We start from the raw sequence: 55473 nt of genomic DNA on the forward strand, positions 1-55473 counted from the left end.
GCAGCCATTTCTCGGATCATCTCTGAAGCCTGTTCAAGTCATCCTGGTGAATCTTTCAATCCTCATCTGTCTCAACCCTCCTTAGTTTTGCATCATCTGCAAACATCAACATAAAAGACTCAACTCCTGCAGTCAAGTCATTTACATAAATGAGGAATAGTATGGATCCCAGCACCGATCCTTGAGGCTTGTTACTCTACGCCAGTCGGACTCCTCGCCCCTCACTGTCACACCCTGACACCTGTCTGTCAGGTAATTCCTTACCCATGAGCGTGCGTTTCCGTCTACTCCCGCCTGCCTCTCAAGTTTCTATAGTAGTCTTCTGTGTGGTACTGAATGAATGGCTTTTGGCAGACCATAAATATACAATCTGCCCGTCCTTCTCTGTCTTGCCTTATTTTTGTTACCTTATCATAAAACTCCAGGAGGTTCGTTAGGCATGATTTCCCTTCTCTAAAGCCGTGTTGCTGTTTACTTGCAAACCTAATTCTTTCTAGGTGTGCAACTAGTCTTAAACTTATAATTCTTTCAAGTACTTTGCAAGGGATGCTTGTGGGCGACACTGGTCTGTAGTTAAGTGCCTCTTCTCTATCTTCTTTCTTGTAGATTGGCACCACATTTGCCTTCTTCCAGCAACTGGGCAGCTACCCCGGTGTAAGTGACTCGTTATAGATTAGTGCTAGAGGTATGCTGAGGACCTGTGCTGCTGCTATTAACATCCATGATGATGTTCTATCTGGCCCATTAGCTTTAGTTACATCCAGTGATGCTACCTGTATTCTTACTTCCTCTGCTCTTACCTTAAAATTTAGTAGTTTCTCGTCAGGGACTACTTCCTCGTCTAGCTCTGGAAGTTGTTCAGGCTCAGTAGTGAACACTCCATGGAAGCTGGCATTGAGCTCCTCACAAATTTCCTGATCATTTTCTTGTGGCCTCCCCCTTTTTCGTAACCTGGTCATTCACTGTCATTTTCCTTCTTATATGGCTATGTAGGAGTTTCGGTTGGCTCTTTGCTTTGGAGGCAATATAATTTTCATAGTTTCTGCCAATCTTCTTATGTTTATGTAGTCATTCTTGGCCCTGTTGCATCTATTCCGATTTACCTCTGTCCTTTGCCTACTGTATTTCCTCCACTCCCTCCTGCTTTTTTGTTCTTGCTTCCTGGCACTGTCTATTGAACTACGGGTTATTATGTGTTCTATTCTTTACCCTTAATGGTGGTACGAATCTCTCTTCTGCCTCTTTGCACCTCAGTTTTACTTGGTCTATCATTTACTGGACAGTTTTACCTCAAAGTTCCTCCTCCCTGTGTACTCACCTAACCTAATTGTACTCACCTAATTGTGTTTGCGGGGGTTGAGCTCTGGCTCTTTGGTCCCGCCTCTCAACCGTCAATCAACAGGTGTACAGGTTCCTGAGCCTATTGGACTCTATCATATCTACACTTGAAACTGTGTATGGAGTCAGCCTCCACCACACACACTTGTGTGTGTGTGCGTGTGTGATGTTGTTGTTGTTGTTGTAGTGGTAGTGGTAGAAGTCCCGCTACCTGTCTTTGTCGCTGTCTCTCTTCGTCCTTGCACCTGTTTGTCTCTCTCTCTCTCTCCATGTCCATCTTTCTGCCTCTGTGACACTGCATGATCGTCTCTGTCTGTACTTGCTCTGTCTTGATGTTTGTGTTTCTGTTTTCTGTCTCTGCCTGCGCCTATCGTTCTTTGTTTCTCACCATCTTTCTCTCTCTATCTCTAGAGGTAAAGATGTATAGAAGGTGGAGTTGGGGGTTAGAGAGGGAGGTTATTGACTTGGAGACTGTGAACCCCTCTCCATCCGGCCCGTTGGCGCCATGAGGGATGCTTGGTGGTCGGCTGCCGGAGTGTGATGCTCCATGGGGCAGTCCTCTGTCCTTTTGTGGCCTTATGCTCCTGCTGCTGTCTTCTCCAATTGTGCCGGATCGCTTTTCCTTTTCCTTTTGTTTTGTTTCCCCCCCCCCCCTCTTCTCCTATCTGCTTGTCGTTTCCTGCCGACCTTTTGCTTGTTTTGGTTATTCTTTTGGACTTCTATTTTGATGCCCGGGTGCTTGAGGAGGCATACTCTTGCACCCGTAGAACTGTATTGCCCAACGTCGAGAGCGAGGGGAACCTTTTATTGTCAATCCCCCTTTCGTCACTGAACCCGATCTCGACGGACTGACGGTTCTTAAGGTGGCGTTTGTGAGGTGTATACTCACGACGCACCCATGGGGGGGGGGCCGGCACGATCGGCGATAGCTTCTTCTTGGGTGTCCTGCCTCTAATTGTGGCTCCATGGTGGGTGTGGGGGCACACTCGTGACTGAATGTTTTTCTATTCGTCCTTATGTCTAATTCTGTTCCTCTTCTACCTTCTCAGGGTCGTGGGGTGGGCATCCAAGCCCCCGAGTCTGACTGTGTTGGAAGACCTTGCTCCTCCTTTGACCCTCCTGACTACTCCCCTCCCTCCTGTGGTTGGGTCGAGCCCCCAGTGGTGACCACCTCGTCCCCAGGCACGGCTCAGTCTCTAATTGTGGCTACTGCGCTTTTTAACCCCTCTCTCTGGGGGTTCGCAACGTCATCCTCAACACGGCCGCACTCGCTCGATTTCTTCCCGTACTGATGTGTATCAAGCCTTGTTTGGTCCCACTTTGTGGGCCAAATACTTTGATCTCCTCCCTCTTGATTTTGCGCCTCCTGACGATTTCTCCCTCCATAGGCACCTTGTTGATTCCGTAGATGCCTCTGTTACTTTCCACCCCCACCCGTCTAGGTGCACGTGTCGTTGCTGCTCCTTCTCAGGATGCAGCCTCCCACTTGGCCGCCTTATCCTGCCTTGGCGAGATCCCTGTTCGGGTCTCCAAGAACACTCGGTTGAATGCCAGTGTTGGCACTAATCTCCTCCCACCCAATGTTGCTACCGGTGTTCGGAATCTCCAGGACTGCCACGAAGATATTCGTCATATCCTCGATGCCCAGGGCCATTCTCTCCTCCAGGTAGACTCGTTTACTCGTCCCCCTCGTGGTCGTCGCCATCAACCCTTTCGGGTTGTGAAGATTACCTTTGATGGTAGGACCCTTCTGCCCTCTGTCATTCTTGCTGGTGCCAGGTGCTCCGTCCAGGAGTACATTCCGTCTCCTCGGCTCAATAATAAGTGTTGGAGGTTTGGGCATGGTGCCCTCCAGTGCTCTGGTACTCTCTCTCTCTCTCTCTCTCTCTCCTTTGTGTGGGGACGATGGTCACTCTTAAGCCGGAGTGCACTTCTTCCCAGGCTCGTTGCCTCAATTGTAGTGAGGCCCACCCTACCTTCTCCCGTGCGTGTATACATTACAAGCAAAAGGCAGCCGTCCTCAACTTGATGTACCGGGAGCGTTTGTCTTTTCCTGAGGCGAGGCACCAAGTTCGCCGGCTCCTACCTTATGCTAACGTCTTTTATGCTCGCGTGTTACGCTCTTCCTCTCCTCGTCCTTCCCCCCTTCCTCAGACTCAAAACCGTTTCCAGGCCTTGGACCCTGACACGCCCACTGCCCCCTCCTCTGTTCCTTTGAGTTCTGTCCCGAAGGGTTCCCCTCCTGGTCTGGGGTTCCCCTTCTTTCTACCCGGTCTGTCATGTCTCCTGTGTCTTCTTCCTCGTCTCCCTCCGATCCTCCTTCCTATCCTTCTCCTCCGTCTATTGGCTCTCCACGCCGCCTGTCTGTACGCGCTGATGTCCATCGCTCTCCCAACGCCCGTCGTGTGTGCTCTCGTTCAGCTTCTCCTGTTTTGAGACGCTAGAATCCGTTGCCCAGTACGTAGTTGCTGGGACATCTGTCTCTGAGTCAGAAGCATAAGCCTGGCTCCTCTCCTACCTCCTACCTCCTACCTCTCCTTCCTGGTGGGTAAAAAGGCTTCGCTTTCTTCCTCGCCCCCAACCTCTAACACACTCGTTCCGTCCCCTCCCTTTTCAGTGGTTACGCCCCCTGTTCCTGCTGTGGTTTCTTTGGCCCCTGCTTCTCTCTCGGTTGGTGCACTTGCTGACGTGCATCCCCTGGTTTCTGCCCCTCCTGCTGCTGTCCTTGACCCTCGGTTATTCCCCCCCTCTTCCTCCTCCGAACCCTACTCGTCCGCCCCTGGTCGGTCCTCTAGCTCCCTTCCCTCCTCCTTTACTCAGTTTACCCATGCCCCCTAACCCTGACTTCACTGACCCTGATCCTGCGCTTCTTTAACGTGCTGTGTTCCTTTTTCACCTTTGTTTCTTCCTTGTTCTCTGTTGCTGTCCTTTCTCTTCTCGTCGATGTTTATTCTTCAATGGAACATTCGTGGTTATTACGCCAATTTCCTTGAACTCCAACTTCTGATTTTGCGGTTTTCGCCCGTGTGTGTGTCTCCAGGAGCCGATGCTTGGTGCTCGTCCTGGTCGCTTTCGTGGCTATTCCTTTCTCTCTTTCCCCCCCCCCCAGCTATTGCTGGGGCTCCTAACTCTTCTGCTTTCTTGATTCGCTCTGATGTTCCATTTGTCCCCTTACTTTTTCCTTCGCCTCTCCATTGTTCTGCTGCTTGTATCTTTGTGAGGAAATGGTACACCGTTTGTTCCATTTATCTCCCCCGAGTGTCCCACTTTCTCTTCCCAATCTGAAACACCTACTGGACTCCTTGCCGGAGACTGTGCTCCTGCTGGGTGATTTCAATTGTCGTCACTCCATTTGGGGTGATGTTCTGACGAACATCTGGGGTCGCCTTCTTGAGCCGTTCATCCTCTCTTCTTCCCTGTCTCTTCTGAATTCCGGTGTGCCCACGCATTTGGACTTTCGGACTCGCACTCTTTCCTGTCTTGATCTTTCTCTTTGCTCGTCTTCTCTTTACTTAGATTTCACGTGGCAGGTTTTTGATGACCTCCATGGCAGTGACCATTTCCCCATCCTTGTTAACTTTTTCTCTTTTCACCCTCCCCTCCCCTCTCCTTCCCTAGGTGGAAGTTTGCTAAGGCAAACTGTAACCTATTTACACTCAGTGCTGCTCTTTCTGACCTCTCCTCCTTTTTCACAACACCGTCTTCGACACTGCCCTCTGCTCTATTCCTCGCTCTTCCCCTCGGGGACCACGGAAGTGTGTTCCCTGGTGGAATGCAGACTGTGCTCGGGCTGTCCATTGTAAGCATGCAGTCTGGAAGAGACACCGCCACCGGCAGACGGCCGATTCCTTTATTTATTTCGGAACGCGAGCACTAGCCTGTAGGGTCATCCATATGGCTAAACGTGAATGTTGGGAGTCTTATGTCTCCACCATTATGTCCGAAACTCCTCTGCCGCAGATCTAAAAGCGTATCTGCTAGATAGCAGGTAAGTTCGTTCCCAATGTCACACCGGTCCTTCACCTCCGTGGTACTCTTGTGGCGGACCCGTTGCAGGTCGCTAACGAACTGGGTTCCCACTTTTCTTCTGTTAGCTCTGGTTTTCATCTTCCCCAATCTTTCCTTCTTTGTAAACCTGCCCTTGAATCTCGTCCTTTAGATTTCTGCACTCATCTTCGACTTTCCTATAACGATCCCTTCTCTCTCTGAACTTCAGTCTGCCCTGGCCGTCTGCAGTTCTTATGCGGCGGGCTCCGATGGCATTCATTATGAGATGCTTCGCCATCTCCCTCCGTGCACATCTCAGTATTTACCATCTCAGTATTTACCAAGTGTATAATCGGATCTGGGAGTCGTCGTCAGTCCCTGAGGACTGGCTCGATGCCGTTGTCCTCCCTGTTCGCAAACCAGGGTCTCCGGGAACATCCCCTAAGGACTTTCGCCCTATTGCCCTCACAAGTTGTGTCTGCAAACTCTTTGAACATATGGTTAACGTTCGTCTGATGTGGTTCTTAGAAAACCATCACCACCTCTCCCCTTCTCAATTTTTTTTCCGTAAGTGCCGTAGCACAATAGATGTCCTGGAGAACTTGGGGGTCTATATTCGTACGGCTTTTGCTGCGAAGACCTCCGTTGTTGCCGTCCTTTTTGACCTGGAAAAGGCTTATGACACCACTTGGCGATATCACATTCTATCCCTACTTCATTCTTTTGGCCTTCGTGGTCATCTCCCTCTCTTTCTCTGCAGCTTCCTCTCTCATCGTCCCTTTCGGGTGAGGCTTGGTACCGCTCTCTCTGCCTCTTTTCAGCAATACGAAGGTGTGCCCCAGGGTAGTGTTCTGATCACTACTATTTTTCTGGTTGCCCTCAATGGTCTTCTTTCCTCTCTTCCTTCAGGCGTCTTCTCCACTCTCTATGTCGACAATCTTACCCCTTTGCTGTCAGGGTGATGATTCGCTTCTCCAACGCCAGCTTCAACATGCCGTGTCGTCTTGGGCCACTGATAATGGCTTCAGGTTCTCTACATCTAAGACTTGTGCTATGACTTTTACTCGGAAGCGTGTCATTCTTCGTCCTTTTTTGTCACTTTATGGTCACTCCATTGTGTACAAGGATTCCGCTAAGCTTTTGGGGTTGATTTTTGACACTCATTTGTCTTGGTCGCCCCATATCTCTTACCTCCGTGTTGAATGCTCTAAGGCCCTTACCCTCCTTCGGGTATTGTCCCATACTTCTTGGGGAGCGGATAGGCGCACTCTACTCACTTTACATTCCGCTCCAGTCCTGTCTAAGCTCGATTATGGTTGCTCTGCTTACTCGTCTGCTTCTCCTACTCTTCGCCATCTTGATGCTTTGCACCATACTGGGTTGCACCTCAGTTCTGGTGCCTTTCGTTCGACTCCCGTCCTCAGCTTGTATGTTGAAATGGCTTCCTATCTCTCCAGGACTGCCGTGATCGCTACTGTCTTCTTGTGTGGTCCTTACAACATCCTTCTTCTCGCCTCTGTCGTGCTTTAGCTATTACCCCTCCTGCGGTTCCTGTTCCTCTTCACCACCTCCCTCTTTCTGTCCGGTTATCTCGCTTACAGGATTCTCTTTCAGTTCATATATGTAATATTTCTCCTCGTGTTGTTCCTTCTTCGCCCCCGTGGAGCGTCCCCCCTTGCATAGTTTGTACATCCTTAACCCACATCACTAAAGCTTTTACCCCTCCTACGGTTCTAAAACGCCTTTTCCTTGAGCATTTTTCTTCTCACTCCCGCTCCGTTTCCGTCTTCACCGATGGGTCCAAGTCCGCGGATGGTGTAGGCTACTCTGTGGTTTTTCCCGATTGCACTTGTGTGTTGCTTACCTCCGGAGACTAGCATCTTTACAGTGGAACTTTATGCTATTCTCTCTGCTCTTCATCTCCTGCTTTCTCGTTGTCAATCTTCCTTTGTATTTGTTGTTGACTCTCGTAGTGCCCTCATGGCTCTCGGGTCCTTTAATCCGGTTCATCCAGTGGTTGTTGAGATCTAGCATTGGCTGTTTCTTGTTCACAGTAAATTTAAGTCGGTTGAGTTTTGTTGGGTTCCCAGCTATATTGGTGTCTCTTTAAATGAGTGTGCGGATGCTGCCGCCAAGGAAGCTGTCCGCTCTTGTCCCATCTCTCATAAAGGTATTCCTTATTCCGACTTTTACCCGGTTATCTATTCCTCCATCCTTACCCGTTGGCAGGCTTGTTGGTCTTCTGTTACTGGTAACAAACTGCGTACTCTTAAGAGTTGTGTGTCCTCATGGCCGTCCTCCTGCCACCGTAACCGGCGATGGGAAACAGCTCTGGCGAGGTTGCGTATTGGCCATACTCGCTTAACTCGTGGTCACTTGATGGAACGCCCCCCCTGCTCCTTATTGTTCATATTGCATTGTGACTCTTACGGTCGTGCATATCCTTGTTGAATGTCCTGACTTCCGGGACGAGCGTGTGTCTTGTTTTCCAACCATCCCCCGCAGTCGCTTGTCCCTCGATAGTATTCTTGGTGACTCAGATACTTTTGATATCATTCGCCTTATGCGTTTCTGTTCTCGTATTGGCATCCTTGGTGATATTTAGCGCCCTCTGATTATCCCGCACATTTGATGGTGCTACATAGCCTTCCCGGTCTGGTGCCTTCTTTTGATAATTACTTACTTGGAGACTGTGAATGCAGCGAGAGGACGAGGTGTTTGACCAGGTTGCTGTGGAGAGACTGCAGTGAGTGAATGTAAGGGTCGGCTGGTCACTGCCGAACTCGGGTCTACCTGTTTTTTAGAAGGAAAGTTTTACATTATTTTTTTGTTCACGTTACAGCCCTGCTCCTGTTTTAGGTAATTCCACTATGGGCTCACCATAGCCCGTGCTATTTGCAGCTTTGTGTTCCCAGTAGCTGAATTTAAAATAATAGCCTTTTTTCATCAGTAGTGGAAGGGGTAGTGTGTGGGATATAATGGTATATGATAAGGTTTAAAATAATCAGATTCGAGCCAGAATGCTATACTGTTGATATTTCCTGGGTTCACTTGGAGGGGGGGGGGTTACTATGGCACCGAGTCCTGTGCCCGCTCTTTACATTGATGCCATCCCCAACCCGCCCCCTATTGGGCACATACCCAACAGTAATTCCTGTCAAAATTGAGTGAGTCTATTCCCAAAAACCTGTCCTCCAACCTCGGTCAGATAAATGTTATATTGTATCGATATAGATAACTACATCAGGATCTATATATTTTCTGTATTGTGTAGTGCATATAATGTCTCTAACATTCTGAAACCTATTTTGTTTGCTGATGATATTACCCTCATCTACTCTAACCCCTGTGGGAAAAACCTGCTGGGATTGATATAAGAGGAGACTACCAGGGACTTGTACTGAACTAAATTAAAAATTTACTGTCTGCAAATTAATTCAACTAAAATCTCTAGCTAGGGTTGTAAATCCTAGATCCTCTTTTCCTAATGACAAACTGTGGGCTGTAAGGGACAGGTGGGGTGAATGACTATGTTGATAGAAGTTCCAATCCACCTGTAGACAGGGATCTCACATCAGCTTGTATTTTATACAAGGATAAGATTTGATAAATTCAGTTATCTGACTGAACACTGGCTCTGTTTAAATCAGAGATTTAAACATACATAGTCTAACCTAGTACCATAACTTAACAGCCAATATGTACTTATACTATAAACAACAAATTAAATTGTAAAAGTATAATAAATGACCTTAAATGTAGTCTAAATACTGTCAAGTACTAGAAATTATATTCAATTAAATGAACTTATATGATAACTTAAAAATTAACTAAGCAAACAATTGATAACTTAATTTATATATTCAAATATATATGCAGACATATTCAATTTATATGATACAGTTAGCTTGAGTGAATCTCTTCCCACGCTATGGACACTTGTGAGGTTTTTACTTATTGAGGCTGAATTCTTTTCTGACAGAATGGACACTCATGAGGTTCAGTGCTTGGATAAGATTCACAGCTACACTACAATTTTAATAAACTTACTGAAATGTGAGGCTTAGCCTCGCTTTTTAACCAACAGACAGATTTATAGGATATTAAAGTTACACAAGCATACAATTGGCCAATCATACACTAAATAACCTTCAATATACTTCTCTGCCAGTCGGGGTGCCTGTCTGACAAGTTTGCCAGACTGATTAACTCTCTTGTCGAGTTTAGGCACGATATTTTGCTACAGCGTTGCTGTATGATGATCTGGTAGCGTTGCTACGTGATTATCCTGCAGTTGCAGAAGAATGATTCGAGATAAAAGTTTATGAATGAAGGTGGAGGAAACCGTGTCACTGATCTCCACTATACACTCTATTTTATGTGAATGTTCACGGATTTTCCTTGTAGATATTGTCCAGGTACTCCCCCAGTTCTAGAGAGTATTCACTGGCGATAAAAATGTTAGATAAGGTGTCCTTGAGCTGGTAATGTTCGCTAAGGATCAGTCACTTGTTCACTCATTTGTAAACAAACGCGGAGTGCCGCGAGGCATCGTCGTGGGCCCTTCTCGCCCCCCGAGATGCTCCTCTCTCTCCCTTGAGAGGTAACTTTCAATGAATATTGATTGATTATTTTTACAGTCTAGACTTATGATTAAGATAAGATGTGATTATAATATAATTAGATATAAGATTTAAAGATTATAAGTAGTATTTGAAAGTACCACTGAATCTTATTAAGGATTCGATTTTTAATCCTACCGGATGTTGAATCAATGTTCCAATAGTTTTTTAATTAAGAAGTCCTTCTAGAAGCTTCTGGATCCTTGAAAGATCATGTACAAAGTCACGTAGGCATCAAAAGGGCCCCTGTTGCGTACGTGTTCATGGTGCCATTGTCATCCAGGACCAAGCTATAATGAATTTTTCATGATTCTAATATGATTTTTGATACGATTTAGATATGATTTTGATATGATTTAGATATGATATAGAAATTATACATTTCTTAGATGATTATTAGATATGGTGGGTAAAAATTTCCCACATCTTCCAGAGGGAGAGAACTGGCACAGAGTCCAATACTTAGGACAATAGTAACCATATGTATTTATTTACTCTCCATTGGATTGATAATACAAGTGCAAATTTTGCTTGCACTTTTGTGCTGCTGTCCGTTGTGGACGATTGTGTCTGTTAGGAGTCTGTGGGTCTTGTGGAGTTAGAGTGTCTTGAGGTCTCTCAGGATCTAACTGCAGCTGGCTCACTGATTCCATGTGGATGAGTTTGTCCAATGTCTTCAGGGAAGTTGTTCCTTTAGACAGGATTTTGACTATTCTCAAAATCCCCTGACTATCTGGATGGACTGAGACAACTTTACCTAATGGCCAGTCAGCCCTAGGGCCATCACTGTCTACCAAGACAATATCGCCAGATTGGAGATTAGATATATTATGTGGGACATTGGCCCCATAGTGATGTTCTCGTAGAGATGTAAGATATTCTTTTGTCCAAACATCATTCCATTTTTGGATTATGCTAGACAGATGTTTATACCCCTGAACCAACTCGCTCTGACCCACATATGAGGGATCTCTGATCTCATCATCCACTAGAGATGGTACTGGAGTCAGAAGTCTTCCATACATTAGGTGGGCAGGACTTAATGGCTCATGTTGAGTAGGATCCTCAGACAAGTAAGTCAACGGCCGGTTATTCACCCTTGATTCTACTTCCGTGATTACTGTCTGGAGCTCTTGAAGATTGATTTTCTGACGGTGTAGAGATTTTCTCAAGGATCTTTTTACAGTTCCTATTAACCGTTCATAAAATCCTCCGTGCCATGGGGCTCTCGGAGGGATAAATTTCCATCTGCAATGACGCTGTTCCAGTGTGGAAGTAACTGCAGGATGGGAACATATTTCCCGTAGACATGCTTCTCCAGCTACCAAGTTTGCTCCGTTATCTGAAATCATCAGCTTAGGGCATGATCGGCGTGCTGCGAATCTGCGGAAAGCTTGAATAAATGATTGAGCAGTCATATCGGGTGTTACCTCTAGATGTACTGCCCTGGTGGTAGCACAGGTGAACAGACAGATGTATGCCTTGATAGGTTGCTTATCTGCAGTCCCTGTTAGATATATTGCTCCTGTATAATCTACTCCTGTCGTTTCGAAAGGTTGTAGATGGACCACTCGTTCCTTTGGCAGGGGTGGTGGCCCTGGATAAGAGCAAGTTCTTGCATCGTACCTGCGGCATATCATGCAATTCTTTAAGATTGATTTGACTGACTGTCTTCCCTGAGGAATCCAGTACTGCTGTCTGATTTGTGTGAGTGTGTCTAACACTCCTCCATGTTTGATGATTTGTTGATGTGTATGCAACACAATCAACCTTGTGATCCAATGATTTTTTGGTAAAAGCCATGGATGCACGGTATCTAGATTGATATCTGCGTGTTTAAGTCTCCCTCCACAACGCAGAATGTTGTGATTTTCTTGGTCTATCCACAGACCGAGATTGTGTTTTAACTTATGCGGAAGATTTTCATAGTTATTCCCATAAGTTTCTCTCTGGGCTTGTCTTACCCAATAGATAAGTGCATCAGGAAAAGTGTATTTTATACCTTTTTTCCTGAGATAATGAAACACGTTCTGTGTTACATTGATTAATTTGATGAGCGAGGAGTAACGAGTACAATCCAAGACTAATATTTGAGCTTGCTGCCTGGTGGTAGTTATGGTTTGTGTCGTAATGACGTGTGGCTTTTGTTCAGGCCAACTACCATTCACTAACCATCGAGGCCCATGAAACCAAATATCTGCCTTTGCAAACTGTTTAAATGTCATACCTCTTGATAAGAGATCAGCTGGATTATCCTTTGTTGGTACATGCAACAATTGAAAGCCTGCGGAAATTTCTTTAATTTCCGAGACGCGATTTTTTACATATGGAGTTGGACAGTTGTCGTTTCGTACCCATTGTAAGACAGCTTCATTGTCAGACCATATAATGACATCTTTGATGTTCATGGTAGACAAGACTTGTTTGATATGTACTGCTAAGCGTGTGCCAGTTAACAGTGCTGTTAGTTCCATCTGAGGCAAAGTTCTCTTTTTTAATGGAGCGACTCTGGCCTTAGAGGTGATAAGATATGATTGATTAGAAGTCACTAAGTAAGCACAAGCTCCAAAAGCTTTGGCTGACGAGTCTGCGAATACATGTAGTGATACTTCTTCATTTTCCTCGACTATGTGTCTCGGAAAGATTATCTTTTCAACTAAAGTTTGTTCTTGAGCCACTTCCATCCAAGCTTTTTGTAACTGGATTGGTAGTGGATCATCCCAACCAACCTTAGCCTTCCATGCTTCTTGCACCAATAAACGCCACTTGATAGTCAAAGGATTTAGTAGACCCAGTGGGTCGAATACTTTGCTAACTTGTGAAAGCAAATCCCTTTTTGTAGTGATGTTGTAATTTACTGGCACAGATTTGATCGATATTGTGTCCGAGATTAAATCCCAATCCATACCTAACACCTTTTGTGATTCTGGTACGTGATATTCAGGGTAATCTCTTGCTATTTGATTATTCAATGTTGCATTATTAGAGGCCCAAGATTGTAGTGGCATGTTGGCACCTTGTAGCTCCTTGTTGGCCTCTTGATATAATTGTAACAGTTCAGTAGTACTGTTAACTGTCCCTTGAAAATTATCTACATATAGATTTTGACTGATTTCAGTCTTACAGGGACTTGATGATTTCTTCAGATGAGTATCTAGAGTTGCTTGCAACAGAAATGGACTGCTTGTCGCGCCGAAAAGAACTGAAGAGAATCTGAAAGTCACTACAGGACTATTGACATCTTCTGGGTTCTCTACCCATAGAAACTTAGTGAAGTCTCTATCTTCTTCCTGCAAGCCAACTCTTAGAAAGGCCTTACTTATATCTGCTGAATACGCATATTTGTTAAGTCTAAACTTCAACAGTATGTCATACAATTTCTGAGTTAGACTTGGACCTGTTTGCAAACAATCATTTAGACTGGTTCCTTGGGGTCCAGATTTAGAGCTACAATTAAAAACTATCCGTAAAGGAGTCGTTTTTGATTCTCTCATTACAGCCATGTGTGGTAAAAAATGGCCTGTTTGCGTATTGTCATGTTTCACGACTTCGATGAATTTATTCTTTAATTGTTGAGCAATAATCTCATGATAGAGTTTTAAATGCTCAGGCCTTTTTCTTAGCTTTGCTAATTGAGATTTAAATTGACTATAAGCCATGTGATAATTGGTAGGTAAGGTTTTATGGTTGATTTTCCATGGTAGCCTTACCCAGTACTGTCCATCATAGTACTGTACAGTTTCTAAGTATTGATTATATGCACAGACATCATCAGGACTTGGTTGTTCAGGAATTATTCCTATGGCATCAAGTTCCCACAATTGAGGTACAGATTCTAATCCATCATCAATCATGTGGGGGATTTTAAGTGGTGACTGTTCTTTGCCTAGTCATGCCACTATTACAGTTTCTGTATGATGTGATTTTTCAGGAGTTGAAGGTTCAAGATCTAGTATAGGTCCTGTCATCAATATGCCTCCTGCTGATTTGAGTATATTCATACCCATAGATTCTTCTGATCCCAGAATGAATCGATGATAGTAGTCAGCTCCAATCAGGATTCCGATATCCCCTATGTAGTCAGAATCAAGTAGAGGATCTGCTAATTGGATTCCTTTTTCTTTTAGGAATTTAATTGTGGCTGTCAGACCAGTCACTTCCATTTCAGTAGGAATTTTATCAACTACTATGGCTTCTACTGTCCTTTGGGATGTACCTAGACAGACATTGAGTTTTACTACTGGAAAGGTTCTACGACCAGAATTAGTAAAAAACCCTGATATGGAGGTAGATACTTGCTTTGAAGATTTAAGTTGTAAATCTTCTGCCATCTTTTTACTGATAAAGGTTTTCTGTGACCCTTGATCAAAAAAGCCTCTAGTTGGAATACAAATTCCTTGATTGCATAGTTCTAGCTGTGCAGTAGGCAATATGGCTGCTGTAACAATTTCTGTATCCAAGTCGTTGACATTGCTCATTACTGTACAGAATTGTACGGCTGTTGTGGTATTATCATCTTTGGGCTTTGCCTGAGATGCAGGTTGATTATTGGAAGTCTGGGATCTGGATTGAGTGTTAATATCACTACAGAGTGCTGTGTGATGTACACTTTTATGACAATATTGGCAGTTTTGCAATGGAGTGTTACACTCACTTGTATCGTGCTTCCGTAGACAACGGATGCACCTGCTTGGAGATTTCAGTCGATCGATTCGACTGGCACGGCCTTCATAAACTGTGCATTGATAAATGGTATGTGCTTCTTGACAGAATAAACATTTTGGGGCACTTGTAGCTCCTTTTGTCTTATCTGTCTTAGGAGCTTGGTTTCCTACAGTTCTGTTAACTGTGGGGGATATAGCATAAGAGCCAACATTATTCTGTTTCCACTTTGCAGAAGAGGAGTTTTGTTGCCTTGATTTTTGACTGCCATTTTGGACATTTTTGTTTTTGTCCGTAGATTCACCTTTGGGGATTTTTTCTTGAGATCTAAGTTTTCCTCGGCTTCGTAATCTTTGTACGTAAGCTCGAAGTCCATCAAAGATTTGGCTTTGTGATAAGATGTTGTTACAAGTATGTAAAACTTGTAGGTAAGTAATTACATGCAAGTAGGTGATACAAGCATGTAACACTTGTACTCCTCCAAGGATTTCCTTAAAGGATGAATTGTATCTGTAATAATGTGTATCTACATTATTCATGATGTGATGAAGCATTTTGCTTTTTCTTTTTTTTTCTCGGCTTTGCCTTTTCTATTAAGTAAGTCTCTTTGAGATGCTTGATTAATTTCAGATTTTCTGAGGCTGCTTTCACTCCAGTGAAAGCATGAGATTAGGTGATCAAGACTATATTCTTGGATTAAGATAGTTATCTTAGATGGATGATAATATTTGTATTGACATTGTCAATGTGTTGTTAGCCTTTCAGATTGTGATGTGAGATTAAGATTGGTCTTAATCCCCAATTGTAGACTATTGTAGCCAAGTGATGATGACATTTGTCTATCACCTGATTTAAATGGTCTTTAGGCTGTAGATTCAAGTGAGTTTTTAGACACTTTGTGTCCTTTTCTTTTCTGTTTCAGCTGCTGGTGGAACACTGTCAGCCATTTTGACCTTTTCCGAGTTTTGGAGATTCCGAGATTTTTCTCTTTTTTCTGATAAATATGTATGATGTTAATGTATTTTGATAAATGAGCTTTCCTGTCTACTTAGGTAATGATTCCAAAGATCGTCCTTCATTTCCTCCCTGGAATCTGGTTGTAGCAGGTGTTCAATTATCAAAAGTACTGTAATAATTTGATTTGTGACCCGAATGCACGAATGCACCAAGTTGGTAAATCCTGTAATAATTTTTTAAAAATAGTAAATGGCACTATTTTTGCAAAGTTATTACAAAATCTGTTACCATAATAGTTGTTAGATAAAATACAGTAGAATGTCTACTGGTTTTACCTGTAATATAGGGTATGATACAGTTGATTATAGATAGATTGTAATGAAATGCTCTTACAGTGATGATAACACTTTTTTAAAGAATATTATGTAATGAGCAGCTCTGAAAATCAGTAGATTAGAGATAATGCTAGATAATACACTTAAATATATATGTAATGTTACCACAATGAGGTAGATAATTGGTAATTTATGATTAAGATGCAGTTGTGTCTGTGACACTGATATAATTAAGTACTGTGGTTTCTTAACACAAAACAGTATCAGTTTGTTATGAATGCTTACTAGTTAATGGATATGGTGGCTTAAGCCACTGCAAACTATTTGTTTACTTAGATATATAGCTATGATAAATATTGGCTGATAGCTAGGTTAGGCTAGAATATGTAAGAATTATTCCAATGCAAAATCAAGAAGTTTCTTATGTATTTGGCACTGAAATATTCGATAAACGAATGATCATAAATATCTAGGTATAAAGGACCATTATTATCTAGGTTCGAAGGACCATTAATGTGGGAAAAACCTGCTGGGATTGATATAAGAGGAGACTACCAGGGACTTGTACTGAACTAAATTAAAAATTTACTGTCTGCAAATTAATTCAACTAAAATCTCTAGCTAGGGTTGTAAATCCTAGATCCTCTTTTCCTAATGACAAACTGTGGGCTGTAAGGGACAGGTGGGGTGAATGACTATGTTGATAGAAGTTCCAATCCACCTGTAGACAGGGATCTCACATCAGCTTGTATTTTATACAAGGATAAGATTTGATAAATTCAGTTATCTGACTGAACACTGGCTCTGTTTAAATCAGAGATTTAAACATACATAGTCTAACCTAGTACCATAACTTAACAGCCAATATGTACTTATACTATAAACAACAAATTAAATTGTAAAAGTATAATAAATGACCTTAAATGTAGTCTAAATACTGTCAAGTACTAGAAATTATATTCAATTAAATGAACTTATATGATAACTTAAAAATTAACTAAGCAAACAATTGATAACTTAATTTATATATTCAAATATATATGCAGACATATTCAATTTATATGATACAGTTAGCTTGAGTGAATCTCTTCCCACGCTATGGACACTTGTGAGGTTTTTACTTATTGAGGCTGAATTCTTTTCTGACAGAATGGACACTCATGAGGTTCAGTGCTTGGATAAGATTCACAGCTACACTACAATTTTAATAAACTTACTGAAATGTGAGGCTTAGCCTCGCTTTTTAACCAACAGACAGATTTATAGGATATTAAAGTTACACAAGCATACAATTGGCCAATCATACACTAAATAACCTTCAATATACTTCTCTGCCAGTCGGGGTGCCTGTCTGACAAGTTTGCCAGACTGATTAACTCTCTTGTCGAGTTTAGGCACGATATTTTGCTACAGCGTTGCTGTATGATGATCTGGTAGCGTTGCTACGTGATTATCCTGCAGTTGCAGAAGAATGATTCGAGATAAAAGTTTATGAATGAAGGTGGAGGAAACCGTGTCACTGATCTCCACTATACACTCTATTTTATGTGAATGTTCACGGATTTTCCTTGTAGATATTGTCCAGGTACTCCCCCAGTTCTAGAGAGTATTCACTGGCGATAAAAATGTTAGATAAGGTGTCCTTGAGCTGGTAATGTTCGCTAAGGATCAGTCACTTGTTCACTCATTTGTAAACAAACGCGGAGTGCCGCGAGGCATCGTCGTGGGCCCTTCTCGCCCCCCGAGATGCTCCTCTCTCTCCCTTGAGAGGTAACTTTCAATGAATATTGATTGATTATTTTTACAGTCTAGACTTATGATTAAGATAAGATGTGATTATAATATAATTAGATATAAGATTTAAAGATTATAAGTAGTATTTGAAAGTACCACTGAATCTTATTAAGGATTCGATTTTTAATCCTACCGGATGTTGAATCAATGTTCCAATAGTTTTTTAATTAAGAAGTCCTTCTAGAAGCTTCTGGATCCTTGAAAGATCATGTACAAAGTCACGTAGGCATCAAAAGGGCCCCTGTTGCGTACGTGTTCATGGTGCCATTGTCATCCAGGACCAAGCTATAATGAATTTTTCATGATTCTAATATGATTTTTGATACGATTTAGATATGATTTTGATATGATTTAGATATGATATAGAAATTATACATTTCTTAGATGATTATTAGATATGGTGGGTAAAAATTTCCCACAACCCCAACCCACATACACTAAATAATGTTGTTAATAATGAACTAAAAAAAAGTCCACTTATGGATGTCAACCAACAAACTAACACTTAACATAGAAAAGACCTACTACATCTTATTTGGAAGCAAATCTACAATTGCAATTCAGCTTCAGATAGACAATGTAAACATTACCAATAAAAATGATGGAAAGTTTCTTGGCATATTCCTAGACAAGAGACTCAACTTCAGTACCCACATACAACACACAACTAAGAAAGTCTCTAAAACAGTTGGTATACTCTCCAAAATCAGATATTATGTTCCTAACCCTGCTCTCATCTCTCTATATTATGCACTAATCTATCCCTATCTTAATTATGGTATCTGTGCATGGGGTTCAACCACTGCAAAGCACCTCAAGTCCATCATCACCCAGCAAAAATCTGCTTTCAGAATAATAACAAATTCTGCTTTCAGACAACACTCAGCTCCCTTGTTTAACTCCCTAAACATGCTAAACATAATCTCACTCCACACATTCTCTTGTGTCAACTACATTTACAAAACCCTGTTCTTAAATGGAACCCTGCTTTGAAACTCTTCCTGGACAGATGTAATAGGACCCATTATCACCACACCAGAAATAAATATATCTGTGATATCCCCAGAGTCAAACTTAATCTGTGTAAACACTCTATGCAAATAAAGGGACCCAGTTTATGGAACTCACTCCCTATTGAAATGAAAAGCTGTCCAACTTTTGCGTCATTCAAAAACAATACTAAAAAGTACCTAATTTCATCTTCATAGTTTTTTACCTTTTGCCTTAAAATTGCACTGTATCTATTGCTACCCAATCTCCCAATCTTAATGTACCCAATTCGAACATCTTTATCATTGCGATCATTGCTGTCTTCTTGTATGTACCGTCAATCTGCTGTATGGTGTCTATTAATCTTGTTTAAATTACCAATCAAGATGTCAATGTAATCAATCAGAGCTTTAATATACCAATCTGCTTTAATATACTTACTAATCTCTCTCATCTCATTTTTTTTCTTGCAATGTATTTGTTATCATTTTATTAATTCTGCTAGAATTTACCTACTTAAAATTATCTGTTAGATTAAGGACCTGCCCGAAACGCTGCGCGTACTAGTGGCTTTACAAGATTGTAAATACTATGCTATGTATTCTCACAAACCCAATGTACCTTCTTGTATATAAATAAATGAATAAATAAATATACGTCCGTACAATAAAACATGTGCAACTTTTATACATCTATTTATTAAAGACGATGATAATAAACATGATTATTTGACAAATGCATCAATAACAAAATATGACTTAAGTTATCACTCAATGTACTTACAACTCAACATATTATATGAACAAATTACTATTACTCTTTGCTTGATGCTGGGGGAGGGGGGGGGGGGTGTTGTATAAACAATCCAGGGTATAAGGTTAATTTGAGGCTTCCATTCAACATTCTCACCGCAATTACAGGATTACACACACACACCGCACTGTACTTTGCTTGTTTGATCATTACCTCAAATAATAGTCATAAATAATTGTTTGATCTTAAACGCTGGAATATGAAGGTATTTCACACACGCACATACATAAGTAAATGAATATATATATATATATATATATATATATATATATATATATATATATATATATATATATATATATATATAAAACAGATGGGAGTACCACCTCTGACTGGAAGAAGGGGGACCCTTAGCCTCGGAGAAAAGCACACCCAACTCATTAGAGGGAATGTTTAGGTCCCCTCCAATACTGATTCCATGTTCTATTAGCCTACCACCCCCTTCCTCTTGTATGTATATATATATATTTTTTCAAAGATAAAGAGGAAAGGATGTGGGAAAGGGGGGTGAGCGGTGCAGGTTGGCCAGCTAGGGCTGCAGATTGGCCAGCTAGGGCTGCAGGTTGGCCAGCTAGGGCTGCAGGCTGGCCAGCTAGGGCTGCAGGCTGGCCAGCTAGGGCTGCAGGTTGGAGAGTATCCAGGACCTGTAGGGCCCCACGCTGGTGTACACGGCGGGGACCCCCGCCACCCCACACGCAGGCTGCCCGAAGGACACCACCGCCAGCTGCAGGGAGACACGGTACTATGAGGTGAAGGAGAATATCGGAAGTGGGAGGGATGTGGGGAAGGGATGCGAGGGGGTATGTGGGGGGAACACTGAAAATATGAGATTTAAATAAATACTGAACACAAGAAACGGAAATAAACACTTAAACGAACTCGCCAGGGTGAGGGGGGGGGAAGTATGTGGGACACTCACCAGGGTGAGGGGGGGGGAAGTATGTGGGACACTCACCAGGGTGAGGGGGGGAAGTATGTGGGACACTCACCAGGGTGAGGGGGGGAAGTATGTGGGACACTCACCAGGGTGAGGGGGGGAGTATGTGGGACACTCACCAGGGTGAGGGGGGAAGTATGTGGGACACTCACCAGGGTGAGGGGGGGGGAAGTATGTGGGACACTCACCAGGGTGAGGGGGGGAGTATGTGGGACACTCACCAGGGTGAGGGGGGGGAGTATGTGGGACACTCACCATGGTGAGGGGGGGGGAAGTATGTGGGACACTCACCAGGGTGAGGGGGGGGAGTATGTGGGACACTCACCAGGGTGAGGGGGGGGGGAAGTATGTGGGACACTCACCAGGGTGAGGGGGGGGAGTATGTGGGACACTCACCAGGGTGAGGGGGGGGAAGTATGTGGGACACTCACCAGGGTGAGGGGGGGGAGTATGTGGGACACTCACCAGGGTGAGGGGGGGGAAGTATGTGGGACACTCACCAGGGTGAGGGGGGGAAGTATGTGGGACACTCACCATGGTGAGGGGGGGGAAGTATGTGGGACACTCACCATGGTGAGGGGGGGGGAGTATGTGGGACACTCACCAGGGTGAGGGGGGGGGAGTATGTTGGACACTCACCAGGGTGAGGGGGGGGGGAGTATGTGGGACACTCACCAGGGTGAAGGGGGGGGGAGTATGTGGGACACTCACCAGGGTGAGGGGGGGGAAGTATGTGGGACACTCACCAGGGTGAGGGGGGGGGGAAGTATGTGGGACACTCACCTGGGTGAGGGGGGGAGTATGTGGGACACTCACCTGGGTGAAGATGGGACTGTTGTTGGGTCCTGTGACCACTACGGGACCACCAGAGTCCCCGAAGCAGGAATCTCTCCTCTCCTCCCCACCAAAGCACACCTAACAACGACAGTTATTATTACTAGTGATATCAATATCAAATTTTACAAATGCATTCTTTCTAACCATTTATGTGGCACTGCGGTGGGCTCTATCCCTTGATGGCATACTAGGCGAGATACCCGGCGGTGCCCGGGTCAACCCAGGCACCCCCAGATGTGTCTGAATATGGGAACATTCATTACATATCCCAACATTATAACTTTGTACCATAACCTATTACGTGATCCAGTGATAAAATAATGATCATTTTTGTTATTCACACACAGAAATCACACTAACGTGATTTATGTCAATGAGAAAATCAATTGGAGTACTGGGGAGAACTCGAACTAGCGATCACGGTACTCGCATGTCTTGGTACAATGGTAAGGTGCGCTGATTAGAGTAGCACTTATGGCTGGTTCCAGTCATTTCATTGCTGCAAATGATTTTCTCATTATTATTACATTTTTACAGCACTAGATTTTACTGGATTGAGGTCACACATGTGGCGTGAGGTCACATATGTGGCAGGCAGTCACATGTGGCAGCTGGTGCTACTGCCACATGTGACAACATGGGAGGGTGTGGTAGCGAAGCAGTGTGGCTGGTTGTGTGGTGTGACACACAGCCTAGCCCCATCACTTGTGTGTTGGACCAGCCCGTCCTAGCCTAGCCTAGCCCGTCCTACCCTAGCCTAGCCTAGCCTGACCTAGCCTAGCCTAGGACCCACGCATACAAAACGAAACATCACACCAATTTTGTGAGCCAATATTGTGTTTGTATTAAAATATTAATACAAACAAAATTTTTATTTTTAATAAATACAAATTTTATTAAATTTATTTTTCAAATTAAACTCTACTTTAAAATTGTTACGCCTGTCATCTATTATTTTCAAATATGAAATCATTTGTTGAATATAGACTAACAAGTAATGAACATTGTGGGCAGCATTTATGAGTGAACGGGTACGTAAGACTTGGGAGCATATCTGGTGTGGTCATCACCAAGGTTTACTGACCCCGTGACGGCCTAGTTCAAGTACGTTTATTAAGACAATAAAATACATCTCAAAGAGATAGAGTAACAAAGATTATTTCTCCCCCCCCCCTTAGCCTAGTATCACCCCTGTGCCATCCTCTCACACCTGCTTAACCCAAAGGCCATTGTATCAACTATTTTCATGCCGGGTAATACAAAACTATTTTTCTCAGATATAAATTAATGTCTCCATACACTATATATTCCTTAGGTTATCTTGAGATGATTTCGGGGCTTAGCGTCCCCGCGGCTCGGTCCTCGACCAGGCCTCCTTTTTGTTACACCCCCTCCAGGAAGCAGCCCGTAGCAGCTGTCTAACTCCCTGGTACCTATTTACTGCTAGGTGAACAGGGACAGCAGGGTGAAAGAAACTTAATTTGTTTCCGCCTCTACTGGGGATCGAACCCGGAACCTTAGGACTACGAATCCCGAGCGCTGTCCATTCAGCTGTTAGAACCCTGACAGCTAAGTCAGAAACACAATAATAGATTTATGCGCAGTCTGGAATAGAAATCCAACCTATTCTGTTGAAATTGATTACGTAAGACTTGGCATGCCTTACATTAGGCGTTTTGATTTCTTTGGCCCCCTCCCCGCTCAGCTCGTTGTCGCCGTGTGGGGGCTTCGTGGGCGGCTGCCGGAGTATGATGCTCCTTGGGACAGTCCTCTGTCCTTTTCTAGCCTTGTGCTCCTGCTGCCGTCCTCTCCAATTCTGCTGGGCATCTTTTCCTTTTCCTTCTGTTTCGTTTTTCTCCCCCCCTCTTCTCCTATCTGCTTGCCGTTTCCTGCCGACCTTTTGCTCGTTCTGGTTCTTCCCTTGGACTTCTTCTATTTTGACACCTGGGTGCTTGAGGAGGCATACTCTTGCACCCGTAGAACTGTAGTACTCGACGTCGAGAGCGAGGGGAACCTTTTATTGTCAATCCCCCTTTCGTCACTGAACCCGATCTCGACGGACTGTCGGTTTCTTAAGGTGGCGTTTGTGGGGCGTATACTCACGACGCACCCCTAGGAGGCCCCAACAAGATCGGCGATAGCTTCTTGTTGGGTGTCCTACCTCTAATTGTGGCTCCATGGTGGGTGTGGGGGCACATTCGTGAATGAATTCTTCTTTTCGTCAAGATGATAACCCCTGTTTCGGCTGCTTCTGGCTTACCTTCTCAGGCTCGTGGGGTGGGCGACCAAGCCCCCGAGTCGGTCCGTATTGGAAGACCGGGCTCTGTAGCCTCCGCTGCATTGGGACCCGACCTTGCTCCTCCTTTGGCCTCTCTGACTCCTTCCCCTGGCTCCCCTCCCTCCTCTGTGGTTGGGTCGAGCCCCAAGCCCCCAGTGGTGACTACCTCTTCCCCTGGCGCGGCTCCTTCTCTAGTTGTAACTACTGCGCCTTTTAACCCCTCTCTCTCTGGGGGTTCTCACCGCCGTCCTCGTCACGGCCGCCCTCGCTCGATTCCTTCCAGTTCTGCTACCTATCAAGCCTTGTTTGGTCCCGCTTCGTGGGCCAAATATTTTGATCTCCTCCCTCTTGATTCTGCGCCTCCTGACGATTTCTCCCTCCATCGACATCTCATTGATTCCGTGGATGCCTCCATTACTTTCAACCCCACTCGTCTCGGTACACGTGTCGTTGCTGCTCCTTCTCAGGATGCTGCTTCCCGCTTGGCTGCCTTATCCTGCCTTGGCGAGACCCCCGTTCGGGTCTCGAAGAACGCTCAGTTGAATGCCAGTGTTGGCACTATTTTGCTCCCGCCCCATGTTGCGACCGGTGTTCGGGACCTGCGCGACTGCCACGACGCTATTCGACATATCCTCGCTGCCCAGGGCCATTCTATTCTCCAGGTGGACACGTTTACTCGTCCCCCTCGTGGTAGTCGCCGTCAACCCCTCCGGGTTGTGAAGATTACCTTTGATGGTAGGACCCTTCCACCCTCTGTCATTCTTGCTGGTGCCAGGTGCTCTGTCCAGGAGTACATTCCTTCTCCTCGGCTCTGCAACAAGTGCTGGAGGTTTGGGCATGGTGCCCTCCGCTGCTCCGGGACTGTCTCTCTCTGTCCTTTGTGTGGTGGCGAAGGTCACTCTAAGTCGGAGTGCACTTCTCCCCAGGCTCGTTGCCTCAACTGCGGTGAGGCCCATCCTACCTTCTCCCGTGCGTGTGTCCATTACAAGCTTGAGGCAGCCGTTCTCAACCTGAAGCACCGGGAGCGTTTATCTTTTCCTGAGGCGAGGCGCCAGGTTCGCTGGCTCCCGCCTTATGCTAATATCTCTTATGCTCGCGTGTTGCGCTCTTCCTCTCCTCGTCCTTCCCGCCTTCCTCAGACTCACAACCGTTTCCGGCCTTGGACCCTGATGCGCCCACTGCCCCCTCCTCTGTTCCTTTGCGTTCTCTCCCGAAGGATCCTCCTCCTGGTCCTCTGTCTGGGGTTCCCCTTCCTTCTACCCGGTCTGTCGTGTCTTCTGTGTCTTCTTCCTCGTCCCCCTCCGATCCTCCTTCCCATCCTCTTCCTCCATCTATCGGCTCTCCCCACCGCCTGTCGGTGCGGGCGGATGTCCATCGCTCTCCTAACGGCCGTCGTGTGTGCTCTCGTTCGGCTTCTCCTGTTGAGACACTGGAATCCGTTGCCCGGTACGTAGTTGCTGGGACACCGGTCTCTTTAAGTCAGAAGCGTAAGCCTGGCTCCTCTCCTTCCTCTTCCCCGGTGGGTAAGAAGGCTTCGCTTTCTTCCTCAGCTCCTCCTTCTGGCTCTGTTGCTCCTTCCCCTCCCGTTTCAGTGCTTGCGCCCCCTGTTCCTGCTATGGAGGTTTCTTTGGCCCCTGCTTCCCTTTCGGTTGCTGCTCTTGCTGGGGTGCGCTCCCCTCTTTCTACTCCCACTCTTCCTGCTGCTGTCCTTGACTGCTCCTCTCCGTTGTCTCCTCTTCCTCCTCCTCCTCCGGACCCTGCCCGCCCACCTCTGATCTGTTCTCCCGTTTCCTTCCCTCCGTCTTTGCTCAGTTTACCCATGCCCCCTAACCCTGACTTTGCTGACCCTGATCCTGACCCTGATATTCTTTAACGTGCTCTGTTGCTCTTTCGCCTTTGTTTCTTCCTTGTTCTCTGTTTTTGTCCTTTCTCTTCTCGTCGTTGTCCATTCTTCAATGGAACGTTCGAGGTTATTACGCCAATTTCCTCGAACTCCAACTTCTGATTTCGCGGTTTTCGCCCCTTTGTGTCTGTCTCCAGGAGCCAATGCTTGGTGCTCGTTCTGGTCGTTTTCGTGGCTATTCCTTTCTCTCCCCCCCCCCCCCCAGCCATTGCTGGGGCTTCTAATTCTTCTGCTCTCTTGATTCGGGCTGATGTTCCCTTTGTTCCTTTACTTTTTCCTTTGCCTCTCCATTGTTCTACTGCTCGTATCTTTGTGGGGAAATGGTACACAGTTTGTTCCATTTATCTCCCCCCGAGTGTCCCGCTCTCTCTTCCTGATTTGAAACACCTCCTAGACTCCTTGCCGGAGCCTGTGCTCCTGCTGGGTGACTTCAATTGTCGTCATTCTCTTTGGGGTGACGTTCTGACGAATACCCGGGGTCGCCTCCTTGAGCCGTTTCTCCTCTCTTCTTCCCTGTCTCTTCTGAATTCTGGTGAGCCCACTCATTTGGACTCTCGGACTCGCACCCTTTCTTGTCTTGAACTTTCTCTCTGCTCTTCTTCTCTTTACTTAGATTTCACGTGGCAGGTTCTTGATGACCTCCATGGAAGTGACCATTTCCCCATCCTTGTTTCCTTTTTCTCTTTTCGCCCTTCCCTCTCTTTCCCTAGGTGGCTGTTTGCTAAGGCAGACTGGACCCTATTTACCCTCAGTGCTGCTCTCTCTGACCTCTCCCTTCTGCCTCTCTCTCACGCTCTCCTCCTTTTTCATGACACTGTCTTCAACGCTGCCCTCCGCTCTATTCCTCGCTCTTCCTCTCGGGGTCCACGGAAGTGCGTTCCCTGGTGGAATGCGGACTGTGCTCGGGCTGTCCGCTGTAAGCGTGCAGCCTGGAAGAGGCACCGCCGTAGGCAGACGACCGATTCTTTTCTTTTCTTTCGGAAAGCGAGTGCGGTGGCCCGTAGGGCCATCCGTATGGCTAAACGTGAATGTTGGGCATCTTATGTCTCAACAATTACGTCCGAGACCCCTCTGGCCCAGATCTGGAAGCGTATCCGCAAGATAGCGGGTAAGTTCGTTCCCGATGTTTCACCGGTCCTTCACCTCCGTGATACTCTTGTGGCGGACCCGTTGCAGGTCGCTTCCGAACTGGGTTCCCACTTTTCTTCTGTTAGCTCTGGTCTTCATCTTCCCCAATCTTTCCTTCTTCGTAAACCTGTCCTTGAGTCTCGTCCTTTAGATTTCTGCACTCATCTTCGGCTTCCCTATAATGATCCCTTCTCTCTCTCTGAACTTCGTTCTGCCCTGGCCCTCTGTGGTTCTACGGCGGCGGGCTCCGATGGTATTCATTATGAGATGCTTCGCCATCTCCCTCCGAGCACGTCTCAGTATTTACTGAGTCTGTATAATCGGATCTGGGAGTCGTCGTCAGTCCCTGAGGACTGGCTCGATGCCGTTGTCCTCCCTGTTCGCAAACCGGGGTCTCTGGGTACTTCCCCTAAGGACTTTCGCCCTATTGCTCTCACAAGTTGTGTCTGCAAACTCTTTGAACGTATGGTTAACGTTCGTCTGATGTGGTTCCTGGAACACCATCACCTCCTCTCCCCTTCTCAATTTGGTTTCCGCAAGTGCCGCAGCACGACAGATGTCCTGGTGAACTTGGAGGTCTATATTCGTACTGCTTTTGCTGCGAAGACCTCCGTTGTTGCCGTCCTTTTTGACCTAGAAAAGGCTTACGACACCACTTGGCGTTATCATATCGTATCTCAACTTCATTCTTTTGGCCTTCGTGGTCATCTCCCTCTCTTTCTCCGCAGCTTCCTCTCTCGTCATTCCTTTCGGGTGCGCCTTGGTACCGCTCTCTCTGCCTCTTTTCAGCAATACGAAGGTGTGCCCCAGGGTAGTGTTCTGAGCACTACTCTTTTTCTGGTTGCCCTCAATGGTCTTCTTTCCTCTCTTCCTTCTGGTGTCTTCTCCGCTCTCTATGTCGATGATCTTACCCTTTGTTGTCAGGGTGATGATTCGCCTCTCCTTCAACGCCGGCTTCAACTTGCAATTGATGCCGTGTCGTCTTGGGCCACAGGTCATGGCTTCAAGTTCTCTACTTCTAAGACTTGTGCCATGACTTTTACGTGGAAACGGGTTGTTCTTCGTCCCTCTTTGTCACTTTATGGTCATCCCCTTGGATACAAAGATTCCCCGAAGCTTTTGGGGTTATTCCTTGACACTCGTTTGTCTTGGTCTCCCCATATCTCTTACCTCCATGTTGAGTGCTCTAAGGCCCTTACCCTCCTTCGGGTCTTGTCCCATACTTCTTGGGGGGCAGATAGGCGCACTCTCCTTGCTTTACATTCCTCTCTCGTCCTGTCTAAGCTCGATTATGGTTGCCCTGCTTACTCGTCTGCTTCTCCTTCTACTCTTCGCCGTCTTGATGCTTTGCACCATACTGGGTTGCGCCTCAGTTCTGGTGCCTTTCGTTCGACTCCCATCCTTAGCTTGTATGTTGACACTGGCTTCTTGTCTCTCCAGGACCGCCGTGATCGCTACTGTCTTCGCTATCTTGCGCGGTCCTTGCAACATCCTTCCTCTCGCCTCTGTCGTGCTTTAACTTTTACCCCTCCTGCGGTTCCTGTTCCTCTTCACCACCTCCCTCTTTCTGTCCGGTTATCTCGCCTACAGGATTCTCTCTCCGTTCGTATTTCTGATGTTTCTCCTCATGTTGTTCCTTCTTTGCCCCCGTGGAGGGTCCCTCTTCCGCGGTTTTGTACTTCCTTGACCCGTATCACTAAAGCTTTTACCCCTCCTACGGTTCTAAAACGCCTTTTCCTCGAGCACTTTTCTTCTCACTCCCGCTCCGTTTGTCTTCACCGATGGGTCTAAGTCAGCGGACGGTGTTGGCTACTCTGTTGTTTTTCCTGATCGCACTTATATGTGTCGCTTGCCTCCGAAGACTAGCATCTTTACAGCGGAACTTTATGCTATTCTCTATGCTCTTCGTCTCCTGCTTTCTCGTTGTCAGTCTTCCTTTGTGGTTGTTGTTGACTCTCGTAGTGCCCTCATGGCTCTCGGGTCCTTTAATCCGGTTCATCCAGTAGTTGTCGAGATCCAGCATTGGCTGTTTCTCGTTCACAGTAAATTTAAGTCGGTTGAGTTTTGTTGGGTTCCCAGCCATATTGGTGTGTCTTTAAATGAGCGTGCGGATGCTGCCGCTAAGGAAGCTGTCCGCTCTTGTCCCATCTCTCGTAAAGGCATTCCGTATTCCGACTTTTACCCGGTTATCCATTCCTCAGTCCTTACCCGTTGGCAGGCTTCTTGGTTGTCTGTTACTGGTAACAAGCTACGTACTCTTAAATGTTGTGTTTCCTCATGGCCGTCCTCCTTCCACCATAACCGGCGGTGGGATACAGCTCTGGCGAGGTTGCGTATTGGCCATACTCGCTTAACCCATGGTCACTTGATGGAGCGCCGCCCTGCTCCTTATTGTCCTAGTTGCATTGTCCCTCTTACGGTCGTGCATGTCCTTCTTGAATGTCCTGACTTCCAGGACGAGCGTGTGTCTTGCTTTCCGACCGCCCCTCGTGGTCACCTGTCCCTCGATAGAATTCTTGGTGACTCGGATACTTTTGATATCGTTCGCCTTATGCGTTTTTGTTCTCGTATTGGCATCCTTGGTGATATTTAGCGCCCTCTGATTATTTTGCGTATTTGATGGTGCTACATAGCCTTCCCGGTTTGGTGCCTTCTTTTGATAATTACTTACTTACTTTACCCAGCCTAGTGTAAGGACCGGTTTCAGTCCTCAAGCCGCGGCTCCGCAAGATAAACATTTAAGGATAAGCTGGAGATAGCAAGACGAAAACACTTACCTGTTCCGGAACGAGAGCGTTTCTATAAACAGGATTACACACATCACGACTGACGAATGGAACTCGAACCCGCTGGAGGACCTGTGTGTTGGCCCCTCTCTCCGTGACGCCCCAGCCTGCCACCGTCGCCTGGCGCCCCGACAGGAAGGTGCTGATGTCGATATCGGCGGGAGGCAAGCACACGGGCTGTACATATGCTGCAGGAGGAGTGACAGGTACAGCAACTCTATTACTTGCTCAACCGGAAAACAATGGGATTAACAGTCAGGAAGATTTTAAAAGGAGTTAAATTTCAAATCTAGAGACGAATTCGGTCCGTCCTGGACCATTTTCAAGTCGATCATTCTCACAATAGACTTGAGAATGGTCCAGGTCCAGGACGGACCGAAACGTCGTCGTCCCTTCACTTTCTAGTGTGTGGTTTGGTCAACATATTTCAGCCACGTTATTTCTCCTCGTCTGCATAGAGACGAATTCCTCTTAAGATTATTGTGGTTATTCTAATAAATAGTTCACCGAAAAAAGACATTCATTTTCGTGTTGCTAAGATTTTTGATGCCTGAAAACATTTATATTTGTTGAAAAAATTGTGGTTATATAATTTGAAAAGCATTGTTGTTATAAGGCTATTGATTGCAAATATTCGAAGAGTTCTGGTTCTTGTAAAATATATTTGATTATTATGTATTTACCAGTATTGAGAGTGCAAACTGTATTTATTTAGTCACATCGGAGATTAATGAAGTAAATGATTTCTATTCCTAAACTATTAATAATTTGCAAACTAATATTCGTTAGACAAAAACATTTAGAAAACAACTCTGTTTTAACTAAAAACAAATTCAAAATAATTTGTAATAAACAATAACAATTTTTTTTATAAACAAAACCATTTAGACAATCATTATTGCCAAAAATAATTTTAGGTGAAAACACGTAACTTGCCATAAAGTGTAAAAGGACTTACTTCATCTGTACGCATTACTCATATCTACCTAACAGTCCACAACAACATGGCGCCACCTGATAGGCACACACACCTGACTAAATGACATAGTCAACATGGCCTCGTAGGGATCCCTTGATCTCGACCATATATATATTGCTGCAACGGAAAACGGCAATGGTGAACCCGTTCTTTTATCTAATTGGGTCGCGTTTTTGTTCGTTTGTTAGGGTAAACAACGTTACGAATGCAACCTACTAGTACAAGTAACGGCTTGTCATAGACGCCATCGTGGTCTTACCATTGAAAGAGACGGTGCCGTTGAGCCTGACGAGGGCGATGTCGTCAGTGACGGTACCGCGGGAGTTGAAGGACGGGTGACGGAGGATGGACGCGGGGGAGAAGGTCTGGTGGGACGGAGCGCACGTGCCGTCCACACAGTCGGGGTCCGTGGACAGGTTGTACTCTCCCAGGCGAATCACCGTCCTGATACACACACACACACACAAAATGAAGCTTGTATAATACTGCGTAGGCCTGACTCCGCGACACATTATTGTCTTATGTAAATGTTTTAATTGTGTAGGCTTCTCCCTACTAGCCTTATCCCTGGTACCTAAATCCAAATCCTCCTCCTCCTCGCTCTTATCACCCTTATCCCTGCTATCCATTCTCATGTTCCTGTTATCCATTAGGGTCCTATCCATTCCAATGTTCTCCCACGGCAGTAGTCTGGGACTACTGCCGTGGGAGAACATTGGAACATACCCCCCCTTCATATAGTCTAGGACAGCTGCACAAATGAAGACGTACCTAAATGTATTAATAAAAAGAGCTACGAGGAGAGGCTAGATGCATTTAATATGCTAAATCTAGAAAATAGAAGAAAAAGAGGTGAAAGGATCAATACATACAAAATAGTAACAGGAATCTACAAAACTGATATAGAATAATTCTTAAAACTCTGAACTTTAGGAACGAGAGGTCATTTTTTTTTTTTTTTTTTTTTTTGGGAGATATATACAAGAGTTGTTACATTCTTGTACAGCCACTAGTACGCGTAGCGTTTCTATATTTAAGGTAACCAAACAGAGCTGCCTAACCAAGCAGAGCTGCCGATCGAAGAAATATAAGAAAAATTAACCTTCGCAAACAGAGTGGTAGACGGTTGGAACAAGTTAAGTGAAAAGATGGTGGAGGCCAAGACCGTCAGTAGTTTCAAAGCGTTATATGACAAAGAGTACTGAGAAGACGGGACACCACGAGCATAGCTGTCATCCTGTTACTACACTTAGGAAATTATGGTGAAGTAGATACTTACAGCTGGCGGTTGGCGGTAAACTGAGGGTCAGTACAGTGGCCAGCAGTAAGAACATACTGCTGGGTGATCAGGGCCCCACCACACGCCCACACCACCTGCTGCTGGCTGCTCGCTGTACAATATCAACACATTAGTACTTGCTTTATCCTTTCCACTATATGCAGCATAAAACTTATATTTTATATTTATATTATTGAGTTATCTTTCTTAATAATCAGTAGTTGATTTGAAAAAAAAAAAACGTAGTTTTGTAGTAATACTTTTTTTTAATAAATTTAAAAACAAAATTAAATTTTGTGTCGGTTATATTTACTAAGGTATGTATTCAGAAAGAGGTGTTCATTTCTTGGTGAATATGAATCATTGTATCTGTCCTTACGCTTAATAGGCTATTGACCACAGCGTCACATTTCTGGTGCTTAAGGTGTTTCCATCACTAATATTGAGGCTTTCTTCCACCAATGAGCACCACTGGCTAGGTTGAGACGCTTCTGGCTAGCCTAACCCACTTAACAGTGATCATACTCCCACGTAAGCTGATCATGGTTCAATGGGTAGTGTGAGTGAGTGCAGGGTGTTGGATTTGATCTCATTAAATGACCTCCCTACCTAATAGTTACACGAGGTTCTTCTGATGCTGTGTTGTGTACTGTGAGGTTTCTTTGAGGCCAAGCTCACTATTCTGGTAGAGTCAGATTAGTGCCTAAGCATAAGATATTTGGCCCAAGCACAATAAATCATGGAAGATTATATTAAAAACGAGCAAACTGGTTGCAAATTACCATTAATCCCCTGTCTAGTTTCTTTACCATTCTAATATTTCTTCATTCTAACTGGCTGTAAAATTCAAGTTTTTTATTAGAACCAACTATGTAATACGAGACTTTTCGTTAGAACAAAATTTATCTTACAAAAGATTTAATTCGAATTAACTGTTAATAAAATATATATATTTTTTTGAGAACTAGATATAAAATACAATGTTTATAACGTCTTAATACTAATTATGAGAGCTCATTGAAATAAAATAATGCAGAGATCATCCTTCAACAGCCTTCACTAACCACAGGGTTTGAAGGCACAGAAAAACAAGAAACTTAGGCTACAAGGTAGAACAACTTGTAGGAGATGTAGACATCACAAGTCTCAAGTCAGAAACACAGGTAGAAACACAGGTACTCACAGGTAGAAACACAGGTACTCACAGGTATAGCCCAGCAGAGTCATCCAAGGGTAAGCGCCGATCGGAGCGTCCTCGCCGAAGAAGATGCGAGTCTGACCGTTGCTGGGGGAGCCACAGGTGCGCGGCAACAGCGATTCCCCATTACCAGGGTTGCTGGGGGGCAGGGTGGGCACTACCGGGGGCGCCGTGGGCGGTGTCGGAACTGTGGGTCTGGTTGTGGGTCGCCCAGGACCTGCAGGTCTGGCTGTGGGTCGCCCAGGACCCGCAGGTCTGGCTGTCAGCCGGTCAGGAACTGGAGGCCGGACTGTGGGCACAGTAGGAGCCGAATCCCCGCTCTGGTCTGGACAGCACGCCTGTGCCAGAAGGAAACAAAACACTGTAGCTGATATTGCGTCTTATGATCTTTGGGGAAATTCAGAAATGCGGGAATGTGAGGCTTCTGGAACTGTTGCTCACGAAACTAAGATTTCTACTCCATAACCTACTATTCAGCACCATTGGCCGGTACCACCGTTGTTACTTTCGGAAGGATACTTGGAATTAAAGGCCATCTTTCAAGAATTGACAGTTGACATTTATATTACTAGTTACTCTACATGTGTGAATATCATAGACCAACCAAACCTATAGTCACTGTTGGGAAATGGAATCACTACATAACTGACTGCCCGCGATCTGATTGATTAATTGATCAAGATTAAGCCACCCAAACGGTGGCACGGGCATGAATAACCCTTAGGTGAAGGCTGTTTGGAGCCATTACTAATACCAATAGCTGATACTGGAGATCTGTCGATGGATGTTGACCCCGACCAATTCACAAAACATTTAGGGACCACAATATATTATACATCGTCACACACACACAACTCGCCCAAGGTGTAATGTGTCGGGTGGGGGGTGTGTTGGTCTGGTCAAGGTCCCACTAGCCTAGATAGGTCAAGATCTGACTTGGGTCTAAGGTGTTTTTAAACCCTCAAGCTCTCTAAGAAATGTATATGTTTATCTCTCAGAATGTTCGGTAATATGTTTATTGTTTGTGATGGGTGTTCATATATGTACGAACACGTTGTACTGAACGGGGTGAGAATAGCTTGAGCTACCTCATCCCTTTGTGTGTATTTTACCACAATAAACTTATTTCAATTTCAAGCTCTCTCTCCGTCTCTCTGAACTCTCAACTTGCTATCCTATTATAGAGGAGCCAGGGAACTAAGTTACCATTAACTAGCAGCAGGATCTCTGGCGCCGCAATTACCTCTCTCATGCTAGACTACTCTTTATGTTACTTTATAAAACCATTTATGGTATTACAGAAAGAATTGGTATATAAAACAATTAATATTTATAAGCAAGTAACAAGTGTAACTTCAACAGCATCTCAATGATATGAATTATGTCCCTATCTCAGTAGCATCCTCAACGGCACAATCCCTGTCCCTCTTGCAATGCTAACAACTGTGCTTGTTAACAGAACGCAATATGAAGCAGCAATAACACTCACCATTGGCTCCCTCCTGTTGCTGAAGCCGCAGAGGGCGTTCTGCAGTCTCCTGATCTCTTGTCTGTTAGGTCGGCCCTCAAGAATGGAAGAAAAGGTGGGGCAGTCCGCAATACGGATACACGGCTCGCCGTTGAAGCATCTGGGACGCGATGTTGGAAACACTGCAAGAGATGTCTTTGGTTGAATCTCAGAAGGCGTGAGGTTAGTTGTGCTTTTGCTGGTTATCTGCATTTTGGCTCAGGTTAATTTTGGAGAACTGGAGAGATGTGGATTTTTTCCAAATGTGTACTGTGTGTGTGTGTGTGTGTGTGTGTGTGTGTGTGTGTGTGTGTGTGTGTGTGTGTGTGTGTGTGTGTGTGTGTGTGTGTGTGTGTGTGTGTACACTCGCCTAGCAATCTTTGTCCCATGTAGTTAGGCTAGTCCCGTTTCAATTGTTTTGGTTTAATTTTCCCTCCGTTCTCTGTATTTTTTCCACTCCCTCATGCTTTTTGTCTTAGACTGTTGACATTGTTTGTTAAACGGCAAGTGCCACTCCCTTCAGTGATGCCACAGCGGAGAAAGTTCTAGTAGAGCTGAACTTTATACCCGACTTCTGTTGCGGGCATGTTGTTGACATCTTCCAGGTACCAGACAGAACACTCAGCGAGGCTGAGGGACCTCCAGTGAAGCTCTGTGCTTAGTTTTAAACAAACCTCCATTTAGGTATTACTTTTCTACAGCTCACAAGATTGAAGTTAGATTCCCGAAGGTAATGACCCTCTCCTGTCATTACATCCTCATGCATATAAATTGTTGAGTTTGTCCGTTTGAATTTACGGGCTATTCATGCCCGTGCCACCTCTTGGGTGGCTTAATCTTCATCAGTCAAATCAATCTTTTAAATTCACTTTGTCTCTGAGAATGTTAAGCTGACATTAGTTAAATATGTTGCGTCTATTAAAAGTGTAAAATCAGCTTTGAAGCAGTCATTTGTCAAATCAATTCCTAAATGAAGAATAACCTAAATAATTTAAAGAACATTTCTGCTACATTGATTATTCCCTTTCGACTATTACCATTTCGACAAATTACAAAATGTGTCAAATACAAATGAAACCCCCCCCCCCCCCCCACAGAGAAATTAAGAAAACATGTTTGAGCTCTTTTGTATTCTTAAACACATCTTCAGAGGCTTATTAGGTGATAATATACATGCATTACTCAGTATTATTATTATTATTATTATTATTATTATTATTATTATATTATATATATATATATGTCGTACCTAGTAGCCAGAACGCACTTCTCAGCCTACTATGCAGGGCCCAATTTGCCTAATAAGCCAAGTTTTCATGAATTAATTGTTTTTCGACTACCTAACCTAACTTTTTGGGCTACCTAATCTAACCTATAAAGATAGGTTAGGTTGGGTTTGGATAGGTTAGGTAGGGTTGGTTAGGTTCGGTCATATATCTACGTTAATTTTAACTCCAATAAAAAAAAATGACCTCATACATAATGAAATGGGTAGCTTTATCATTTCATAAGAAAAAAATTAGAGAAAATATATTAATTCAGGAAAACTTGGCTTATTAGGCAAATCGGGCATTGCATAGTAGGCTGAGAAGTGCGTTCTGGCTACTAGGTACGATATATATATATATATATATATATATATATATATATATATATATATATATATATATATATATATATATATATATATATATATATATATATATATATTATAGGTCGATATGAGAATGGAAAAGTAGACCTTAGAATGGGGACACGACTCCAATCCTACTGTTGATGACTGAAAAAATGCATCAACTCATCTATTTAATTATTCCTGACAATTTGCTAACAATAAATGGGTCTAACTTAAACAGCCCGGGGAAAATATTGATCATATTATTTGATTTAATTAAACTATGTTTCCCGTTCATGAATGATTTACAAGAGGCTAGTTTTGTAACATTATTTTTTAATGGGATGATTTGTGATATCTCCATTTACTGAGAGCACAGCAAAGGTGTCTTATGTCTTAATACGTCTAAATATTGTTATTGTATTAAAGAATTTGAATACGATTAAAGATGTATTAATAGAGAAACTTTAGAGGGGATTAATCAACATATTTATAGCATTTGAAACCAGTGAGGAGTCGATTGTCCGTTAGGCATGATAAACATCCAATTGATTGGAACAATGTTAAAAAATGGCTTCTTGTTTGCAATTCATAGATAGAAATATACTGGAATCAAGTTGAATTAAACTATTTTCATTGTTGTAATCATTTGCCCTTTACAATTGTGATAGACCCATTTATTAACAAAATTGCAGGAACAAATAAAAGGTTAATGTGGAAAAATTATTTGTTTTACTTAATATTTCACGATGTCTCTGATGACGCGTTGGAGGAGATGAAAACGCTCAAAGAAAAAGTATTTCTATATAAATATTTTTTTCAGAGTGCACAAGTTAAAGACGTTAAACTCAACTGTTCTGAGTGACATATGGGTAAAACACTCTCCGGTGTCTAGGCCTATTATAGGCTGACCTGGCTCGTTTTGCAGAGATGAGGCAGTTCTGGCCGGCGGGATGCCACGTACGTACTGGGCTGCAGGGTAGAGCCCCACTTAAGGTTAGTGATTAGTAAAACACACATACATATACACACATGTAAACAGACGCACGCACATACATATACACACGTGTAAACATAGACGCGCATACATATACAGTGGAAATAAAGGTATATGGAATCATGGAATATTAGAGGGACTGATATAATAGACAAATATACAGTGTGTAGTATAAATTAGCGGAGATGGAAAGAGTTGGAAAAGCCAAAGAGACACCAGGAAGACACGAAGAGGCACATGAAGCAGCTCAGTGCTGTACAGCGGTACAAGAGACAATACCATACTATGAACACATCATAAGATGCGCTTCCTTCACGCTGTTGTTCGAACCTGCAAAGATGCTTGAGTACACTTTAGTTAAGTTCACACACAAATACTTCACAGGTCCTCATGGCCGAGCAGACTGCGCTCGGGAATCCTAATCCAACGGACCTGGGTTCGATTCCCAGCCGAGACGGAAACAAATAGCCAGAGTTTCTTTCACCTGATGATATTGTTCACCTAGCAGTAACAGGTAATTGGGAGTTAGATGTTGCTTCTTGCCAATAGGAAAACCAATTAACATAAGGCGGACGACACCACAGTCTTCACACCCACACAGGATTCTATAGAGGGAGAACTAACTACCCTGGGTGGGGGAAGAAAATTATATATATATATATATATATATATATATATATATATAACTGAAAACTCACACCCCAGAAGTGACTCGAACCCATACTCCCACAACTGGTATGTACAGGGACGCCTTAATCCGCTTGACCATCACGACCGGACATAAGGAAGTGATAGCCGAGGCTATTTGAACCACTTCCCCGCCGGCACTCGGATGGTAATCTTGGGCATAGCATTTTATCAAATCACCTCATTCTTTGGGGCACACGTGAGGAACACAAATGCAAACAAGCCTGAATGGTCCCCAGGACTATATACAACTGAAAACTCACACCCCAGAAGTGACTCGAACCCATACTCCCACAACTGGTATGTACAGGGACGCCTTAATCCGCTTGACCATCACGACCGGACATAAGGAAGTGATAGCCGAGGCTATTTGAACCACTTCCCCGCCGGCACTCGGATGGTAATCTTGGGCATAGCATTTTATCAAATCACCTCATTCTTTGGGGCACACGTGAGGAACACAAATGCAAACAAGCCTGAATGGTCCCCAGGACTATATACAACTGAAAACTCACACCCCAGAAGTGACTCGAACCCATACTCCCACAACTGGTATGTACAGGGACGCCTTAATCCGCTTGACCATCACGACCGGACATAAGGAAGTGATAGCCGAGGCTATTTGAACCACTTCCCCGCCGGCACTCGGATGGTAATCTTGGGCATAGCATTTTATCAAATCACCTCATTCTTTGGGGCACACGTGAGGAACACAAATGCAAACAAGCCTGAATGGTCCCCAGGACTATATACAACTGAAAACTCACACCCCAGAAGTGACTCGAACCCATACTCCCACAACTGGTATGTACAGGGACGCCTTAATCCGCTTGACCATCACGACCGGACATAAGGAAGTGATAGCCGAGGCTATTTGAACCACTTCCCCGCCGGCACTCGGATGGTAATCTTGGGCATAGCATTTTATCAAATCACCTCATTCTTTGGGGCACACGTGAGGAACACAAATGCAAACAAGCCTGAATGGTCCCCAGGACTATATACAACTGAAAACTCACACCCCAGAAGTGACTCGAACCCATACTCCCACAACTGGTATGTACAGGGACGCCTTAATCCGCTTGACCATCACGACCGGACATAAGGAAGTGATAGCCGAGGCTATTTGAACCACTTCCCCGCCGGCACTCGGATGGTAATCTTGGGCATAGCATTTTATCAAATCACCTCATTCTTTGGGGCACACGTGAGGAACACAAATGCAAACAAGCCTGAATGGTCCCCAGGACTATATACAACTGAAAACTCACACCCCAGAAGTGACTCGAACCCATACTCCCACAACTGGTATGTACAGGGACGCCTTAATCCGCTTGACCATCACGACCGGACATAAGGAAGTGATAGCCGAGGCTATTTGAACCACTTCCCCGCCGGCACTCGGATGGTAATCTTGGGCATAGCATTTTATCAAATCACCTCATTCTTTGGGGCACACGTGAGGAACACAAATGCAAACAAGCCTGAATGGTCCCCAGGACTATATACAACTGAAAACTCACACCCCAGAAGTGACTCGAACCCATACTCCCACAACTGGTATGTACAGGGACGCCTTAATCCGCTTGACCATCACGACCGGACATAAGGAAGTGATAGCCGAGGCTATTTGAACCACTTCCCCGCCGGCACTCGGATGGTAATCTTGGGCATAGCATTTTATCAAATCACCTCATTCTTTGGGGCACACGTGAGGAACACAAATGCAAACAAGCCTGAATGGTCCCCAGGACTATATACAACTGAAAACTCACACCCCAGAAGTGACTCGAACCCATACTCCCACAACTGGTATGTACAGGGACGCCTTAATCCGCTTGACCATCACGACCGGACATAAGGAAGTGATAGCCGAGGCTATTTGAACCACTTCCCCGCCGGCACTCGGATGGTAATCTTGGGCATAGCATTTTATCAAATCACCTCATTCTTTGGGGCACACGTGAGGAACACAAATGCAAACAAGCCTGAATGGTCCCCAGGACTATATACAACTGAAAACTCACACCCCAGAAGTGACTCGAACCCATACTCCCACAACTGGTATGTACAGGGACGCCTTAATCCGCTTGACCATCACGACCGGACATAAGGAAGTGATAGCCGAGGCTATTTGAACCACTTCCCCGCCGGCACTCGGATGGTAATCTTGGGCATAGCATTTTATCAAATCACCTCATTCTTTGGGGCACACGTGAGGAACACAAATGCAAACAAGCCTGAATGGTCCCCAGGACTATATACAACTGAAAACTCACACCCCAGAAGTGACTCGAACCCATACTCCCACAACTGGTATGTACAGGGACGCCTTAATCCGCTTGACCATCACGACCGGACATAAGGAAGTGATAGCCGAGGCTATTTGAACCACTTCCCCGCCGGCACTCGGATGGTAATGAGGTGATTTGATAAAATGCTATGCCCAAGATTACCATCCGAGTGCCGGCGGGGAAGTGGTTCAAATAGCCTCGGCTATCACTTCCTTATGTCCGGTCGTGATGGTCAAGCGGATTAAGGCGTCCCTGTACATACCAGTTGTGGGAGTATGGGTTCGAGTCACTTCTGGGGTGTGAGTTTTCAGTTGTATATAGTCCTGGGGACCATTCAGGCTTGTTTGCATTTGTGTTCCTCACGTGTGCCCCAAAGAATGAGGTGATTTGATAAAATGCTATGCCCAAGATTACCATCCGAGTGCCGGCGGGGAAGTGGTTCAAATAGCCTCGGCTATCACTTCCTTATGTCCGGTCGTGATGGTCAAGCGGATTAAGGCGTCCCTGTACATACCAGTTGTGGGAGTATGGGTTCGAGTCACTTCTGGGGTGTGAGTTTTCAGTTGTATATAGTCCTGGGGACCATTCAGGCTTGTTTGCATTTGTGTTCCTCACGTGTGCCCCAAAGAATGAGGTGATTTGATAAAATGCTATGCCCAAGATTACCATCCGAGTGCCGGCGGGGAAGTGGTTCAAATAGCCTCGGCTATCACTTCCTTATGTCCGGTCGTGATGGTCAAGCGGATTAAGGCGTCCCTGTACATACCAGTTGTGGGAGTATGGGTTCGAGTCACTTCTGGGGTGTGAGTTTTCAGTTGTATATAGTCCTGGGGACCATTCAGGCTTGTTTGCATATATATATATATATATATATATATATATATATATATATATATATATATATATATATATATATATAATATATATATATATATATATATATATATATATATATATATATATATATATATATATATATATATATATATATATATATATATAATGTGTGTGTGTGTGTGTGTTAATTTTCCCAAAATCAGTGGACAATGGTGTTTATTTCTATGAGAAATCGGTTTAATATATTTGTTTTTCTTCAAATAGCTACCCATTTACTCTGTATCTTTAAATTTGGGCGACTCGAAAACCTGTATATCCGTGAGGCTGGCACCAAGCTCCTGGTCTCCACCTTGGAACAGAGACAGATGGTGAAGGGTGAGAGAGGAGGGAGATTGTGAGAGACGGTAGAGAGGGAAGGGAAAGACTGTCAGATCAACTCTCTATATAGATTATTTAAAGCTCATTCGTCGTTAAACAAACACAGGCAAACAAAATTAAGCACAAACACAGGCAAACAAAATTAAGCACAAACATACAAACTAATTTAAGTATAAACACATATATACGAAATTAAATTACAAGCAAATGTAAACAAAATTAAGCATAAACACATGTACACAAATACACAAAAAACTACACTAACTTGAAATATAGATTATATATATATATATATATATATATATATATATATATATATATATATATATATATATATATATATATATATATATATATATATATATTATACTGAAAACTCCACACCCCAGAAGTGACTCGAACCCATACTGCCAGGAGCACTATGCAACTGGTGTACAGGAGACCTTAACCACTCGACCATCAGTGACCGTACAAAACGAGGTGATAACCGAGGCTATTTGAACCACCACCTCGACGACACTTTGAAGGTAATGTTGGGCATGGTTGTTTTATCTTCATGCCCAAGATTACCATCAACCATGCCCAAGATTACCATCAACCATGCCCAAGATTACCCTCAACCATGCCCAAGATTACCATCAACCATGCCCAAGATTACCATCAACCATGCCCAAGATTACCCTCAACCATGCCCAAGATTACCATCAACCATGCCCAAGATTACCATCAAAGTGTCGTCGAGGTGGTGGTTCAAGTAGCCTCGGCTATCACCGAGGCTATTAGAACAATGAGGTGCTTTGAACCAGCGCCACCCTAGGTATACTCCCAGCAGTGTACCTTAACCCCTGCACCACGACATGACATAAATTACGCAACCTGGGACTCCACTGAATCCACAAGACGTCTGCAGGCTTCTACTGAAGCCAATCTAAGTGTTACATATACCCCCCCCCCCAGCCATGAACTCTGGTATAGGTAAAGTAGTTCATCAACTGCACGCTTCGCCTTCAGAGGCACAAAGGTGAGGTGCAGGTCACTCACTACAGGCGAGGCGCAGGCTGGTCACTACAGGAAAGGTACAGTACAAGGGACTCTGGGATTTCCCAAAGGTGAGGCACCTCACATACACCTCACAATAGGATGTTTACAATCCTCCCGAGGTATATATATAGCAGCAGGACTCAACAGCACCAGTGGTGAACCCTTTATCCCCTGTATTCTGTATTTCCCCTCTCAAGAGAATCTAAGCCCCCCCCCCTTTCAAGAGAATCTAAGCCCCCCCTTTCAAGAGAATCTAAACCCCTCTCAAGAGAATCTAACCCCCCCCCTGTCAAGAGAATCTAACCCCCCCCCCTCTCAAGAGAATCTAAACCCCTCTCTCAAGAGAATCTAAACCCACGAAGTAAACTTTACAGAATAAGAAAGATTCCTAATGTCTGTAACTAGCTTCGGCCTCAATACTGCAAGACAATTAGCGTTTCAACTGCTGTTGTATACTGATATACTAATGTAGAATGCTGAATTACCATTGTCATATACTGGTAATACTGTTGTCGTATATTGTTATACCATTGTTGTATACCGGTATACTGTTGTTGGCTGCTCATTTACCATTGTCGTATACTAGTATACTCTTGTTATATACCAATATATTTGCTATGAATGTCTCTCTCCCTCTCGATAGGGGGTAGAGTCTTTGGTTGTCTAGGGTCGTGGAGGTAAAGTCTGGAGAAGGTACACTTGGGCTGGCAGGATGCTGGCATATTTTAGCTATTTACTGACAAAGTATGATAGCTAGAACTATGTTTTATATTATATAAAAAGAAAAATTTGAAATAAACATGAATAGTAATACCAGGAACTGATGGTATGATATTCCGAAAATAGTTTTTTTTTTTACTTCTCACTGACATTATATCAATTGGCACTTATTTCCAATGCGCCAAGCATGACCCGACCATGTTGGGCACGTTCCCCGCATGAATCTGGGTACAAAGTTGGGTGAGGCTAGCCCCAAGTGTCTGGCCTCTAACCTCGGACAGATATACAGACAGATAAACAGTGTGTGTGTGTGTGTATTTAGTGAGAAAGAAGAGACAAGACACTAACCTTGCCTCTCGCTGCGGTGAGGTAACACTGGAGGCGGGCCCAGGAGCAGCAGCAGGACCAGTACTCCACCACCAGTTCTTCCCAACCATATCATATTGCTGGTGACAGAGATAAGTTGTAAGTTGCAATGTTGATAAGTTGAAGTTGATAAGTAGTAAGTTACAAGTTGTAAGTGCGATGCTTGGTTCCTTTAACACAACATGAATTGATTATTTGTGGCAATCGGTTCGCTGATTTGTTATGTGTAACGTTTTTTATAAACTGTGATGAGAATACTGTTAATATCCGAGTATGCGAGAGGCATTGACCAGATGTTACTCCCTGTAAACACACACATCTTTGCTCTTGCTCGAGTGCAACCACACTCCAGTAATTTTTTAAAATTGTATATTATATATTTATCTGTTAGATTAAGGACCTGCCCGAAACGCTGTGCGTGCTACTAGCTTTACAAGAACGTAAACACAATGCTTTGTACCCCTCACAACGCAATGTACCTTCTTGTATATATAAATAAATAAATAAAATTTCAAACCCACACTGAGGTCTAAGGCACGACACACAGTGGAATGAAATGATAAAATACAGATTAAAAGGTCAGATACCGTCACACTAGCAGACACGAACCTTGAAGATATAATTTTAAAGGAGGTGGAACTGCCTCATTTGACGTGGTGGATAAAGAAGATAAAAAAAAATACTGGAAAGTGCAGTGTGGGAGATGGCGGACGAACTCATTATGTACACCGTCTGGGCCCGCCACCATACAACTGCAGGGAGTTAGTGCAGACTGGAGTTCAGAAAGGGAGAAAGGGTTGTCATGGGGGAGCTGCAGATGGGTGCTAGGCGACGCGGCTCAATAAAGGGTTTACGAGTAGGGAAAGTAGGAAAATGGTGAGTACCGGAGCTAACTGTTGAAGAGTACGACCCCAGTTCGTTCACGACCAGCGACGGATCTACCACAATAGAACCATGAGAGTGAAGGACAGGCGAGATGTCCGGCACAAATTAACCTGCAATCTTACAGATTTTCTTCCAGATCTGTCCGACAACGGACAGTTATCGGGAAGGGTCAAAGGACAGAAGGACAGGCCGACAACAAAAATGGGAACTAAAGGTGAAGGAGGTGACAAGAGGGAACAGGTGGAGAATTTACACTAAGATAAAGGGCAGCAGAAGACTAGGAAGACAGGTCTAAAAATCCCGGTCATTGAACCACCAGGAACACCCTTAAAACTTCAGATCAAAATTCAGTCAGAATTTTGGGGACTTGATTTACGATTCTAACCCAAAGGTGACAGAACGAGTAATGTAACATGCACGTTGTATGTAATGCATACATGCATGTAACATTTTCACTCCTATGTGTGTGTTAATATATCTTTTACGTTTATCTTTTATCTTTTTGTCTTTTCAACTTTGAGGCAAGAGAAAACGAAGAACCGAAGTAGCTTGCAGGTTGAAATTTACCTGGGGTGTGCAAGAGGAAGCCCTCATCTTCCCAGCATCACTGACACTTCCCATCATCACTGTTAATGACATGTACAACTATCATCATTTCCCTTGTATCACTGACAATTCAATAGCAATGCTCGTAGGGGGCCTCGTAGCCTGGTGGATAGCGCGCAGGACTCGTAATTCTGTGGCGCGGGTTCGATTCCCGCACGAGGCAGAAACAAATGGGCAAAGTTTCTTTCACCCTAAATGCCCCTGTTACCTAGCAGTAAATAAGTACCTGGGAGTTAGTCAGCTGTCACGGGCTGCTTCCTGGGGGTGGAGGCCTGGTCGAGGACCGGGCCGCGGGGACACTAAAAGCCCCGAAATCATCTCAAGATAACCTCAAGATAACCTCAAGATGCTACTTCAGAATCACCCCACCCCCCACGTCTTCACAATCACTGCCACGTCTTTACAATTAAACAAAGTTAGAGAAGATTCAGCGGTATGCCACCAGGCTCGTCCTAGAACTGAGAGGTATGAGCTACGAGGAAAGGCTAAAAAAACTGAACCTCACGTCCCTGGAAATCAAAAGGGGAGACATGATAACCACCTACAAAATTCTCAGGGGAATTGACAGGGTGGACAAAGACAAACTCTTCAGCACGGGTGGGACACGAACAAAGGGACACAGGTGGAAACTGAGTACCGAGATGAGCCACAGAGACGCCAGAAAGAATTTTTTCAGTGTCAGAGTAGTTAATAAATGGAATGCACTAGGAAGTGATGTGGTGGAGGCTGACTCCATACACAGTTTCAAGTGTAGATATGTATAGCCCAGTAGGCTCAGGAATCTGTACACCAGTTGATTGACAGTTGAGAGGCGGGACCAAAGAGACAAAGCTCAACCCCCGCAAGCACAATTAGGCAAGTACAATCACTCCCACGTCTTCACAATCACCACCACGTCTTCACAATCACCACCACGTCTTCACAATCACCACCACGTCTTCACAATCACCACCACGTCTTCACAATCACCACCACGTCTTCACAATCACCACCACGTCTTCACAATCACCACCACGTCTTCACAATCACCACCACGTCTTCACAGTCACCACCACGTCTTCACAATCACCACCACGTCTTCACAGTCACCACCACGTCTTCACAATCACCACCACGTCTTCACAAGTCACCACCACGTCTTCACAATCACCACCACGTCTTCACAGTCACCACCACGTCTTCACAGTCACCACCACGTCTTCACAATCACCACCACGTCTTCACAATCACCACCACGTCTTCACAATCACCACCACGTCTTCACAATCACCACCACGTCTTCACAATCACCAGCACGTCTTCACAATCACCACCACGTCTTTACAATCACCACCACGTCTTCACAATCACTACCACGATCGCTAACATTTACATTATCACTGCTACTGCCACATTATAATTACGATTACCGCAACATCACATTTTTACCAACTTTACCGAGACTTCCCCAACATCGCTTCCACTTTCCAGCATCAATACTATTTATATTTCATTAATAACACATCCTCAACAGCAGTGATATTGGGGGAGTGGCACCACCACTGCCACTCCACCCACCATCACTGTCAGTTGACCGCGTAACCTTCACTTGAGCGCCGGAGCACAGTACCTGTTTAGTATTATGTGTAATATAAGTATGATCTCTCGACCGTGGGGGAAGGTTATTAAAGCCACCACCACAACTTCCTCTTCAACCAGCAAGTATACTTTAACCCGGAACTAAAGCCAGGAGTAAACTCTCAGTGTGTATATACACTGAGAAGTCAGCTGGTACACCTGGAGCCCATGTCTCGTGTTTACCTTTTGGTGAGCGAGGCGCAAATGGCTGTGGTGGTGGCGAGTAGCTCGCTTGATATATCCCCGCCACGGGTGGCTGGCTGGCCTACCCCCACCACACCCTGGAGCTGGGCTCAGCTTGACCCGGGTGGTTGAGCCCAGCTGGAGCTGAGATTCCAAAGGGTTGAGACGAACTAGGCCTGAGATCACGAGGGTTGAGCTGAGTTTGGCCTGAGAGAGGGTACCCAATGTTGGATTTCAGGCAGTGCCCCCCCTTCCCTGTGCACTCTGGCTGTGGTACTGGAGTTCCGACTCCAACGCTTTCTCTTTAAATGCACAATGAAATCCCAGTAACGCAACCTGTCCTCTACTCAAGTTCATTCCATCCAGCAGTCGACCCCACAGACGCATTCATAACTTTTTACATGCTGTTCATTCAAAACGCGTTTTTTTTAATATAAATATTATAATATATTAGCATATTGTGCATATGTAGGCATAGGTTAGGTTAGGTGTTTAGGTTCTGTTGGCCATTATTTGTTTTTGTAATACGTGGGTGAAATAGTCTTTTTACAGTCTCCGTGGTGTACACGAAGTACGTAGTCTACAGAAATTTAGTCTCCGTGGTGTAGTGGTAAGACACTCGCCTGGCGTTCCGCGAGCGCTATGTCATGAGTTCGTATCCTGGCCGGGGAGGATTTACTATGCGCAATTCCTTAACTGTAGCCTCTGTTTAACGCAACAGTAAAATGTGTACTTGGATGAAAAAACGATTCTTCGCAACAGGGGATCGTATTCCAGGGACTTGCCCGAAACGCTACGCGTACTAGTGGCTGTACAAGAATGTAACAACTCTTGTATATATCTCAAAAAAAAAAAAAAAAAAAAAAAAAAAAAAAAAAAAAAAAAAAAATATTTCAACCCGTCCTCGACTCAAGTCCATTACATTCAGCGGTCAACCCACAGACGCATTCATAAATTTTAACATGCTGTTCATTCAAAACGGGAATTTTCTCAAATATAAATTAATATTATAATATATTAGCATATTGTGCATATATAGGCATAGGTTAGGTTAGGTGTTTAGGTTCTGTTGGCGATTATTTGTATTTGTAGTACGTGGGTGAAGCATTTATAGCGTTGTGATTCGAACAAAATTCGTCAGTGAAGCACTTGTTCCGGATATGTTCGAACGTCATCAGTTATGTGTCAGCCCGTCCTCCAAACAAAGATCCAAAAGTGATTCCATGCACCCTCCAAACCCCCTGTTTATGAATGAAAAGCTATTTACACACGACTCACAACTGCTGACGTTCGAGCATATCCGGAACAAGTGCTTCACTGACGAATTTTGTTCGAATCACAACGCTATAAATGCTTCACCCACGTACTACAAATACAAATAATCCCCAACAGAACCTAAACACCTAACCTAACCTAACCTATGCCTATATATGCACAATATGCTAATATATTATAATATTAATTTATACTTGAGAAAATTCCCGTTTTGAATGAACAGCATGTTAAAATTTATGAATGCGTCTGTGGGGTCGACCGCTGAATGTAATGGACTTGAGTCGAGGACGGGTTGTATGTGTAAACCGTTTTTAATTCATAAACAGCGGGTTTGGCGGGAGCATGGAATCACTTTTGGGTCTTTGTTTGGAGGACGGACTGCGACTCAACTGATGACGTCCGAACAAATCCGGAACAAGTGCTTCACTGACGACTTTTGTTCGAACCACAACGCTGTAAGTGCTTCACCCACGTACTACAAATACAAATAATCACCAACAGAACCTAAACTTCTAACCTGACCAGTGGCTCAATATGCTAATATATAATAGTAATTTTCTCAAATATAAAAACATTATTTTTATTAAACAGCAAGTTAAAATTGATGAATACGTCTGTGGGGTCGACCGCTGGATGGAATGAACTTGGTCTGAGGACGGGTTGGCTAGAGTACAATTAATGCATGAAACCCTGACTGGGCTTCAATGGAAGCCTCAGGCTCCACTGTTGGACTTGTAAGGGTGGTAACCTTGGGAGGGTTGTTAAGGCCACCACACGTGGTAACTCACCAACCGTCAAGTCCAGAGAACACAAATAACAGGAAGTGCATAATTCGAATGTGTTTTCCAGCAAGATCTGTGTGTCAGGCTTACGGTCATGACTATTCCTGGTTAGCGATCAGAGCGACTACTTGTTAGAATGGTTTACGACCAAAACGACTTGTTTGCGGCTAGAACGGCCGTTTACCTGGAATACGGATAAAATGACTGCTTACCTGACTTGCGACTTAAACGACATCCTTCACTGGACTGAAGCTTAACTGCATGACGGCTTGCTTGATCTGTGGCAAATCGAACGTGTTTACGCTTTAAGGTTCAACAACAAGGTGGCGGCGGCGTACCTGGTGGAATGTTATATGCCGTCCAGTACTCACTCACTCACTCACTCACTCACTCTCACACTCACTCTCTCACACTCACTCACTCACTCTCTCACACTCACTCACTCACTCACTCACTCACTCACTCACTCACTCACTCACTCACTCTCACACTCACTCACTCACTCACTCACTCACTCACTCACTCACTCACTCACTCACTCACTCACTCTCACACTCACTCACTCACTCACTCACTCACTCACTCACTCACTCACTCACTCTCACACTCACTCTCACACTCACACTCACACTCACTCTCACACTCACTCTCACTCTCACTCTCACACTCACACTCACTCTCACACTCACTCTCACACTCACTCTCACACTCACTCTCACACTCACTCTTACTCTCACTCTCACACTCACACTCACACTCACACTCACTCTCACACTCACTCTCACACTCACTCTCACTCTCACTCTCACACTCACACTCACACTCACTCTCACACTCACTCTCACACTCACTCTCACACTCACTCTCACTCTCACTCTCACACTCACACTCACACTCACTCTCACACTCACTCTCACACTCACTCTCACTCTCACTCTCACACTCACACTCACACTCACTCTCACACTCACTCTCACACTCACTCTCACACTCACTCTCACACTCACTCTCACTCTCACACTCACACTCACTCTCACACTCACTCTCACACTCACTCTCACTCTCACTCTCACACTCACACTCACACTCACACTCACTCTCACACTCACTCTCACACTCACTCTCACACTCACTCTCACACTCACTCTCACTCTCACTCTCACACTCACACTCACACTCACTCTCACACTCACTCTCACTCTCACTCTCACACTCACTCTCACACTCACTCTCACTCTCACTCTCACACTCACACTCACTCTCACACTCACTCTCACATTCACTCTCACACTCACTCTCACTCTCACACTCACACTCACACTCACTCTCACACTCACACTCACACTCACTCTCACACTCACTCTCACACTCACTCTCACACTCACTCTCACACTCACTCTCACACTCACACTCACACTCACTCTCACACTCACTCTCACACTCACTCTCACACTCACTCTCACACTCACACTCACACTCACACTCACTCTCACACTCACTCTCACTCTCACTCTCACACTCACACTCACACTCACACTCACTCTCACACTCACTCTCACACTCACTCTCACTCTCACTCTCACACTCACACTCACACTCACTCTCACACTCACTCTCACTCTCACTCTCACACTCACTCTCACACTCACTCTCACTCTCACTCTCACACTCACACTCACTCTCACACTCACTCTCACATTCACTCTCACACTCACTCTCACTCTCACACTCACACTCACACTCACTCTCACACTCACACTCACACTCACTCTCACACTCACTCTCACACTCACTCTCACACTCACTCTCACACTCACTCTCACACTCACACTCACACTCACTCTCACACTCACTCTCACACTCACTCTCACACTCACTCTCACTCTCACACTCACACTCACTCTCACACTCACACTCACACTCACTCTCACACTCACTCTCACTCTCACTCTCACACTCACACTCACTCTCACACTCACACTCACACTCACTCTCACACTCACTCTCACTCTCACACTCACACTCACTCTCACACTCACTCTCACACTCACTCTCACACTCACTCTCACACTCACTCTCACTCTCACTCTCACTCTCACACTCACACTCACTCTCACACTCACACTCACACTCACTCTCACTCTCACACTCACTCTCACTCTCACACTCACACTCACACTCACACTCACTCTCACACTCACTCTCACACTCACTCTCACACTCACTCTCACACTCACACTCACACTCACACTCACTCTCACACTCACTCTCACACTCACTCTCACACTCACTCTCACACTCACACTCACACTCACTCTCACTCTCACACTCACTCTCACTCTCACACTCACACTCACACTCACACTCACTCTCACACTCACTCTCACACTCACTCTCACACTCACTCTCACACTCACTCTCACTCTCACTCTCACACTCACACTCACACTCACACTCACTCTCACACTCACTCTCACACTCACTCTCACTCTCACTCTCACTCTCACACTCACACTCACTCTCACACTCACACTCACACTCACTCTCACTCTCACACTCACTCTCACTCTCACTCTCACACTCACACTCACACTCACACTCACTCTCACACTCACTCTCACACTCACTCTCACACTCACTCTCACTCTCACACTCACACTCACACTCACACTCACTCTCACACTCACTCTCACACTCACTCTCACACTCTCTCTCACACACTCTCTCACACACTCTCTCACACTCACACTCTGGGAGTTCCCAGGAAGTCTGACCAATTATGGTGCGGCCAAACAGCATCAAGTCAGTTTTATGGTGAAGAGTTTTGGTTGTTTTCACATGTTTTTTGTGTATCTTGGTGTGAGCAGTGTTGGGTTGAGAGAGAGTTGGGTAGTGAGGCGCCTGGAAGGCTCGGTAACCAGGTTCTGGGAAGCCCAGGTCTGGAAATTCCCGCATCTGGTTCCCCAGGTAACACATATGGACATCCCCAACCAGGTAGGTGAGTACGCGCGCGCGCATTCTCACAAATGGGGAAACGTTTCTTTCACGTGATCCCTCCGTTCACCTAGCAGTAAATAGTTAGCTGCTATGGGCCACGTTCTGGGACGTGTGTTTGGGGAGATGGGGACACACTCACAGTAGATATGAGAGGAAAAATATGTCGGGAGTCGGTGCACAAGACAAATGACGGCAAGAAAGGCAGTCCAAGAGCTAGAGCCTCCATCTTGCACACAAATAATAAACAAACACCGAAATATATTAGAAAGTTTTCTTTTGCAGAGTGGTAGACGATTGGAACAAGTTAAGTGAGGTGGTGGAGTCCAAAAGGTCAGTAGTGTCAAAGCGTTATACGACAAAGAGTACTGGGAAGACGGGACACCATGAGTGTAGCTCTCATCCTGTAACTACACTTAGACAATTACATACACATTGAGCCTCATGGCTGAGTGGATAGTGCTGGGAGGGGGGGGGGGTCGTAGTCCTAGGGCCCCAGGTTCGATTCCTGACCGAGGCAGAAACAAATGGACAGTGTCTTTCACCCTGATGTACCTGTTCACTTAGCAGTAAATAGGTACCTGGGAGTTTAGACAGCTGTTTCTTGGGGATGTGTGAGAGAGTGTTGAGAGAAAAATCTGGTAGACAGAGTAAGAGATACTGGTTAAAAAGGCGGAGCCCAAGAGCTAATAGCTCCATTCTGCAGGTACAAATAGTACACACACACCTCGCACCCTCAAGGCTGAGTGGACAACCCATCCTCCTAATAGAACGTAGCATTGACGTACTATCTGTCATGTTCACAGAAAATGGTACCATCCGTTTTCTATGTGCGGCGGCTGAGACGCCAGAGAGAAGGAAGGTAAAAAAACAAGTACAGGACGCCTGCCAAGCTTGGTAGCTACTAGTCATGTAATCATATTAAGTATTAAAGTCAGTAACCAAGTCATGACTTTACATCAACCCTACAACCAAGACTTCCTCAGTAACACACAAACACCACACTATCTACTCAAGGCCAAAAATCGTCGTACTAGAAAATGGTAGCCGCTCGCGAAATTGACAATACTGTCCCGTTTTCTACCGCTTTACTTGTAGGTTACGAAAGGGCAATTTAGTACGAAAGTTTCTTGACGTTGGAAAACCTTAGGATGACGTGCTGGAGTGAACAGTGCTCAGAGAGTCGTAGTCCTAAGGGCCCAGGTTCGATTCTCGCCCAAGGCAAAAGTAAGTAATTATCAAAAGAAGGCACCAAACCGGGAAGGCTATGTAGCACCATTAAAGTGGGGAATAATCAGAGGGTGCTAAATATCACCAAGGATGCCAATACGAGAACAAAAACTCATAAGGCGAACGATATCAAAAGTATCCGAACCCGAGGCAAAAACAAATGGGCAGTTTGTCACCTGATGCCCCTGTTCAACTAGCAGTAAATAGGTACATTTAGAGTTAGCTGCTACGGGCTGTTTCCTGGTATGTGTATTTATGCAGGGAAGAGATCTCAGTAGTAGACACAGGAAAAATGTATGTTGTACACATAATGGAAAAATAAAACGAAGGTGGGGGTCAAAGACTAATAACTATTCTGTACACGTGCGCACACATACGAACACATCTGTGACCTGTGCAAGGAATCAGGAAATTGGGGTCCATAGAATTATCCAAATCGGCCCAAATCGGGCCAAAACTACACAAATCGTCCTAGCATTACGTAAGTAATGAAGAAATATGGTATATTTACTTACTATAATGTTGGTGCTACACGTAGAACATGATCAAACCTAATTTTACTCTGAAATAATCTAATTTCATAACGAAATGAGACGTAAATATGCGAGAGGTGACGCCATAGGAAGTCGACGGTCCAAGCGACAATTATGTGGAGCGACTTATCCAAGATATATGGTCGCCTGGAGAGTGTTTGCTGCCATAACAGCCTCCTGTACACAGTGATCCAGTCGTCGTACATACATGTATGTATATCTTGGCGCGCGGATTGAACGCTCCTGGCTGGACGTTCTTTCCACGCCTTACCTGGAACTCATCTTTGAATTCAGCTGGCTTCTTTGGGCCAGTGTGTGCTCACTGCAGCTACCCAGGGGTTCACAGGACCGGGGGAGGCCGGAGCCTCCCTAATGGACGCCTCCCCGAGCGGGGGCGCCATGGATGTTGACAGCAAGTCCCAGAGTGGAAAACGTCTGCTGGAAAATGAGTCGGCTGATGCTGCCCCAGAGCGAGACGCTAAGAGGATGTCTTCCCCTTCAGAAGACCTTAGTCTTGTGGTACCCCGTTCCTCGTTTGTGGTAGTCCTAATCCAGTCAGAATCAGGTCAGTGCGTCTTTGCAAATCCTCGTACCTTAGGTGCAGCAATCGAGGCTTCCGTATTGTGGCCACATTGCCTGCCTGAGACCATACGTACCCTGGGTAGGGGTGCAGCACTGAAGCTACATATCAGAAAGGAGGCTCTATCACACATCTGTGTATCTGACATTATTAAGTTGGGGGACTGGCCTGTCAGGTGCCGACAGGTATTGTCGCAGGAGGAGGAGTCTCGGGCCCAGTATGGGAAGATTGGCCCAATTGACCAGAGTGTAGATGTGGATGACATCCAGGCCGCTCTGCAGGTATTAGGGGGTGCATCAGCGAGATTATTGGAAGTTACCAGGATTCGCGGAGCAGCAGGGCCGACATCCATGGTCCGTGTAAAGTTCGATGGGCACCTCCCTGACCGAGTGGCACTACACAGGACCTCGTATCAGGTTCAGCCCTACAATTTCCCTGTGTTACGATGTTAGGCTTGTCATCTATTGGGCCACAGTCGCCTGACCTGCCGTAATGCAGCACGTTGTGCAAACTGCGGCAAAACAGGCCATTCAGACAGAGATAACGGTGGGTGCTCTGCTGCACCTCACTGCTTTTTATGCCATGGTCATCATAAGGTTACGTCTAAGAGTTGCCCTGTATATCTTGAGGCCCTCCAGTTGGACATCGATCATAAAACAGCGGGGACACCTCGACATGAGCTGTTCCAGAAGTTGCGCACCCTCAATCAGCCTATCGCTTCTCGCCTCCAGGTTCCCCCTGGTCGGGTCTCTTCACAAGTAGGAACTAGCAGACGCTCTTGCCTGTCCCAGTCACATGCCTCATACGCCCAGGTTGCTAATCGATTTTCCCTCCTGGGTAGCCTTGACACTGACGGAAACTCATCCACGGATACAGACATGGACGCTCAGTCTCGGCCGGAGCCTAGCACTCGTCACCCTCCTGCCTCTCCTCAAAGAAGCCAACACCGGCGTCGTCGACACACCCATCGATCAGGAGGTACTGCTCCAACAGACAGTCCTGATGATCCTCTGGTCCCCCAGGCACTTTTCCAAGGGATTGTGACACCGGGGGAACATGAGGCCCAGAGTGAGGCTCCCACCAGTCGCAGACGCCGTCAAGAGAGTTCGCGAGCCGACCACCGCTTCCGTCAGGCAGAGAGAAGCATAGATCAACATCCTCTGGACTGGAAGTCATTGATACCACACATTTTACTTACATTGTATGAGGGTTTTATGGCTTTTTCTAGTGGTTCCCCCTTTGGAGACGTCTGTCCACTGGTGGTCAAAAAGTTAGCTGTTGTATTTCAGGGATAATGGCGCCCCATCCTGAGAATACTGTAGTGTTTTGGAATGCCCGCTCCCTTTTAAGAAGACACAATTTCTACGCAATTTAGATTCTACCCCGCGTCCATGGACTCGTCATCATTCTCGACTCCTCGACACTGCTATCACTCGTCTCCGGATTGGGCACACTTGCCTGGCCGCACATCTCCATCGTCTACAGCTGGTTGATTCCCCATACTGACAGTGGTGTCCGACCCA

At 44.9% G+C, this 55473-nt stretch overlaps 2 protein-coding genes across 9 annotated transcripts; both read right to left on the minus strand.

The window, feature by feature from the left end:
* Positions 1–8653: 8653 nt before the first annotated feature.
* LOC138365537 (uncharacterized) lies at positions 8654–13990 on the minus strand. The gene is made up of 2 exons (XM_069325940.1): positions 9376–13990; positions 8654–8879 (listed from the first exon to the last, which is right to left on the minus strand). Exon 1 carries the CDS (start codon positions 13799–13801, stop codon positions 10439–10441), a length of 3363 nt encoding a protein of 1120 aa, XP_069182041.1. The 5' UTR covers positions 13802–13990; the 3' UTR covers positions 8654–8879; positions 9376–10438.
* A 5377-nt stretch (positions 13991–19367) lies between these two features.
* On the minus strand, positions 19368–48935 carry LOC123772496 (CLIP domain-containing serine protease HP8). 8 transcript variants are annotated; one of them, XM_069325947.1, is made up of 10 exons: positions 48826–48935; positions 43248–43345; positions 36858–36917; positions 34313–34473; positions 32831–33161; positions 31626–31737; positions 30606–30790; positions 29359–29555; positions 21252–21350; positions 19368–20222 (listed from the first exon to the last, which is right to left on the minus strand). In XM_069325947.1, the coding sequence occupies exons 1-10, from the start codon at positions 48846–48848 to the stop codon at positions 20112–20114; spliced, it is 1377 nt and encodes a 458-aa protein (XP_069182048.1). In that variant the 5' UTR covers positions 48849–48935; the 3' UTR covers positions 19368–20111. The 8 variants fall into 8 exon arrangements, with proteins under 8 accessions (XP_069182048.1, XP_045621670.1, XP_069182050.1 ...); XM_045765714.2 differs by lacking the exon at positions 48826–48935 and adding an exon at positions 46557–46782; XM_069325949.1 differs by lacking the exon at positions 48826–48935 and adding an exon at positions 46366–46548.
* Positions 48936–55473: the final 6538 nt, after the last annotated feature.

Source organism: Procambarus clarkii, chromosome 17 (assembly GCF_040958095.1).
Source record: "Procambarus clarkii isolate CNS0578487 chromosome 17, FALCON_Pclarkii_2.0, whole genome shotgun sequence".
Classification (NCBI taxonomy): domain Eukaryota; kingdom Metazoa; phylum Arthropoda; class Malacostraca; order Decapoda; family Cambaridae; genus Procambarus; species Procambarus clarkii.

What these genes read in the sequence shown, in the direction of transcription:
- LOC123772496 (XM_069325947.1), bottom strand. Translation starts at nt 48,848, where the DNA reads ATGTCGTTTAAGTCGCAAGTCAG. An exon ending in GACTCTGCTGGGCTATACCT is followed by an intron (nt 31,738 to 32,830) that starts GTGAGTACCTGT and finishes GATATTGTACAG; the next exon opens with CGAGCAGCCAGCAGCAGGTG. An exon ending in TTTACCGCCAACCGCCAGCT is followed by an intron (nt 30,791 to 31,625) that starts GTAAGTATCTAC and finishes TGTGTGTATCAG; the next exon opens with GACGGTGATTCGCCTGGGAG.
- LOC138365537 (XM_069325940.1), bottom strand. Translation starts at nt 13,801, where the DNA reads ATGATTGATGATGGATTAGAATCTGTACCTCAATTGTGGGAACTTGAT.